Source organism: Brachypodium distachyon, chromosome 3 (assembly GCF_000005505.3).
Source record: "Brachypodium distachyon strain Bd21 chromosome 3, Brachypodium_distachyon_v3.0, whole genome shotgun sequence".
Taxonomy (NCBI): Eukaryota; Viridiplantae; Streptophyta; class Magnoliopsida; order Poales; family Poaceae; genus Brachypodium; species Brachypodium distachyon.
The window spans coordinates 13,063,722-13,134,699 of NC_016133.3; the positions used below are offsets into that span (position 1 = coordinate 13,063,722).

At 48.6% G+C, this 70,978-nt stretch overlaps 6 protein-coding genes and 1 long non-coding RNA gene across 11 annotated transcripts; 1 reads left to right on the plus strand and 6 right to left on the minus strand.

Annotated features, from left to right (window-relative positions):
• Positions 1-5,877: 5,877 nt before the first annotated feature.
• LOC100832473 (aromatic-L-amino-acid decarboxylase) lies at positions 5,878-7,850 on the minus strand. Its single transcript, XM_024461332.1, has one exon. It carries the CDS (start codon positions 7,549-7,551, stop codon positions 6,019-6,021), a length of 1,533 nt encoding a protein of 510 aa, XP_024317100.1. The 5' UTR covers positions 7,552-7,850; the 3' UTR covers positions 5,878-6,018.
• Positions 7,851-13,657: 5,807 nt separating this feature from the next.
• LOC100832786 (aromatic-L-amino-acid decarboxylase) lies at positions 13,658-15,578 on the minus strand. Its single transcript, XM_003573318.3, has one exon. It carries the CDS (start codon positions 15,415-15,417, stop codon positions 13,885-13,887), a length of 1,533 nt encoding a protein of 510 aa, XP_003573366.1. The 5' UTR covers positions 15,418-15,578; the 3' UTR covers positions 13,658-13,884.
• Positions 15,579-17,463: 1,885 nt separating this feature from the next.
• On the minus strand, positions 17,464-19,376 carry LOC112271623 (aromatic-L-amino-acid decarboxylase-like). The gene has a single exon (XM_024461333.1). The coding sequence runs from the start codon at positions 19,191-19,193 to the stop codon at positions 17,661-17,663; it is 1,533 nt and encodes a 510-aa protein (XP_024317101.1). The 5' UTR covers positions 19,194-19,376; the 3' UTR covers positions 17,464-17,660.
• Positions 19,377-22,623: 3,247 nt separating this feature from the next.
• On the plus strand, positions 22,624-24,520 carry LOC100833411 (aromatic-L-amino-acid decarboxylase). The gene has a single exon (XM_003573320.4). The coding sequence runs from the start codon at positions 22,803-22,805 to the stop codon at positions 24,333-24,335; it is 1,533 nt and encodes a 510-aa protein (XP_003573368.1). The 5' UTR covers positions 22,624-22,802; the 3' UTR covers positions 24,336-24,520.
• A 5,544-nt stretch (positions 24,521-30,064) lies between these two features.
• LOC106866359 (uncharacterized mitochondrial protein AtMg00810-like) lies at positions 30,065-31,129 on the minus strand. Its single transcript, XM_014900454.1, has one exon. The coding sequence runs from the start codon at positions 31,127-31,129 to the stop codon at positions 30,065-30,067; it is 1,065 nt and encodes a 354-aa protein (XP_014755940.1).
• A 10,154-nt stretch (positions 31,130-41,283) lies between these two features.
• LOC104583538 lies at positions 41,284-43,555 on the minus strand. Of its 5 annotated transcripts, XR_731359.3 has the most exons (5): positions 42,689-43,553; positions 42,540-42,597; positions 42,269-42,448; positions 41,858-42,113; positions 41,284-41,770 (listed from the first exon to the last, which is right to left on the minus strand). It is a non-coding gene; the product is annotated as an uncharacterized LOC104583538 (long non-coding RNA). The 5 variants fall into 5 exon arrangements; XR_002964474.1 differs by having other exon boundaries at positions 41,858-42,448; positions 42,540-42,572; positions 42,689-43,554; XR_002964472.1 differs by having other exon boundaries at positions 41,858-42,437; positions 42,689-43,554.
• A 9,426-nt stretch (positions 43,556-52,981) lies between these two features.
• Positions 52,982-55,144, minus strand: LOC100833712 (aromatic-L-amino-acid decarboxylase). The gene has a single exon (XM_003573321.3). The coding sequence runs from the start codon at positions 54,958-54,960 to the stop codon at positions 53,410-53,412; it is 1,551 nt and encodes a 516-aa protein (XP_003573369.1). The 5' UTR covers positions 54,961-55,144; the 3' UTR covers positions 52,982-53,409.
• Positions 55,145-70,978: the final 15,834 nt, after the last annotated feature.

Genomic DNA, 70,978 nt, shown 5'->3' on the forward strand with positions numbered 1-70,978 from the left:
AGCGCTATGGGTTCCTTTACAAGAGCTCGCGTCTGAACGGCCCATGCAAGCGTGATGGTCCAAAAAGCGACATGGACGCAAATAGCAGACGGGATCAACTGCAACCGTTGTGGGCTGGGCTTCATTTTCGGCCGAATTACATGGGCCATCACCAGGCCGGCAATGATTTTATGTCAGATAGCACACTTATTCCCCACACTTATTTTATGTCACATAGCAGCACCAGGCCGGCAATGATTTTCTTATTGGGTCGGCCCAGTTTTTTCGTTTGTGCGCATCGCGTGAATGCGGATGCACATCTATATATACCTATCTAAAAAATATACCCTTCGCCACCCTTTCGTCGTTCGTCGAACCCCGCGTTCGGCGTTGTACTCTGCACCAAGCCAAAACCGAACAGGTCTCCCTCCGTTGACGTAAATAAAAATCAACCCACGGCGGAAATAAAAATCAACCCCCGAACCCCCGATCCCGAGACCATACCAGCCGCCACCTCCCGCCGAGACAGGCGGCGGGCTGGATTCGGCAGAGGACCACGTCAGCGGGGCGGCCGCTGCCCTCTGCGTCTCGCGCCGCCGACCTCCTCGCAGCGGCCGCCGACCTGCTTCAGCACGACGCCGCCCTCCTACACTGCGCCGGCGGCGGCGGCGCCCTCCGTGCTGCTCTCCGAGTCCCTTGCCAACGCTGTCCTCGCAGCGGCCGCCGCTGGAGCTCTGGTATGTCCTTTTCTTTTCTCGATATTGGATTTTCTTGAGCAGGTTAGATTACATCTTTACCCTTATCTTGATACGCCGCAGTCGCAGCTCTTGTCCTCGGCGTTGACGACTCCATGGTCGCAGTCTCGGCTGTGCGGGGCCGACCGCCGGCGAGGGAGGCCGGTTCTTCTGCCTCCTTCCTTTCATATGTGGTCTTCTGCTGGCTTCCCTGCACTGGATCGATCCGGTGTTGCCGCCGCCTCTGCGTGCTGGCGGCTGGTTGCGGAGCCGCTGACCGAACTGCACTGTGGCTTTTTCCAGGGGCACCGCTGCTTCTTTGTGCTGGTGATTGGACGCTGGATACTTGAGTTCTAGATCCATGTGGTTAGCTGGATGGTGTTGGAATTGGGTTTGTTGTTAGCCGTGAGCTTCAGATCGATCTTGTCCGCTGGCAGGGTCAGCGGCTTACCCAACGTGATCCTCTTCGTCAATGGCACCACGCCTACACTGGCCTCCACACCAAGTGAGGACGCATGTTACTCTTCTGTTCCAGATATAAGATATGCTTTTGATGTGCTCGACGAATTGACTAATAGGCTTCTGTTTCTCTTTTTGATAGAAAACTAGCACGCCAGTCATTAGGCAGCTTCAGTCAAGAGATTCGGCTGAAGAATTTCTGAAAAACGACCAAACATATTGGCCTATTCAAGAATTACGAGGTTCTTGAATGCTGAATGCAAATGTATATTTTGCAGGTGCTAAACAGATGAAAACAATGACGACTCCATAATTTGGATAAATCCGTGGGGATGAGAGAAGTTGTTTATGTTCTCAAGCTCATAACTTTTTATGGCTTTGAGTTGCAGTCATCTGCAGGTCATGTTCCTATTTATACTAGAGGGATTTCTCTTACAGTTTTCCTTTAAAAAATGATTATCATTCCATGGTATCTAGATTGGGAGGCTTACATCATAATCAATAGCATTTATCTTTCAATTTTTATAAACTCCGGGACTATTTGTTTGGAACTTCTGTTGGATGGTTGGACCTGTCATACAAAGCCGTACAAGTCTGTACTTATCACTGGATTGAACTTTTTCATTTGTGCTATCTTGATAAAATGACTGAGATGACATCTTGTTAAAAATCATGCTTTTGTTTTCAGTCTGCCGTAGCTAAAGGTTCCTTTTTTATTTTGCAGAGATTACACCAATCCTTACCTTCCAGTTTCTTCTGCTAGATAGTAGTATTCCTTTTGCAAGGGGTCACAAACATTCATAAACATTACAATATTCTGATATATTTTTTCTAATAGTATCATAATTTCATTTGTTTTTGCAATTTTTATATGGTCTTGCTGTTTTTGAACTTATTTCCCCCTTTCTATGCCTTCGCAGCCTGCTGTTGGTGCCAATGGAAGGAGAGTGGAGGCTGAGGGCAATGTTCTTCTTGCGTCAGTTGAGAATATGCAGTATGCTGTTTCAGTAGATGTTCTACATACCGTAATTACTACTGGGAATATACTTATTTCAAATAGGCCCCAGGAATTAAAAGGGTTCATGATTCCGGATTCTTTTTATATTCAGATGTTAGCACATGAATGATATCTGGACTCATGACTTCCGGATTTCTTTTATGTCTAGGCTTGATGTTGGAGAAGGCAAAGAGATGAATCTTGAAGGCAATTGCTCCCAATTGAAGCTTCTCAATCAGTACATCAAATACCTTTGTCCGGTAAGTGTTTCCTTTCACTTTTTCCGAACATGGTGTGAAGGAACAAGAGTTTGGAGTCACAAAATTTTAGCTGTATACGTTGGCTGGCATAACATACTTAAATTGTGCAGAAGGAAGGGCTTTGAAGTCGTAATTGAGGGCAGAAAGTTCTTGTAAAAAAAGAGCTGGCTAATCCTTGACTCGGGTTGTGGACTGAGAGATGCAAAGTGGATCTTTGTTCTTAGCACATCTAAGAGCCTGTATGTTGGTCAGGTGCCATAGAAATGTTCAGCTACTCAGCTTATGTTTTCTTGCAAGATAAGATTGTCATGTCATTATAAATTGCAGAAGATGGGTACCGTTAATCGTTCGAGCTTTCTTGTGTGTGGGGGGGGGGCACTTCTGCTGCTGGGAGATTAGCTGTTGGATAAATTTAATGTTCAAAATTCCTGATTTTTGTGCTACCAAATGTTGTGCTGAAAGTACGAGCAAAGTGGAGCGCACCGTGGCATCGCACGGACATTTCAGCTATATGCTAAAAAACGGGTCAGGGCCTCAAATGATCAATCAAATTTGTGTTTTACCTATCGATTTCTTCTTGTGTATCCTTTCACTTTTCTTTCTTTTTCTCTACTGTTGTTTTGTATTCCTATGAACAATATAAGACCATTATTTTCTACTGTGGTGAATAACTTTTAATAAAAATCATATTAATTTTCTAAATAGATCAACATTATTTTCCATTTTTGTTGACAAACATTATCGTCTTTTACATAATATATTGACAATTCTTTTGGGGTACATCAACATTTTCATATCCGGTGGGACATGTATTTTTAAATTTTGCTTCATGGAAACATGTTATACGGACAATTTTAACGTAATTATATGTTGTGAATATTTTTCAAGGGAAAATGAACATTTTTTTATAAGGAATGTATTCTTTAAAATATTTTCTAATGATCTACGTAGATTTTTTCCCCAAAGATAGATAGATGAACTTTGTTGAAGGATCGGAACAAGTTTTTCAATTACTTCAGCATCATCTTTCGTAAACGTGGACGGATTAAAATGAACCACTTTTCGACTTGCATAAATATTTTTCTCAGTGACATGGCAATAAGCAAATCATCCATTAAGATCACGGCTCTCGGCTCTCCTTTCTTGCTGATCTTCTACCCGAAACTTGTCTCCAGTATATCTATTTAGTGAGCTCAGACTCAGATGGAGGTTGTTAACAACACGGCCGCTAGGCTGTAGCTAGCTAGTTAATTAGGGTTAATTAACTATCATACGTCGACGACCGGCCGGCTCAAAAAATATACTCCGTATATATATACTAGCAAAAGAACCCGTGCAATGCTACGGAACAACGGAAAATTATATCAAAACGTCAAATAAATGTTGATGTGTTTCATGAGCACACATGTATATAACGATTATGATATGTTTATTTTTGTGGGCTATAATTTGGTCTTTTTCTCTTTTGCATATGTCTTATTTTTATATTCCTTCTCCCAATTTCTCGCTCTCCCTCTGACTATAATCTCCATCCACCCTACGTGTAAACTCTTTCTCTCCCCATCCCGATTCATCCCGCCATCGAACATCGCGTCGTCCACTTGTGCACACTGCCTCCGCCTGTAGATTCTCACCGCCCGTCCGCTCCCACGCGCCGCCTACTCCCACTTGCCGCCCATTACGCCTATGCGTCGCCCGCCAACGTCCTCTTGCAGCCTTGTCTGTCCGTTCGCTGCCCACACGTCATGTCCGGCCACTTGCCCGTCGAGAGGGCCACCGATGGCTCGCACCGACGCGGTCCCTGCTGCCTTGCGCGAGCCACGGCCATCTCGGCATCAGGCTCATCCCATCGCCGTCCAAATCCCGTGGGGAGCCACCGGCGCACACGAGCCGGTGGAGGCGGCGGTCGAGGTGCGCGACAGAGCCGCAGGTACGCAGCCGCCTTGCGCACACGGACGCCGCCGACACGCACGAGCTGGTGGAGACGACCAAGAGCGGCGGCGGGCGCTTGCGAGATCCGAAGGGCGGCGGCGAAATCCGGATCGGACATGGGTAGGGGTGAGATTCGTAGGAGAGGAGCGAGGAGTGCTCTGTTGGTTTTTTTTGGGTGGTACGTGTTTTTTCTGTGCTTGAAGACCGCGGGAGCCAGGATTAAAAGGCACGTGGGGCAGATTCGTAACTTTGATGAAGTGATGTACCGCGACGTCCGTATCATCGCCACCAACTACAATTTAATATATTGGTATAAATATATATAGCAATCAATCGATCGCTGACTTGATCTGCTCGTGATGTGCTAGTTAATGCTATCGATATCATCATCCATCCGCTAGCTAGCTGCTTAGTTTTCACGGCGGGTGGGGGTTATCGATCGGTTTCGATCGAGGACAGCGCTGTAACAAACACCATCTATCCATTTCTTACTCATCATTTCTGCCCAGATGTAAGCCTGTAACAAACACCATCGACCGATTCAGCTGTACCTAAGCTAACTCCAGTTTAAAATACTCCCTCCGTCCAACAAAAAATATCTTAAGTTTGTTAAAATTTGGATGTATCTAGACATGACTTAGTGTATAGATGCATTCAAATTTGATCAAATTTGAGACATCTTTTGTTGAACGGAGAGAGTAATTGATTTGTTCCCATTGAATGAAATGGAATTACATATGGCGCTAGTTCCTTCCTTCATAGATCCGCATCGAACTCGTTGGAATTACATATGGCGCTCAGGCGTCCGTGTCTGAAACTCTGGGCACTTTTAATTGGTTTGGTGTACGTTAACGCTGCGGTGCAAGCGCCATCATCAATCAATCAACAATCGATGCAGCTGTGCTTAAGCTAGAGTGGAGTACTATCTGGTCGGAGGAGGCATTTTTTTATGGGCCCAGTATGTACCGATCGAAGGCCTGATTTTCAATGTCAATCTAATTTTACTAGGATATATCTACTAAAATCAAATAGATATTATGATTTGATAATGCTATTTTATTAAACATATCATTATTTTTTGTCATATCATTAGAATTTTCATCAGCACGTCACTGTTATTTCATTATCATGCCATTCACATTTTTTAATAATATTATTAGTTTAATATTATATCACTGATTTTTCAATAACATATGTACATGTGGAGGTTGGTCCTGTGTCAGCGTCGGTTGACTGAATTGGCTCCGACAGGCACTATTTACAAATTACAACTACATCAAGATCGATCGCGTGACTTTGATATGGTCGTGTTAATCTTTTTATCAAAAAGGTGTCGGCATCAAGATTATCGCACTCAAAATCTTGATCAAGTCCTCGATCGATTGATCCTTCTGTGCTGCAATTTCCCCAAAGTTAATTCGATCCGTTTTCCTGATTTGCAGGAAGGCCACATTTGGAACTTTTACACAGGTAAATTTATGTACCCTCGCGGCCGGTATGGCACTAGTACTCACAATTCAAGTAGAATCAAAATAGTTAATTATTTGGATTGAATTACAAACAATAATCGAAACAAAATGAAAATGGAAAAGAATGGTTTTGCCCAAAATGTATGGATCTGTGTGTCCTCGTAGTTCGTTGAAGTCTCAGCTCTAAGTTAATCCATCATCTCAGTGGTTGTCTTCTTGATGAGCTCCCACGCGCCCCTCACGTGCCTCTCCTCCTGTAGTGACGACCCCACCGCGAAGCGGAGCACGAACCTACCGCCGACCACCGTGTGCGCCAGGTAAGCCTTGCCGGTCTTGTTGAGCCGCTCCATGAGCTCACGGGTCACCTCGTCGGCGTCTTCCTCCGTCATGGCACCACTTGCCTTGATTCGGAAGCACACGAGAGCGAAGTTCCTCGGCACGACGATCTCGAACCGATCATCGGCGCCGACGAGGTCCTCGAACATCTTGGCCATGGCGACGTCGCTGCGGATGTGCTCCTGGAGTTTGGCGGTGCCGTAGGTGCGCATGACCATCCATAGCTTGAGCCCACGGAAGCGGCGGCCCACGCCGACCTGCATGTCCTTGAGGTCAGTGACCTCCCCAGAGTCCGTGACATCATTCTTGAGGTACTCGGGGTTCGTCTCCAGCGCGTCGCTCAGTCGGTGAGCATCTCGGACATAGAGGCATGTGCAGTCGAGACAGGTGAGGAGCCACTTGTGTGGGCTCATGCTGATGGAGTCCACACGTTCCACACCATCGAGATGGTGCCGAAACTCGGGGCAGATGCACGCGCTGCCAGCATAGGCAGCATCGACGTGGACCCACGCGTTGAACATGGCAGCAACATCGGCGACGGCGCCCACCGGATCGACGGCGTTGGAGGAGGTGGTGCCGACAGTGGCACAGACATATGTCGGCACGAGGCCAGCATCGACATCGGCCTGCATGATCTCGAGAAGCTTCACGGGGTCAAGGCCGTAGTCGGTCTCCGGCCCGGTAGGGATGGAGCGGATGTGGGCGGGGTCAAAGCCGGCGAGACGGCATGCCTTGAAGAACGTGGAGTGGGTCTGATCGGCGGCGTAGACCGCCAATTTAGGCAGGCCAGAGACGCCGACAGAACCGCTCCGGCGTAGAGCGGCGTCACGGGCAGCGACGAGCGTGACAAGCATGGCCTCACTAGTAGTGCCGAGGATGACGCCACCGCCGGTTCCACGACCAGAGCTCGTACGGTTCATGAAGGTGGTTGGCAGGCGGAGCAGCTGGGCAAGCCAGTCGAGCGCGAGCACCTCCATCTCAGTGGCAGCAGGGGCGGCCTGCCACGTGAACCCGACGGTGTTCATGGCGGAGGCGATGAGATCACCGGCGATGGCGGCGGCGCTGTTGGTGGAAGGGAAGAAGGCGAAGAAGTTTGGGCTCTGCCAGTGGGTCATGCCGGGGACAACGGAGTTGCGGATCTCCTTCATGGTGACGTCGAAGGGAGCCGAGTAAGTCGGCGGAGAGGCGCTGAGCTGGTCCTGGAGGTACCCCGGCTTGACGTTGGGGAGCACGGGCATGGACTCGACGTTGGTGTAGTAATCAGAGATGAAGTCGACGGCCTTGTGGAGATAGGCGCGGACATCATCGGTGTTGAGTGGCTGGAACGACTTGTCGTCGTCGGGGAAGGCGGAGAAGGCCGTGGGGTTGGTGTCAATGCTGCCCATGTCGATCTCTTTTGCAGGTTTTAAGCACTTAGGAGCAAGAAAGCAAGAAGAGAAGCTCTTAGCAACTTGAATTTGTTAGCAACTTAGCACTTGTGTGGGAGAAAGCTAGAAGAAGCTAGCTTGGTGGTGGAATGGAATGAAAGCTAGCTGCTTAATTGGCTTGGCTTTGCTGGTCGCTGTTTGTGAGGATTGAGTTGCCGGAGAGGAAGAAGAACAAAGGAGCTAGCTGTGTGGCTTGGGTTTGATATTGCTCGTGGAGGTCTATTTATATGCGATGGATGCAGCAAGGAAGGAAGGAGCAAGCAGAATGGAGATGGATGGGAAGCGGCGTTGCGAAGTGGGCGTTGGATGAGTCTTCTGCGGTCCTAATTAAGACGGAATCTACGAAGCACGTTGCGAGGAAGGTTGGTTTGCTAGGAACGTACGTACACTCGAGTCAAATGGTCCACACTCGTTCGTCCAATTCGGGTTCAGAACTTCAGATGTGATGCACCCGCGACCCGTTTTGGCGTCTCAGTCAATGTTTTTATTTTGAGGGGAACGTCATAGTCGACGTATGTTGATTGGCCGTGCGCCAAGCCAATGCATCCGGCTGCGTATAACATGAAAAAAAAAACAAGAAGAGGAAAAAAAACATACTTGCTCTGTCTAACGAAGGATGTCTCAACTTTTACTAAATTTGAATGCATCTATGCACTAGGTCATGTCTAGACTCTAGATATATTCAAATTTTGACAACTTGTCGGAGGGAGAAAGTATTTTCCTTCCTTATATGCAACATATTTTTCATTAATTCTTTGTCCGTATGTTGGAGGATGCATATATGCTTGTAGCACGGTACACAGAACACGCTCCATGTCTTCGAAACAATCCCACGCAAATTAGGGGCGTCCTTAATTTAATCATTTGGTTCTTAATTAGTACGTAGTCGTTTACAACCCACGTCTGACAAGTCAAGATGAATATGGCATGTGCACAATGTTGATCAACGAGGCAGAATAAGAATCTAGTGCAAGTAGTAGAGGCATTCACGCGTACTTAATTTGGTTGGTGTGGGATCTAATTTATCTGACTCGATCCAAAACCTTTTTCTCGTGCACGACGACCCAATATTGGTTTCGAGTCAAGTCGTCAAATCTGTCATCGCGGGGACTGTCGATCTGTGAAGCAGTGTTCATGCCATGTTCATCTTATCTCTAATCTTTTTTTTGCGAGGATCTTATCTCTAATCCCAACCACATTATATCTAACAAGCAGTATTTCTTGCTACCCAGACAAAAGTAAGTAGGCGTAGTGCTTAAAGTTGACATTCTAGATTTCTGCATAGGGTAATTAGGTTCATAATTTCTATATGCTCTCAGGATCGACCGCTGATACATATAATTGTTTTATCTCGTTGAATCAATTAGCTGGGGCCTCGGACGGACTGGGTGAATCAATGACCATACGCATGCCGTTCAATACATGTTTGATTAATTGATTGTCAAGCTAATTAACTTAATTTACTCCCTTGCTGTAATTGTTAGCAGATGATCCCATGTCACATACCATCGCGTTACGACAGAGGTGAAAACCCTGCGCAATGGGCACTTCGAACTGTATGGGAATGTCTTATTTGTGCTTGTGTGGAGCCCCGTTAATTTATTTCCCGACGTATTTGTTTTCCCTGACATACCGACAATTAAACTTTCCTGACAGTAGATTGAACGTTGAACAATTCCTAGGGAATTTGCGTATATCCGGCCGGGCAGCGCCGAAATAGATGACAACAAAGACTCGCCGGCCCTGCGCGTATAATAAAAATATATAGACACTCGTTCACAGTTGTTGAATTGGAGTTATAAATGTGTATACTGTACAACAACTACAACTAATTAGGTGTACGTACGCGTGGAACCGGAGCCCTACGTAGTGTACGTATGACTAATTGTTTGGGCTTCCTCACTCTCGACCGAGACATACGTGCGGAACCTGCTACGAAGTACTCACTCCGTTTTTAAATACTTGTCGTGGTAATTTGCATTAAAATCACGACAAGTATTTAGGAACAGAGCAAATACTAGTTAGGTAGGCAATGCAATCTCTCCAGACTCCCGGTACGTATTATATTTCATTCAAATTTGATCAATCGATGGAAGAAAACGTCTTAGCTAGGGGTCGTTCACTTTAGCTCTGCATGCATTCATACGCACTCGTATATCTACGTGTTAAAGAGAAGAGAAAAAGGTCATCGCTTGGCGATGTACGTAGTACATTGGTGAGAATGCATGCAACTGAGCATATGGACCAAATTAATTAATTGATTCTGGATATTATATTTCTACCAAGAAATGAAGAAAAATGGCTAGCTATATATATATAGTCAGATTGACCGGACCTTCGATCGATCTGTACCTAATTAACCTGCTACCACAGTATGGGAGGAAAGAGGCCATTGCACAAGTATAGTCCTATTACGTACACAGTGTTCGGACTTTTGACCGGGCATGCATGCATGTGGATGTGTGGTAGAAGTGACCGGCGCTCTGCACAACTCCCAGGTTGCTCGAGTATACGTTGTAGACCCGGAGACTGTTCTGACTTTTGACCAGGTATTCATATATATATGCGACGTTGCAATTTGTAAAGCTAGCTGTAGTACTGTCCCTTCACTTTTTTTTTGTAATCTGTTTCAGTCAATTCAGCAGGAATTAGTATCAGTGTCTCTTCAGAACTAAACTGAGTCTGGACTGTGTCTGTTGGGGGCTGAGGCCTGAGGGGGCCTGCCCTGCCCCTAACTCGCTTCCAATGGACAACCACCCTAATGCGAGCGATGGACAGGTGGTGAAGGGCGTAGTATAATAAGAGAGGCAGCTTTTTTTATACGTGTCACATAAAATTTTAATAAGACAACAAAACATGTTATAGCCAGTAGAAACGAGTAAATCAATTGGATGTCATCTCTTAGCAATTAGAGTAAATTTCACAGAACCACAGGTTTTGTCGCCTTCTCACGGAGCACTGGTAGATGCTAATTTGTCCACAGAACCACAACTTGTTTGTCTAATTGTCTCAATCTACCCAAAACACGTGTTTAAGCTCATTTGACACTATTTCTTACAGGTGGGGCCCGCACGTCAGGCACCACGTCAGCTTGGGCCCGCACCAACCGAATCGAAATCGAGGTACAGATCAAGAGAGTACAAGCAACATCCGCGAGCACGGACGGAGCGTGGGGGTGAATCGATGAATACCTTGGAAGAGGGAGAGGAGGAGGAAGGCGAGTGAAGCCGGGGAGCCGAGGAGGAGGAGCAGCGACGGCGGCGGAGCCATGGACGGAGACAATCAAATGAAATCCCCGACCTACTCGAATCCCTCCGAATCGAACCGAATCAACAGAGCCGCGCTCGTTGGCTTCTTCAAGCTCGGGGAAGGGCGCAAGGAGCTTGGTGGTGGTGGCTGGCTGGGGTTGGGAGGGAAGGCGGGCTTTGAGGAGGTGGGAGGTGGCGGCGGTTTCGGCGGCGGACGACGAAGGGGGCGCACGAACTGGTCCGAGCTGACGTGGCGCCTGACGTGTAGGCCCCACCTATAAGAAATAGTGTCAAAAGATTTTAAACACGTGTTTTGGGTAGACTGAGACAATTGGACACACAAGTTGTGGTTCTGTGGACAAATTAGCATCTACCAGTGCTTCGTGAGAAGGCGGCAAAACCTGTGGTTCTGTGAAATTTACTCTAGCAATTATACTCGCGAAGAGAGGAACAGGAGAGAACATCTCCTTCTCTAACCTATCATCCCAAATCACCCTTTTTTTCTCCCAAACGGTATGGTAAACACACAAGCCATCAACCTTTTAAGCTCACAGAGTAAACTAAACTAATTGTGACGTCATAACTTGGTTACAGTGTACTAATTAAAACGGGTGTGGTAAGGAGAAAAATAATTAATATGAAAACGTACGTAATGAGATCCACCAGCTGGTTTTGATGCCCTCGTCGAGACAAAACTAGTATACATGATCGAGACGGATCGTGAACCGATTAATTAAACGTTTGACCGATAGTTAATTTTTCTTAAGTTCATAACTGAATAAAATGGGGCATGGTGCAGTGTGTACTGGTTGCTACTCCAGGAAGTTCTCGGTCTCGATCAATCGGTTGTTGGTAGGTAGCTAGCGCCTTGATCGATCGGTCCAACTAGTACACTGTGCCCGATTGATGGAAGATACGGACCAAGAGTCATCTTGCTATATATCCCCAGGTCGAATTCGATCGATCGGGCAATTATAGAATCTGGCCGTAGGTGCCTTGCATTGATGCATCTGGCCGGCTGCTTTAGCTGGCAGACAAGCCAGCGCTGACTAGTTGATTTGGAGGCATGCATAGTACTAGTATATAGCTAGCTAGGCCCGGTCAGTTCCGGAAATCCACTTTACCTGCAAATCCGGTCAGTTCTCATTTAATTTGTGTGGGTAAGTCGTCATGCAATACGGTGACTAATTGACTTTGTCTTGCTGAATATAAATATGGATTCATTAATTAATCGAGTTGAACTGAATCCACCTACTCCGTATAGTTTTTATCTAGCCCCTTTCTCATTTGATCTTGTTCACGTTTTCTTTTACGTTCGTGCTCTAGTCATTCCCGCCTATTAATTTTAGCCATTCTTGACCTGTTCACTAGCCACGCAAACTGGATGGTTTACCTTATTAGATTGATCGTAGCCTTGTTGGTATATAAATACAGATCCGCCCAATATATACAAGAGAACCGTTATTCATGACAGTGGTCAACGGTCATGCATGCGTCTGCTTCCCGTGTTGACGTCTCCGACATAATGCAAGTACGTAATGTGCAGAGCGTGGCAATCAAACTACTATACACATATATAATTTTAATAGCCCATCACTGCTTGCGTGAGCTTCCTAAAATTACAAATATATAGTCGCGTCAGCTCATCGTTAATTTGCCGCGTCACAGCTGATTGAGCCACGAATTAATAAACTAAAACCCACGACGTCTCTATCCACGCTGTATGCGTGTTGAACTTTTCTGTAAATTTGAATCTATTGTTTTAGAGTAACCGCGCCTTCCATTAAACAAACAGAGTATCGTTAGAAAAAAAAACTGCTAGACTGACCAGGAGAGAAGAATCCGAGAAGTACTGCAAAATAGAGTCTAATATCAGATAAATTACCCATAGGTTCCCAGAAGTCTCTGTACACATCGAAGCCAAAGCCGCCCCCAAACTCTAAGATGTCAAGGTGCTCGTGGGAAGAGACACACAACCTCCGACAAGGCAAAATAGAGCAGTACCATTGCCAAAGAGGCCATTTGAGCCGATGAGCAGGCCAGCTGCATGCAGCGAGGCAGTTGTTGATGTGGTACATCGTTTGGAGAACATCAACATGATGGACTGGACCCAGATCCATCTCACATGACCGCCGTCAAAAAACACCAGACCTGTCACCATCGAACCACAAGACCTGCCAGCTCTTGGACGACACAACAAACATCAAATCTCACCTCCACAAACAGGTGAGCAAAGCCACATGCTTCTCGACGTCGCCTTGGTGAGGAGGATGCTAAGGTAGATTTATTCGACACGACGCGACCCTCACCAAACCAGCACCATCAAGCGAAATAAAGACTCTAACCTTTAGGAACACCATGGAAGATAAAAAGGAGTCGATCGGCACCCCTCCTCCGGCCATCCGATCAGCGGGGGACAGAGGGAGGCGGAAGACAGTTTCACCAACGTTCACCACGGAAGTTATGCCGTTGTCTCGACACCCCCCCCCCCCCCCCCCCTTTCTTTTCTCCGGAGCGGTTGGCAGACGAGCAAACCGCTTCATTGTTTAAATTAACTAATTAAGGAAGTGTTGTCTGCCATGCATATATATTTGATATCGTGCATGGCTTTTTGACCTTTCTGTCGAGTTCATTCCGGCAAAAGTATTTCGAGGCAGTTATCGGCATTTATGAATGTATTTATAGGCAGATACAAGTGCCTCGATAATCATCCTGCCAAGGCATTTTTTTCAGCTATTTTTTATGTTTATCCTTCTATTCCTGTCAATTTCATCATATCTCTCAGGGTTATTCTTGAATCTAGTAGCGCGAATACCTTGAAAAATAATGAAATTCATAGCTTAGATCACGCAACTAGAGTCCTTTTGTTGTCAAACAAATATTGTGGGCATAAACAAAACCCTCTGTATATATAGCTCACAAAATGAATAGGTGCTCAAGCACAAAAAATCAAAAATTAAATTAGGAACATGTGTACCCTAAATCCAGGGTGTATATCTGTGTCTGTTTTGCAATATGGTTTCTACTCCATTGACCCCTCCGATTAATCGAGCATCTCGCTAGTTGTCTTCTTGATGAGTTCCCATGCGCTTGTTACGTGCCTCTCTTCCTGGAGCGATGACCCCACTGCGAACCGAAGCACGAACCTCTCGCCGATCACCGTATGTGCAAGGTACGCCTTGCCGGTCTTGTTCAGGCTCTCCATGAGCAAGCGGTTGGCCTCATCAGCATCCTTCTCTGTCATGGATCCACTTGCCTTTATCCTAAAGCACACCAGAGCAAAGTTCCTCGGCACCACGATCTCGAACCGGTCATCGGCACGGACGAGGTCCTCGAAAATCTTGGCCATGGCAACATCGCTGCGGATGTGCTCCTGAAGCTTGGCGGTGCCGTAAGTGCGCATGACCATCCAAAGCTTGAGCCCACGGAAGCGCCGTCCCACACCGACCTGCATGTCCTTGAGGTCAGTGACCTCGCCGGAGTCAGTGACATCATTCTTGAGGTACTCGGGGTTCGTCTCCAGTGAGTCGCTCAGGCGGTGAGCGTCACGCACGTAGAGGCACGTGCAGTCCAAGCAGGTGAGAAGCCACTTGTGTGGGCTCATGCTGATGGAGTCCACACGCTCCACACCATCAAGATGGTGCCTGAACTCTGGGCAGATGCAAGCGCTGCCGGCATAGGCGGCATCAACGTGTACCCATGCGTTGAACATGGCGGCAACATCGGCAACGGCGCCCACGGGGTCGACGGCGTTGGAGGAGGTGGTGCCGACGGTTGCACAAACATATGTTGGCACGAGGCCGGCAGCGACATCGGCCTGCATGACCTCGAGAAGCTTCGCCGGGTCGAGACCATAGTTGGTCTCAGGCCCAGTGGGGATGGAGCGGATGTGGGCAGGGTCAAAGCCGGCTAGCCGGCACGCCTTGAAGAATGTGGAGTGGGTCTGATCGGCGGCGTAGACCGCCAATTTAGGCAGGCCCGAGACGCCGACGGAGCCACTCCGGCGTAGAGCGGCATCACGGGCGGCGACTAGCGTGACAAGCATGGCTTCACTCGTCGTGCCGAGGATGACGCCACCGCCGGTACCACGCCCCGAGCTTGTACGGTTCATGAACGTGGTCGGCAGGTGAAGGAGCTGTGCGAGCCAGTCAAGCGCGAGCACCTCCATCTCCGTGGCGGCCGGAGCCGCCTGCCACGTGAACCCAACAGTGTTCATGGCGGAGGCGATGAGGTCACCGGCGATGGCGGCGGCGCTGTTTGTCGACGGAAAAAACGCAAAGAAGTTGGGGCTGGCCCAATGCGTCATTCCGGGGACAACAGAGGTCCGGAGCTCCTTCATGGTGACGTCGAAGGGAGCCGAGTAAGTTGGCGGAGAGGCGCTGAGCTCGTCCTGAAGGTACCCCGGCTTGACGTTGGGGAGCACCGGCATGGACTCGACATTGGTGTAGTAGTCGGAGACGAAATCCACGGCCTTGTGGAGATAAGCACGGACATCTTCCGGGTTGAGTGGCTGGAACGACTTGTCGTCGTCGGGGAATGCGGAGAAGGCCGTGGGGTTAGTGTCGATGCTGCCCATGTCGAGATAGAAGACAATCTGGAAGCTAGCTTAATTGGCAGATCGGCCGGAGAGGAGGAAGACGAAGAGAGCTCGTTAATTAGCTTGTTCGGCAGAGGAGATGGATTAGTGATCGAATTAATTGGCAATTGCTTTGGTTTGGTGAGGAGTTGGTGGTTTGTTGCAGGCGTATATATAGGTTTCCAAAATCGCAGATGGAAGCGGCGTGGCGAAGTGGGCGTTGGCCGTCGCGGCCGCGGACTGAATCCTAAGAATAGTGAGTTCTTGCGAGGAAAGTCGGTTCAAACTCCAGCTTGGTACACACGGAGGTACACGGTCAACTCGTCCGTCCCGATGCTTCCGGCTGCGCTTCCTTAACATGGAAAAAACGAAGGAAAAAAAAACACAGGAAGTTCAGACAGCGTCGTTTTTCCTATTTTTACTACATCGACAGTGACTGTCCATATGTGTTTAATTAGTTCTCCAACGCCTCTCCATCGCCATTTGTTGCACGTGCGTTTGTTTGACCGAGTCTAATGTATGTTAGTCCTGGATAAAACTGAACTTGGATTCAACTCATCCTTTTACAAAGAGGAGGAACGACTCTCCAATTAATTAGGTAGGTACTACCGTACTACAGGATATTCGCTGCCAAGAAAGAAAGTAGAACTAGCATTAAATAGCTAGGTGCACGAGTCAAAACGGAGCCGTACTGTGTTCCCAACTTCCCATAATGCTGAATCAAACTATCTCCCTAGAATTTCACTGCACACTGAACGAACACATGACGTAAGCACGTTCTGAGCAAACATTAAGCAGTCTTTGGGTCTACTGTATGTGAACACGGTCCCATGCTACCACATGCTGGCATGCATATACATGTTTGACCACGCCCGCATGGCTGGTCAAAAGTCCCAACAGTCTTCTACTGTATGTGTCTGCGCGTATGCATAATTGCACATACACATCTTTATTCAAATACTTACTCCGTCAAACAAAATATGTCTCAACTTTAACTAAATTTGAATACATCTATACATTAAGTCATGTCTGCTAGATACATCTAAATTTTGACAAACTTGAGACATCTTTTGTTGGACGGACGGAGTATATAATTATATTGAAATTAGATACACTTACACATCAAGCTACTTCCATGCATACGAGTATATACTATCGATATTGTGTTTTTGGAGATATCTAATTAAAAATGTTTAACACGTGGTACTCCCTCCGACCCATATTACTTGTCTCAAATTTGTTCAAATATGGATGTATCTATGTTTAAAAAACGTCTAGATACATATGCAATATTTCAACAAATAATTCCGGCGGGAGGGAGTACATTAGTAAAGGCTAGCTCAAGCCACTATATATATAAATTAACCAGAATTAACTGTCCTAGCATGCATGCTCGTTAATTTGCCGCGTCACAGCAGATCTAGCCTGTAGTACAAAAAACACCACGCTGTGCCCCATCAACGTCACCACGAGTTCGATTTATTTACCACGGCCGGTCTCGATCTCACACGTACGCAATTGGCTTGATATATTATTTCTTCGAAACCTTGCGAAGAAAAATCTTAATAAATATTTGTGGTCGGCTAGCTCTGGCTCTTGCAAACCACAGAAATGGCGCGTCTGCGTGTTTAAATAATTTTTATTAAACAAATTGTCGTAAACTAAATATGTAAAACGTGCTGCCCTTTGATGCCGTAGCTGGCGTGGAAAACGCTGTGATTTGTGTATCTTTTTCTATGCAAGACTAGAAACGCCTGTAGTCTTAACGGCTACTTGAGCATGTGTTTTTTTTACCTCCGAGTTAATTTGATTACTGAGGGAAGCATATGTGCCGGGGAAAATATAACTGCCAGCACTTTACTGGCAGGTCTAAGTGCCGTCTACAATGGGTCATGGTGTTGTGTGTTTCTATTTCTGCCAAGGCATCCCTGTCGGCTGTTTCTGACGGTTATATTGTTCTATTCCTGTCTGTTTTTAGTTCACAGAGGTAATTCATGAATGTGGTAGTGCACATAGTTTCAAAAATGATTAAATCCACATCTTGTGTTCATGTAAATAGAATAGTCCTTTTATTGTCAAATAAATATCACAGGCATAACAAGCCCTCTGTAATGGTCACAAAATGATAGGGGCTCACGCGCCAAACTGAAAAAATCAAATTAAGAAAATGTGTACCCTAAATGCAGGGTGTATATTTGTGTCTTTTTGGAATATTTGTTTCTATCCTCTAAAGACCCCTCAACTTAATCCATCATCTCGCTGGTTGTCTTCTTGATGAGCTCCCATGCACTCCTCACGTGCCTCTCCTCCTGCAGTGATGACCCCACGGCGAACCGGAGCACGAACCTGTCGCCGACCACCGTGTGCGCAAGGTAAGCCTTGCCGGTCTTGTTCAGGTTCTCCATGAGAACGCGGTTGGCCTCATCGGCGTCGTCCTCTGTCATGACTCCACTTGCCTTGATCCTGAAGCACACCAGAGCAAAGTTCCTTGGGACGACGATCTCGAACCGGTCATCGGCGCGGACGAGGTCCTCAAACATCTTTGCCATGGCGACGTCGCTGCGGATGTGCTCCTGGAGCTTGGCAGTGCCATAGGTGCGCATCACCATCCAGAGCTTGAGACCACGGAAACGTCGTCCCACACCGACCTGCATGTCCTTGAGGTCAGTGACCTCCCCAGAGTCCGTGACATCATTCTTGAGGTACTCGGGGTTCGTCTCCAGCGCGTCACTCAGTCGGTGAGCATCACGGACATAGAGGCATGTGCAGTCTAGACACGTCATCAGCCACTTGTGTGGGCTCATGCTGATGGAGTCCACACGCTCGACACCATCAAGATGGTGTCGGAACTCCGGGCAGATGCATGCGCTGCCGGCGTACGCAGCATCGACATGGACCCATGCGTTGAACATGGCGGCAACATCGGCAACGGCACCCACGGGGTCGACGGCGTTGGAGGAGGTGGTGCCGACGGTGGCACAAACATATGTTGGCACGAGACCAGCATCGACATCGGCCTGCATGATCTCAAGAAGCCTCACCGGGTCAAGGCCGTAGTCGGTCTCCGGCCCGGTGGGGATGGAGCGGATGTTGGCAGGGTCGAAGCCGGCGAGACGGCACGCCTTGAAGAACGTGGAGTGGGTTTGGTCGGCAGCATAGACCGCCAATTTAGGCAGGCCGGACACGCCAACAGAGCCACTCCGGCGTAGGGCGGCGTCTCGGGCAGCGACAAGCGTGACGAGCATGGCCTCGCTGGTCGTCCCAAGAATAACACCACCACCGGTGCCACGGCCGGAGCTTGTGCGGTTCATGAAGGTCGTCGGCAGGCGGAGGAGCTGCGCGAGCCAGTCAAGCGCGAGCACCTCCATCTCCGTCGCGGCCGGAGCCGCCTGCCACGTGAACCCAACGGTGTTCATGGCAGAGGCGATGAGGTCACCGGCGATGGCGGCGGCGCTGTTTGTCGACGGAAAGAAGGCGAAGAAATTGGGGCTGGCCCAGTGGGTCATGCCGGGCACAACGGAGTTGCGGATCTCCTTCATGGTGACATCAAAAGGGGCCGAGTAGGTCGGCGGAGAGGCGCTGAGCTGGTCCTGGAGGTACCCCGGCTTGACGTTGGGGAGGACAGGCATGGACTCGACGTTGGTGTAGTAATCGGAGATGAAGTCCACGGCCTTGTGGAGATAGGCCCGGACATCATCGGTGTTGAGCGGCTGGAACGACTTGTCGTCGTCGGGGAAGGCGGAGAAGGCGGTGGGGTTGGTGTCGATGCTGCCCATGTCGATCTCTTTTGCAGGTTTTAAGCACTTAGGAGCAAGAAAGCAAGAAGAGAAGCTCGGAGAGAGCTTAATTGGCTACTAGCTTAATGAGCTGGAGGATGGCTCTCTAGCTAGCTTGGTCGCTCTGGCTCTAGCTAGATTTGCTTGGTTAATTTGGTGAGGATTTGAGATAGCTCGAGCAGGTTTATATAGGAGTGCCGGCTTGGTCGCATGCAAGAGCTAGTAGCGGTGGAATGGCGTGGGGTTGTGGGCGTTAATTGGGCGATCGAGTCGCGAAGACTGCGTGCGTGTGTTGCTACTACTTGCTAGGAAGGTCGGTTTAATTTTGTTGGTAGGTAAGAGGTAGCGGCGGCCCGGTCCAAGCGGAGAATGGACACACGGCCGGGTTAATTTCCGGTCCAGCCAGGTGCCGCTTTCATGGATATGTACTGATATGATGTATGTATGTACATACGCAATGGACCCGTTAAGAAGGGCGTGGATTGCGATAGCTATCATGTATATATACGTTGCAGCGTAGCAGCCTATGTGGATATTCGTTGTATCAAGGAATAATACTAGTACAACAAACAGCTATAGGTACACGAGTCAAACCGGAGCCGCAGTTACAGAGCAACGAAGAAGGCTCTGGGTTTCCTTTCCGTTGAATTTTGTGTGAAAAAGTTCTACCTAGCTACCTAGAGCAATATTGCATTTGCATCTACTAATCTACATACACTGCAGCCATGCTAGAGCTGAGGGGTGAGGTGCTATACCAAGAGTGCATATTTCTTTTTCATTTCTTATTTCCACTTAATTTTAAGGTTCTACCACGTACGTCCTGGTGCATACATTGCCTAGTCAAAAGTCGGCACGATTAATCTATCCGGCCGGGTCTAACGAACATCTACGTATACTGATTACTGAATGAACGAGTTGAGAATGAGGCATACCACGCGTGAACATTCGGTCATTCACCTTTTTTTATAAAACTTTTACCACGTCCTCCAGCTGCCGCTGCCGGCCCGTCGGGTCAAAAGTCTTGAACAATCTTCTGATGACATTGCACTCCTTGCATACTTGTTTAATTAATTAGTCTCTTTCTCACAGAAAGGTTAATTAATTAAGTACTTAATTACCATATTTGGTTGCCCCTGTTTCGTCCGTTGGATGGATGCATGACGCACGCATGCATCTTGCTGACACATGCAGCAGATCGGGTGCACACCGTGTTGCCGCGTAGTGCCAAATCTAGCTATTCCCTCCGTTCCCAATAAATTGTCACCTGCCATTTTGCAAAAAGAAAAATCTTATTAATTTATGAAATCAATCTGCAGTGTACACCATCAGTTGAATATGGATTGCACGTTGATTTCGGAAAACTACAGGGTTTTTTTGTGCAAAAGTTCTGATAGAACGTAGAATGCAGGTTGATTTCGCGAAATAGCAAGGATTTTTTTGCGAAATTTCCGGCGCCAATTAATTAGAAACAGAGGGAGTAGCTGCTTAATTATTCGGATTAGCTCAGCACTTTCGTCACTGTAGTAGGAAACGAGAATCAAGAAAAGGAGATCTTTTTCTTGCATATCTAGCTAAAGTAAACGACCTATGTTTGCATCCGTTGGTGGAATGCCTGCCTACCTAACCATCTGGTAACCGGTCATGGTCAAGTGAGGAAGCCGGCCGGCCGTCGAAACGAAAAACATTTTCATTGATACGTACGGCTCCGGTTCAGCGCGTGCACCTACTAATTAAAATCGTTTTGCTAGAAACACCCAATTATTTAATTAATTAGTTCAAGTTTAGCACATGTCATCAGCGCGCACACGTTTAATTAGATTTCCAATACGCGCAGGGTGGTCTGACTGATTAATTTGCTTAGTTATTTAATTAGTTCTGACTTCCTACAGGATTGAATTTAACCCGCTTTTGTTAGTACGGCCGTGCCGTCTCTGCTTCTTGGGTAAGAACCGGTCTAGGAGAAATGATGTCCAACGTGACGGGTAGCCATCGGGAAACAAAAGCGGGCACCATTTTGGGGCAGGCAACAGCCAGACTGTACTAATGTGAAAAAATTTACCTTTAACGGGGCCGTTAACTTGTTAGGATATACACACCAATTCCGATTCGGTAAAAACAATAATATTAAGTTGCCTTGGCGATCAAGGGAGCATGAATTGGACGAGATGACACGGTCATCGATCTAAACTCGTTCTTCCGTCCTAGTGAAACTATTAATATTCATAAAAAGGGAGATAAAAGTCATATCGACAGAGTAAAAATTAAAAATTAGAGCATGCGTATGAGATTAGGGACCCCGGACAAATCTAAACACCCCAGCAAGCTTGGTCAACAACTAAAAAATAGCGAGCTTGTTCAACATTAAAAACATACACTTTTTCCTATATGCTGGCTAGCGAAATACTTCACGGAGTTAACTGTGTCCATGGCCACGACTCTGACGACTTGACTGGAATTGAAGTCTGGAAGGAACCATTACCAACAACGTGCATGCAGCTAGCCGGCCGTGTGTGCGTGCGTGCGTATAAAGAGAGAAAAAGGCTTAGAGTCAGAGAGAACAAAATTCCTCACCAACCAAAGTACACCAAGTGCAACTAGTACGTTAATTCTTAGTCCCGTCTCGATCGTTGATCAAATTAATATAAATATATGTGCACATGCCATATTCGTCTTGAACTGTTTCGGGGAAAGGAATAAACGCATGCTCTGACTTGGTGTCGGAAACGACGGGATCGAGATCACACGACCTGGCGGATGTCGATTTATTCAAATTCCTAATTGTAGTTTTATGAGTTTTCGGCTGATTATAAAAACTTAACAAGTGTTTTAGAAAGCACATGTGTAGAGCTCAAAACCAACCGTTAGTTAAATGGTCAGTGGGATGATTAATTGTGTCCTGATTATAAGAACTTAACAAGTCAACGTAGTCCAAGGAATATATTTTTTCCAAGGAAGTTAATTACAGCTAGCACGGATTAAATTGCGAGAAAGATCGAATCGTTGTACGTTCCATGCATACTGTCTTAATTATACGTAAAACTCACTGTTAATCAAGAACTGTTATACCACTATTAATCAAGAAAAGAAATCTGAGTGTGTTGAATAATGTTTGAAAATAATCGTTGGATCGACGGTGATCAATAGCAAAACAGCATTTCCCCATCTACAGTTTTTTCCATGTTAAGCAGCCGGCCGAACGCATCGGCGGCTGATGAACGGCTGATACGGGTATCGGGTGCATCGTCCAGACCCGAATTTGACGAACGAGCTGACCATTGACCAATTAAGCTGGAGCCTAGTAGCAAAACGACCTTCCTCGCAAAGTTACTACAGAGATTCCGTCCGCGCGCCCAAAGGCCGGGGACTCATCCAACGCCCAATTCGCCACGCCGCTTCCCGGCCTATAAATAGCCCTCCACGAACTACAAACTCCTCACCAAACCACCAAAGCTAGCAATTGCCAATTCACTAGCTCCAGCTCTCTCCTCTGCCTTGCCTTAGCTAGCTAGCTCATCAACTAGCTTCGTCTTCCTCATCCTCTCCGGCCAACGCTAAGACAAGCTTCCTGCTAGCTCCTACGTGCTAGCTAGCTAAACCTGCAAAGGAGACATGGGCAGCATCGACACCAACCCCACGGCCTTCTCCGCCTTCCCCGACGACGACAAGCCGTTCCAGCCGCTCAACACCGACGATGTCCGGGCTTATCTCCACAAGGCCGTGGACTTCATCTCTGATTACTACACCAACGTCGAGTCCATGCCTGTCCTCCCCAACGTCAAGCCGGGGTACCTCCAGGACCAGCTCAGCGCATCTCCGCCGACATACTCGGCTCCCTTTGATGTCACCATGAAGGAGATCCGCAACTCCGTTGTCCCCGGCATGACCCACTGGGCCAGCCCCAACTTCTTCGCCTTCTTTCCGTCGACGAACAGCGCCGCCGCCATCGCCGGTGACCTCATCGCCTCTGCGATGAACACTGTGGGATTCACGTGGCAGGCCGCCCCTGCCGCTACCGAGATGGAGGTTCTCGCGCTCGACTGGCTCGCGCAGCTCCTCCGCCTGCCGACGACCTTCATGAACCGCACGAGCTCCGGTCGTGGAACCGGTGGTGGCGTCATTCTTGGCACCACCAGCGAGGCCATGCTCGTCACGCTTGTCGCTGCCCGTGATGCCGCTCTACGCCGGAGCGGTTCGATTGGTGTGTCTGGCCTGCCTAAATTGGCGGTCTACGCCGCCGACCAGACCCACTCCACTTTCTTCAAGGCGTGCCGTCTCGCCGGTTTCGACCCCGCCAACATCCGCTCCATCCGCACCGGGCCAGAGACCGACTATGGCCTCGACCCGGTGAGGCTTCTTGAGGTCATGCAGGCCGATGTCGATGCTGGTCTCGTGCCAACATATGTTTGTGCCACCGTCGGCACCACCTCCTCCAACGCCGTCGACCCCGTGGGCGCCGTTGCCGATGTTGCCGCCATGTTCAACGCGTGGGTCCATGTTGATGCTGCCTACGCTGGCAGCGCGTGCATCTGCCCGGAGTTCAGGCATCATCTCGATGGCGTGGAGCGTGTGGACTCGATCAGCATGAGCCCACACAAGTGGCTGATGACTTGTCTAGACTGCACATGCCTCTATGTCCGTGATGCTCACCGACTGAGTGACGCGCTGGAGACGAACCCCGAGTACCTCAAGAATGATGTCACGGACTCTGGGGAGGTCACGGACCTCAAGGACATGCAGGTCGGTGTGGGACGACGCTTCCGTGGTCTCAAGCTCTGGATGGTGATGCGCACCTATGGCACCGCGAAGCTCCAGGAACACATCCGCAGCGACGTCGCCATGGCCAAGATGTTCGAGGACCTCGTCCGTGATGACGACCGGTTCGAGATCGTCGTGCCGAGGAACTTTGCTCTCGTGTGCTTCAGGATCAAGACGAACGGAAGCATGACGGAGGAGGAAGCTGACGAGGCCAACCGTGTGCTCATGGAGAACCTGAACAAGACCGGCAAGGCATACCTTGCCCACACTGTGGTCGGCGACAGGTTTGTGCTCCGGTTTGCGGTGGGGTCATCGCTGCAGGAGGAGAGGCACGTGAGGAGTGCATGGGAGCTCATCAAGAAGACAACCAGCGAGATGATGGATTAGGTGGATCGAGGGGTCTATAGAGTATAGAAACGATATTCCAAAAAAATCACACAAATACACACCCTGCATTTAGGGTACACAAGTTTTTTTTTTGGGCGTGAGCCCATATTCATTTTGTGAGATATACAGGGCTCGTTTATGCCAGAAATATTGATTTGATAATAAAAGAATTCTATTTATATGAACGCGAGATGTGGATTCATTAATTTTTTTCAAGTTGTGCGCACTACGTACCGGGTACATGAATATCTATGTGAGTTGAAAAGTCAAACTAGTTATTAATTAGCTGCGGTTAACAAGAATTAGCTAGTCTCCGTGGCAGTGCAACACTGTTCTGTACGCGTACGTTTATGTAATTGTAAATTATTCAACTTAGCCAACGCGGTTGGAGCAGTTGCATCTACACCAACATATATACATACATAAATCGCCAATTGCCAAGTGATGATCTTTCTCTAATTAACACACGTACGTAAACACGCATGCATACGTTACGTACGTAACTGCGTATGGATGACATGCATAGCTAAAGTAAACGACCTATTTTTTTATTCCATCGAAGAATTAATAATATATCTAGCTTACCTACCTTGCTTAAACAATTAATAAATCGTGCGGCTCCGGTTCTACGCGTGCACATAATTAGTTGAACACCCCTGTAAAAGCGTGCTTAAACAATTCCGACACGATTTGGCTCTGTTTGATACAAAGTTTTTTTTAAACCATGGTATTTCAAAACTACAATATTATTTACCTTGGGCAGAGAATACTGCAGTTTCTAAAAAATCAAGTTTATCTCAGTTTTAACAAAACCACACAAGCGGTGCTATTTTTACCGCATATTCTAGCTAGCTAGTTCTGTTGGCACAACCTGTAGCGGCAGCAGGCGGCGCGGCGGCCAGCGGCACGACGACCCGCAGCAGGGCGCGGCAACCTGCAGCGACGCGTCACGAAGGTCGGCAGTGGGGGCGGCCTGCAGGGGCGGCGGCACGGCGACCCGCAGCTGGTGGGGGCACCTGCAGCGACGGCGGTGCGACAGCCGGCAGCTCGGGGCAGCCTGCAGTGACGGCGACACGGTGACCCGCAGCGGGTGGCCGCACCTGCAGCGTCGGCGGCGCGATAGCCGGCAGCAGTGGCGGCCTGCAGCAGAGGGCGGTAGCGGGAGGCGGCACGGGGACCTGCAGCGGGGACGGCAACCTCCAGCTGTAGCGGCGGCACGCGTCCCTCTGCAGCCACGGTGACCTCCTGCAGCGGCGGTGGCGCAGAGGCGGCCAGCAGCGGCGGCACCGTGACCCGCTCCGGACCTAAATTCCTCGCGGCCGCTGCCTCCCGAATCAAGCTCCAATGGTGTCGTCTTCTGCCTCCCTCCGCTCCAATCTCGTGTGCCCCTCTCCCAGCTCCTCACTCCGTTGTTCCTTGCTGATGGAGCCTGCATCGCTCGCCGCTGTCCACAGCTGCTCCAATTTCTGATCTATGGTGGCGCCCGCGACATCGACGACTATCGTGGCGGTGGCTGTTGGGTCTGCGCGCGCGTCGTGCTGGGACGCATGCGGCGTGATGGGCATGTGTCTCACCGGCCGGCAGGGGCGCTGGCGAGGGAGGCCGCGGCTTGAGGGAATTGCGAGTGACAGTAGCTGAAGACCACCGAGCGACGCAGGATCCGTTTTTCCCCGTGCTTGGTAAAAAATAAAGAGGTCCGGGGCTCTTTATTTTATACAGCGAAAATACCATAGTTTTAGCTATACTACAGTATTAAAACTACAGTTTTTTGTTGTACCCAAACACCTCAAAGTATTTGAAACCAGAGTAATTTTAAAAACTGTGGTATTCACACAAAACTCCAAAAATACTGAGCTATCAAACACAGCACTTACATTTTTTTCAGGACACGTGGTGTTGTCTATGGACGTCTATTTTCGACGCAACCCTAGAGTCCGTCAGGAGTGTTTAGAACAGTGCTGTCAAGGCAAACATTTCGTTTTGAACTTTGTCAGAAAACAAATTAAGTTTAAGTAAAGAATCAATGTCGCCCGATCTTCACCTTTTTTTATATTAATTTGTTTGTAACATCAAGGGTGATATCATTTTTTACTGTCAATTAATTGCAAAATTAAATAAGATGTATCGAACGAGATATCATGCATGCATGGTCGTTCAGCCCGTAATCCATCCCCAGCTGATTGATTCAACGGAATAAAAAGTCAGCGGTTCATCGTGTAAAGAGCATGCATGCAGGATTTCGCACCTAATTATCCCACACAAATCTAGACACTTGGTCAACATTTTTTTAGACAGCACTTTAGGTCAACATGAAACATGGAAATCAATTGTGTCCGCGGTGACTCTGACGACTTGACTGGAACCAACACGCACTCGTGCGCGCGAGAAAAAGATTCTGGACTTTGGAGTCGGAGATAAATAAAATTCCACACCAACGAAAGTGCATGTGTTTCTTGTTCTCTGCCTGTTCCATGTCGTTGCCCACATGTGGGCAAGATGCCCTTTGGATAGTCCGGCAAACGCAGGCTTGCTCTATGAGACTATGACTGGGGATCTAAGGAATGTTGTTTAGTTAACCTCGAAGAACTGAATTGCCAGGCATGCCTTAATTTACATAATATTTTCAAAAAAGGGTACAACTCAGAAACCACATCCTTAACCATTTTTTAGCTAGCATTCATGCGGTGGCTCCGGTTGGACAAATGGAAGAAAATAAACTAATTAAATTTTTATCATCGAAGTACAACATATTATTATATTTAACCAGAACATGCATGTAGGAGTATGTTTGAACCGTATTAGTTTTGAAATATAAAATCAAACTACCCGAGAAGATATCTATAGATCGAGGTGAGGAAGCGTTTACTTTTGCAAGGCTTTGAAACCATGACCAATTAATGTGTGGAGATCTTTTGTGATGTTTCATTTCCAGTACTATTTCCAGTATGTATGATTATATATTTATATGTGGACCAGTTTCCACTTTGAGCAATTTTGATGATAAGATCAGTACAGTATGCATCATCTTCTCACAAAATTAACATGCATGCATAAATATGAAAGCAACATGCACCGACGTCTTAGTCCAAAATTGATGTGCGCCACTGAGCTGAATTTAACACGGAGGTAAAAAAAAAAAGAAAAACATGCGTGCGTGCATGATAAGCGTGGCATATATGGCGCACCTTAGTTAATTTGCACATATACACATCGTGCAGGCAGGATTGCCGGTCAAGGTCAACAAGGGATGGATACATGCTGCTGACATGCATGCATGCATGCAGGTTATCCACAGACGTATGCATGTATAGACTTCAGACGTGTCTCATTCTCATGTGCAGCGGATTGACGACACTACGTACGCTGTCGTCTAGCTTGCGAATAATTGAAGTGTCTCACACCCGTGTTCCACGGCATGCATGCAGCTACCGTGCATACACACGCCCCGACACGTTTTATAAGCTTCTATATAACAAAATGACCAATATCACACAGAAATTGAGTAAGCACGTACGTACATACGTACGCGTGATTTTGTTTTCGGCCAGCCTGATCGTCAAGCTTGCCGACTACAGTAATACGGCGCCGCGTACGGCTCTTTCCGTCCCATATTAACTGTCGAAATATTACATGTATCTAGATGTTTTTTAGCTATAGATAAATCCATGTTTGGGAAAAGAGGAAGTATTTGACTAAGATATTTATTGCAAGATTACAAAGAACGAACAAATTAACAGGATTATATCAAATTAAATAGTTAAGTCGTGTTACCACGAAATCTTCTCTGTTCGTTTGCTGCGGATGTCGCTCGTGCTGATTGCCAGATTTGGCCTGATCAAGAGACCGTGATAACCAAATTAATTAAATCGAATTCGTGCTGATGTTGATGGGGCATGCATGCTTTTTTTATATTAGTATTCATTTTCGAAAAGAAAAATATTTGTCACCAGATCAGCCTTGACGGAACTGTCACGCGGCTACAAGGGCAATTAACGATGGGATGACGTAAGAGATACTAGTATATTGGAAAGGAAGGTTATGCATGCCATGACAGTTAATTTCTATAGATATATATATAGCTTGACGCGAGTGCATGCGTGTCGCTAAATTTTCTCTGGTATACACGTGAAACGCATTTACCGATAGTGGAAACAATTTTTATATAGTGACTTGGTCAATTTAATTTCCAAGCCGTGAAAATCATTTGAAAACGAAAATGACCAAAGTGAAGTCCGTCTAAGATCGTGTGCGTGGTAGCAGTAGCACTCTATAATTTCCGTTCGATCGAAGCGTTTGTTTGTGATAAAACTTGGGATAAGTCTTGAGCGGTAACGAGTATACATACACAGAGGCGCATGCATGCACAGAGTAGAAGACGTACTGTTGGGACTTCTGACGGCCGGCTTGCATGAAGACGTGGTCAAACTGTACAAGTATAGCCCGTCAAAAAAATACTGTAGAAGTATTTTCTCAAAAGAAATATGAAAAGTATGATACGTTCACACAGTAGACCCAGCCGGGACTGCGCTGAACTCACTAGCTACTCCGTTGCATGTTGAATCAGTTAGTATCCAAGCACAGTACTCTTGCATGCGTTATTACTCGGAGGGAATTAATGATACACAGTCGGTCAGTGTAGTAGTCAGCAAATTTCGAGGAAAAAAACAAAAATACTTGTCAGAAAATTAAAGCCGCCGGATGCATCAATGGTTGCAGGTACGTCCAGATTTTACCTTCTACGTCCGTGTCCATTGGATGCGTATGCTTGACCGTCCAGTTGGACCTTCGTAGAACCACACAACCATGGACCCATCCAACGCCCACACCACCACGCCATTTCATTATTTCAGACCAGCTAGCTTATTAAGCTTCCTATATATACCTGCGCTCACCAAAAACCAAGCAAAGCAAACAAGCTCTATCTTAATCACATAGCTTCTTCTTCCCTCTCGGCCGGTCGATCACCAGAGCAAAATCAAACAAAGCTAGCTACCTCACGAAGCAAAGCTTCTTGCTCTGCTCCCAAGTGCTTAAGCTCGATCGACATGGGCAGCCTTGACACCACACGGCCTTCTCCGCCTTCCCCGACGACGACAAGTCGTTCCAGCCGCTCAACACCGACGATGTCCGCGCCTATCTCCACAAGGCCGTCGACTTCATCTCTGATTACTACACCAACGTCGAGTCCATGCCCGTGCTCCCCAACGTCAAGCCGGGGTACCTCCAGGACCAGCTCAGCGCCTCTCCGCCAACTTACTCGGCTCCCTTCGACGTCACCATGAAGGAGATCCGCAACTCCGTTGTCCCCGGCATGACCCACTGGCAGAGCCCAAACTTCTTCGCCTTAAGTAATGGAGGGAGTATGTCCTTTGCACGGGATACACATCGGCTATACCGAATTGACAAGATAAACAAAAATTGACAATATCAATGTTGGAACTCAGGCCTAAACTTTTGTCGCAAGCAACAACAGCAAGCTAATTGATTTCCGGCGAGACGCGTGGATAGCCAAAGGCTCCTGTCAAGCCTTGCCTTTCTCCTTTTTTTATTTTTTGGGATTGAGTTACAGGGTGCCGACTACATCCGTATTTATACACGGCCACAAGACCAAACTGAATACGACTAGAAATCTAACTCCTAAACCGACTAGAACTAGACTAGGACCAGAAAAGAACTCTATTCGGATTGATCCTACGCTTACATTCTCCCCCTAAGATCAAAACGAACTTCTACTTGATAACGTCGACGCCGATCTTCTTCCTCGTCTCTTGAAATTTCACTCTTCCAAGAGACTTCGTCAATATGTCGGCCAACTGCTCATCTGTACTGATATAATCAACATCAAGCTTGCTTTCTTCCACGCATCCTCGGATGTAATGAAATCGGGTGTCGATATGTTTACTTCTATCATGAAATACCGGATTCTTACACAGAGATATAGTGGACTTGTTGTCAATCTTCAACTCAAACTTTTCTGGTTCTCGGTTTAGTAGATCAGCAAGCAATCGCTCTAGCCACACTCCCTGGCATGCTGCGGTAGCTGATGCAATGTATTCAGCTTCACACGAGGATAGAGCCACAACCTTCTGCTTCTGTGACATCCAGCTCACAATATTTCCACCTAGGAAAAACGCCATGCCCGAAGTACTTTTACGGTCATCAACGTCGCCGGCCATATCACTGTCACTGTACCCGACTAGTTGTGTCTTCTCCTCTTTCTTCTTTGAGTAAACACACCCATAATTCAGGATTCCTTTGATATACCGCAAAATCATCTTCACCGCTGCAAAGTGTTCTGTTGTGGGGTTCTCCATGAATCGACTAACGATCCCAACTGAGTATGACAAATCTGACCTTGTATTCACCAAGTATTTCAGACTTCTCGCAATACTTCTATATTCGGTACTATCAACAGGATCTGTTTCGCTGTGTTTGCTCAATTTATGCCTTGCTTCCATCGGTGCTGAGGTAGCATTGCACTCTTCCATGCCGCACTTCTCAAGGATTTTCCTTGCATAAGCTTCTTGACACAAAGTTATTGAGTCTCCTCGCTGACATACTTCTATCCCAAGGTAGTAGCTCAACAAACCAAGGTCACTCATCTTGAAAAGATCTAACATCTGCTTCTTGAATCTTGCAACCTCCCTCTCATCTGCACCCGTGATCAACAGATTATCAACATATACTCCAACTAGGAGCCGTTCCTTCCCATCACCTCGTTTGTACATAGCATGCTCCAATGGACTCTTCTCAAATCCGAGGGCACCAGTGTAGCGTCCAGCTTGGTGTTCCATGCCCTTGGTGCTTGCCGTAGCCCGTACAATGCCTTGTGCAGTCGCAACACCTTATGTTCCGCTCCCCCTTCGACGAAACCTGGAGGTTGTTGTACATATACTTCTTCTTGTAGGTCACCGTTCAAGAACGCTGATTTCACATCCATATGATGCAGCTTCCAGGATTCTTGAGCGGCCAAAGCAATCAACAACCGTACCGATTCCATCCTTGCGACTGGAGCGAACACTTCCTCAAAGTCAACGCATTGTTGCTGCACATAGCCCTTTGCTACCAAGCGTGCTTTGTGCTTTACCACATTGCCATTGGAGTCTTTCTTCACTTTGAATACCCACTTGAGGCCTATGGGTTTATGCCCGGCAGGGAGATCAACCAAGCTCCATGTCTTGTTATCTTGGATTGACCCCATCTCCTCCTCCATAGCCTTGCGCCAACTTTCTTCCTCGCTAGCTTCTTCAAACGAGGTTGGTTCTTCGGTACTTAACAAGCACCTTTCCTTTGCTGTGCGCTTCATCTTGACCGTCTTCGTCTTGCGGATCATCTTCTTTGGAGAAGGGTACAACTCCGATAGAGGTCGAAGTCATTCGGGCGTCGGGCGGCGAGTCCGCGACCGAGTCTGCACCGGCGATCGTACCATCGTCGATGCCCTTTGAGAGGTTGCTGCCGCGGTAGAAGTTTCAGCGTCTCCGCCGGCTGCTGCATCCTCCCCTTCACTCGCTCCTGCCGCGACAGAGGGATAACATTGAAAAACGACGACAAATAATATGAGAGCTCAAGAATACATGTCCTAACAAGCCATGGGTGGGAATGCCCCCTTTGGTGAACAAATGTGACCGTGCTCTTTTTTCTACCTCCACCACGGTGCAGATTGGTGATGGTCGTAAGACGAAATTCTGGCATGACTCCTGGCTGGATGGTTTGGCTCCTAATGTCATCGCACCTACTATTTTTGCCATCACTAGGAGGAAGAACCGTTCTGTGCACGATGATATTACCGAGGGGGCTTGGGTCCCCGCTTTAAGAGCAAGATCTCCAATGCGGTTCAACTCGATGAGTTTGTCTCCCTTTGGTTGAGACTTCAAGGTGTGGTCCTGAACCCCGACCCCCTCGATTCCATCACTTGGCGTTGGACCTCACATGGCTCCTATACCTCCATCTCGGCGTACAAGGCTCAATTCCTTGGCTCCATCCATGCCCAACACGCTAACACTGTTTGGAAAGCCAAGGCCGAAAACAAGTGCAAATTCTTCGCCTGGCTTCTTGTGCAAAATAAGATCCTGACCGCCGACAATCTCGCCGTCAGGGGCTGGCCGCACACTCCTGGATCACTACTACAGAAAACCCCATCCGTGATCCCCCAAAGGTGGCGGTTAAAACGGACCAAAAAACACACTGCCACAGGAGGCCTCCCGGGGCATCCACGAGCGCCATCAGTGGCGGTGATAATCGCCGCCACTGCTGCCCCACCACCAGTGGCAGTGAATATTGTCCGGAAACAAGTCACCGCCACTGGTGATCCATCACCAGTGGCGGTGTTTCTCACCGCCACTGGTAATGGCCATGGAAACCTTAACAACCACCAGTGGCGGCCGTAAAAAATACCCGCCACTAGTAGACCACCTGATAAATGATGGTACTACTCAGTCTTAGTGACCTTCCCTGAACCCCTTAAGCACCACCCGATCACTCGTTTAGAACTCAACCGGAACGGGGAACGCACTGAGCACTGAGTAGTAACCACCGGTAGGTGGGACGGCGGAATCTTATTTATGCTGGTCGAAACTCCTCTAAACTAGCGAGGTGGGACTAAAGTTGGGGAACTGATGGGAGATCAGCAGTGGAGGGTCTAATCTTACCAGTGGTGATCTTCCAGTGGCGGTTTACTTCTCCGCCCGCCACTGGAGGCCGTCAGTGGCGGTTATTCTATTTGCCCGCCACTGGAGACCTCCCTATATATAACCCCTGTGCGAGCCCGAAGCTGTTTGAGCTTGCACGTCTGTCTTGGACCAGCTGCAGCTCTGCTTCTCACCGACGGTGAAGCCCTGCCAAAATTTGATGGCGGCGGCAGGAAGGTAGCTCTCCCCCCTTCTCCTCCCTCTTCCTCTCCCTTCTTCCTCCTCCTATTCTTCTCCAATTTTGTAAATTGGCCATTAATGGTGCCTTGGCCGCCGGCGGGAAATCCGGCCCCGATCTCTCTCCGCCGACTCTCCCAGGCTGCCCCCGCTGTCTCTGGAGCTCCCCCTCACCCTAGTGATGATCCTCCCTCTCTCTCTCGCTTTAATTTTGCTCGGATGAGCTCCCTCTCTCTCTCTAGCTCTCTCTCTCTCTGCAGCTCTCTTTCTAGCTCTCTCTCTCTCTGCGGCTCTCTCTCTATATAGCTGCTTATGGGGGAGCTTAGCCCCTGGGGGTTAGCCCTAGGGTTAAGCTTTACCTCGGGACCGGTGTACGTGCATGTTCAAACATATTAAATGTGTGTTGACACCGGCCTTCGTGCCGTGTATTTCTTATGTGATGTGTTTCCAGCCGTCGTGCCGATGTGGGTGGGGGTAATTTGTTTTTGATGCAGGCATCGAATTTCGTAGTGCAAAATGCTATTTTTTTAGCAAAGGTCATGCCGAAATTTTCCATTTTGTTCAAGCAAGCTGATTTGTTAATTTTTTTAAAAAATTGTGTTGTAGCTCGATGGGCCGTGCTTGGATGTACGAGGACAGGTTACGTGTTGAGTGGATAGAGCGGCTGAAGACTTTTGTCGATGCCGGCGTGGAAGATATGCATAGGAAAGGGGGTGATAAGATGCGTTGTCCCTATGTGAGATGTCGGAACAGCAAGCTGTACGAGGCAGAGGATGTGGAGATGCACTTGCTCATGCGGGGATTTGTGTTAGGTTATTCAAGGTGGACTTCTCACGGGGAGGATGGCATTGAAGCCAATGGCGGCATTGAGATGGAAAACATGGAGTCTGACGACCAGCCTGGTGAAGAAGCATACCGTGGCCTGGATCTAGTACAGGACGTTCCAACCGGTAGGATGGTTGAAATGCTGGACGATCAACATCTACAGAATCAGTTGGATGACCCCGAGGATGAGAGGGTGTCCCGTAAGTTCGAAAAGCTGAGGGAGGATGCCGAGACACCGTTATATGAAAATGCCGGCGTGGATAAGAGTGTGCTAGAAATAACGCTCGAGCTTTTGCGTATAAAGGCAAAATACAACATCGTGGACTCGGGATTCACGGAGATTCTGAGTTACCTACGTACGGTACTTCCTCCAGGCAACAAGTTGGCTAAGAGCACGTACGAGGCGAAGAAAGTTACATGCCCACTCGGGTTAGAGGTCATCAAATACCATGCTTGTCCGCTGGACTGCATCATATATAAGGGCGACTACAAAGACATGCACAGCTGTCCAGTATGCAAAACATCCCGATACAGGAAGAAAGACCCCAATCCTGACGGCGGCGAGGAGGGAGAATTGAAGCGTGGTGCGGCGGCAAAGACGGTCTGGTATCTCCCGTGTGGCACTAGGCTGGAGCGTTGGTTCCAGAACGAGAAGAAGGCCAGGTGGTTCATCTACCACGACACGACTCAGGCGGATATCGATCCTGAGGGCGTGTACCGCAACGATGATGGAGTCCTCAGACACCCCACAGATGTGGCTCAATGGAGGACTCTGGACGACGAATTCCCCGAGTTCAGCGCAGAGCCTAGGAACATCAGGTTCGGGATGAGTACGGACGGGATCAATCCGTTCGCAAACTTGAGCAGCAAACACAGCATATGGCCGGTGATCTTGTTCATATACAACCTCCCCCCGTGGCTTGTCATGAAGAGGAAGTACATCCACCTATCAATGCTCATACAGGGCCCTAAGCAGCCTGGAACTGATCTGAACGTGTATCTGGAACTACTGAAGGATGAGCTCAAGGAGCTTTGGGAGAAGGGCCGAAAGGTTTGGGACGCTCATAAGAAGGAGGAGTTCACCCTTCGAGCAGCTCTCCTGACATGTGGGCATGACTACTCGCGAACGGGAACTCATCATGCCAGTCAACACATGGGTACAAAGCGTGCACAAAGTGCGGGGACGAGACAGACGGGTTGTTCCTGCCAGAATCTAAAAAGATTGTGTACATGGGACACCGTAAGTGGCTGGAGATGAAGGACCCATGGAGGGATGATAAGAAAAACTTCAACGGGACGGCAGAGAGGCGGCACAAACCGAGGGAGCTGACTGGACACGAAGTATACGAAATTGTCAGGGACCTCGAAGTCGTGGCCGAGAAAGCATAGCCGGCTGCAGGTCCAGATGGTGGCGGCCTTACGTACAAGAGGAGGTCCGTGTTCTGGGACCTGCCTTACTGGAGGTTCTTACAGAGCCGTCACACCATAGACGTCATGCATGTCGAGAAGAACGTGTGCGACAGCCTGTTGGGCTTGATGATGCACCATGCGGACAAGTCAAAAGATGGACCAAAGGCACGGAAGGACCTGCAGTGGATGGGGATAAGGGAGAAGCTGTGGCCGATAGAGGAAGAGGCGCCGCAGGAACACAAGGATGGTGAACGCACGATATATATGCAATGCAAATTACAGGTGGTATAATTATTATACACCTGAAAGTACAGGTGGCATAATTTTCAGAAAGATAGAGAATATAATAAGAATATGATACTAGAGCTAAAATAATAACCAGTGGCGGGTATATGAAATACAACTGCCACTGGTGCTTCGAACAAAGTTGTGGTTAGCTTCACTCCGGTTCCAATTACCAGTGGCGGGGTTTTCACATATACCCGGCACTGGTTGGTCTCCAATGGCGGGTATCCGGAAATACCTGCCACCGGCGGTCTCCTGCACCTGTAACCCTAGGAAGGTCTCCAGTGGTGGGCCGCCACTGGAGACCCTCCCCATATATATTACAGGGCAAGACTTGGCGAAAATTTTCGTATCCGAAGCGCGCGTCTTCTCGACCAGTAGCGCTTCCTCGAGCACCCCGACGGCGAAGCGCTGCCCAAATCTCGCGCCGCTGCCGCCATTCTCCCTCGCCTCCCCTCCCCTCCCTCGCCGCCGCCCTTCTCCTCACCTCCCTCGTGCCTCCCTCGCCGAAACCCTAGCCGCCGCCATGAGTAGCTCTACCGGCGGCTCCGGACGCTCGATGCGGAGCAGGAAACCGTTGGACTCCACGGCCACCGGATCGGGATCCGGCGGCGCTGCCTTGCCGCCGAGCGACCCCTATCGCAGGGGGCGCGGTCGGACCCGCTCGGCGGCAACTCCGCCGCCAACCGCGACGGACGGGGCCGCCTACCCCACCGCGGCCGCCGCGGCCGCCACCTCCGCGTCCGCCACCGCCGCGCCCGCTACGGCCGCCTCCACCGACCCTGCCTCCACCCCTGTGCCCGCCTCCGCCCCCGCCCCGGCCGGTGCCGCCCCGGCCGCCTCCGCCCTGGCCGTCGCGACCCCGGTACGCTTAGGGTTTATGTTTTTTTTAAATTAGGGTTGCTGTTTTTTTAAATTAGGGTTGCTGTTTATGTTTAGTTAGGGTTTAAATATTGTTGTTTATGTTTAGTTCTAGCTATTTAGGATTTATATTGCTGTTTATGGTTAAGTATTGATGTTATTGGTGTTTATGGTTTAATGATACATGGATGTGATCCCGACCATCGTGTCGGTTGATATGAGGAATGTGGGCCCGGCCATCGTGCCGGGTCGTTGAGAAGGGACCGGCCATCGTGCCGAGGGGGTATATGTGGGTGGGAGTTTTGTTTATGCAAGTATAACATTCGGGTAGACTCATTTGTTGTTTTACAGCAATGGTGATGCCGAAATTTTCTTGTTTTACAGCATAGGTCATGCCGAATTTTTCCGTTTTTTTAAATTACTTTTATAAGTGTTGGATAGGAACCTCAGGCTCGCGTTGAAGAGGTGCCTGAGCAGCCACCGGTTGTGGAGGGACAAGTCGAAGAAGATGCGGGGGCATTGTCCTCGGCCTCGGAAATTGCCATGAGCGAGGAGCAGCTGTTCCTTGAAGGAGTCGAGGAGCAGCTGCTCCTTGAAGGAGCAACTAACGAGGAAGAAGCCCAGGGCGAACAAGGTGCGGCGTCGACTAATCAGTCGAAGTCCAAGCGGGGGGTGAACAAGGTGCCGACGGAGTCGTGGGTCGTCACCAAGCTGAGCAAAGAAAACTACCCGGAGGAACCGGTGGAGGCCGCAGAAAGATTCTCCAACACATGCAACGCCATCGTACGGGTACGCGCTCGGATCTATCAAAGATGGAGCGACGTCCCGGAAGCTGCGAAGCAGGACTGTTACGAGGCGGCATGGAAGCGGTTCGTGCCTGCCAATGATGAGATCAGGAGACGGTTGGAGTGGCGGATGCACCAAGTCATGAGGAAGGGCTAGAGCACGTGGCAATATAACTGCCGGAAGCTCATCGGCAAAGACTGGAAGACAGAGGTGAACAAGCACTGGAAGGGGATCTCGGAGGAGGACTGGGAGAGGTTCAAGGAGTGGGTCAGGTCAGATGAATTCAAGGCCAGCCAAAAATGGTACAAGGAGCTTCGTGAGAAAAGGCCCTTCGACCACCGCCTCGGCAGTCGTGGACGCCCCGGAAAGGAGAAGGTGTGGGCGAAGGAGGACGCCGCATTGGACCAAGCCGGTATACAGCCGAGGGTCCCAACTTTGCTTCGCGGTGAGTGCTCCAGCAAATGGATGCGGTCGTCCATGACCGCAAATTAGTGGGCGGGCCTGGAGCCTATGTCAGAGAAGCAAGAGGCTGCACTCGTAAGGCCTCGTCCTGACATCTTCTTTTATCGGTTGGGCTTCTTATACTCACATATAACATTAACACCGAGCATATTGTTTTTTATACAGGGTGTAATTGCAAAGTGGGAGTCGGATGGCTCCCACTCGTCTATCAACCAACAGTGGGATGATGCCATCAGCTACGCTCTGCAACGAAATGAGCACGGGGGCCATATGCGAGCTGTCGGTTCCGGGCCCTTTCGTAGGCGGATGGCGAAAGAGCAAGGTTTCCGCAAACGCAGAAGGACGTCCAGCAAAGAACAGTGCTCAGAGGAACTAGATGAGAAGATCCGGGTGTTGACGAGGGAGGAGCTTAGGAAGTTCATGCGGCTTGCAAGGGACCAGCGTGACGTCGACAACTTCATCGATCACGGTGTTTTCCCGGAGACGCCCATCCAACCAACCCCACCCGCATCGGATCCGTCCCCGCTGCAGAATAAGAGCACCTCATGCTCCGGCACCGAGTGCCAGCTTGACCCGCTTGGGCCACCCGACGAGAACCTCACGGTAAGCATCTTCGCACGCTCAGAAAAATTGTGAAATACCACTATCATGCTCCAATCCATTAATGATGTTGCCATGTTTGTCATGTGCAGAAGGGTGTCAAATGCTGGCTACACATGCCGACGGTGGGGAACCCTCTAGGTGCGCGCGGGTTGCTGATGCCGCGTACGGCCGTGGTGCACCACGTGACCCTGCGAGACAACATGGTCAGGGTGCAGGTGGACTCCGTGCTCAGGGGCTTCGAGGATGAACCGGTCCCTTATCCTCCGCACGAAGAGGCAACGACCCTAAGGGATTGCGTCAACTCCTACCTCATCTGGCCTAGGAGGTTGGTGGTCCTCGCTACGGAGCCGTCTCCATCTCCGTTCCCCCGCCTCGGTCCGTCTCCACCCACCCGGCGCATGACGTCTCCGTCGCCGCTTGGCGCCTCACCCGGTCCTTTCGACTACGAGCCCGCGAAACGAGACTTTTCACTTGCGGCGGAGTGCAGCGATGACAATGCAGGCAAAAATATTCCGTTGCCGCCCAAACCCAAAGCCCCGAAGCCATCTGCACCAAGACCCGTCCCTCGGAGAGCCGCAGCACAATCGGCCCCGTTGGAGAGCCGTCCAAGTGCCCCTGCTGGGATGCAGGTCCCCCAGAAACCGGACAATTCCGATTTCCTGAGACGCAGGAAAAACAAAAGGGGGACAGGCGGCAAGGCAAGCAAGGGCTCCTCCAAGGAGGCGAAAGAGTCGTCTTCTACGGGAAGACAACCAAAGACCGCGCCGCAGATAGAAGGAATCTGGGAAGAGCGGCCAGACATTCCGAAGATGCCCACCCACCCCCGTGTTGGAGATAGATTGCCTGATGGGTCTTATTTCGTGGACAAGCGATTCTCCCAATTTTTGTTGTTCCACCCCGGACAACCGATGGTGACCCAGAATGACCTGTATCGCCTGCCACGGGAGATGCAAGAGCTCCATGATAAATACATGAATGTGGCATCATCAGGCGCAGACCTCCAGAATTCGGAAATCAGGGTTCGAGTGCCAAATCATTATGGCTTCTTCGACTCCAATACGGGGGAAATCCAGAAGGAAAACGATGTTACCTTCGGCATTGATTTCCTCAACTTGTTTCACCTCTTCAACCGCAAGTGCCTCGACAACGCCATATTAAGACTGTGGTGTGTATACTACACGAGGGAGGCCTATAGGGTGAAGCAATATGGGATGGCCGTCGCCGACCCCCTTCTCTTCAACGCCACTTTGCTTGGTCCAGACCCATTGTTGGCCGAAAGTAGAAGGTCGGCAATTGAATACCTCACTCAATTCATCTTGAAGCACAGAGACCGCCATTTCGTAATGATATTGTACCATGTACAGTAAGTTGTTTTCAATTTGCCTGAATACATAAATCTTTTTCCGTCGGAAGACTTGCTTATTATATTACTTGGCTAATACAATGTGCGTCTTTTTGTGAAACAGCGGCCATTGGGTGACAATCGCCATCTGCCTCGATATGGGAGGGGTCACATATTTTGATCCACTAAGACGCAAGGGGAATGAACCACAACGCGACTTTGGGCCGATAAAATATGTCATCGACTCAGCCTATCGCGACGCGGTGAAATGGTACGGGATGACTGGCTTCAGCCGCAATCCTGACGCTCCCCTCAGGGACAATTTCAACTTCCCCTGCGAGCAACAGCCTGAAGGATCTGTCTACTGCAGTTACTACTACGCGCACACTATTCAGCAGTTCATCAACGACTTCCAGCCAAAGGGGAAGAAGACCTTCGAAAGTGAGGAATTGGTTTTTGGCCAACGCCGAGTTAGGGCACAACTCAGAAATTCTCGTGTACGAGATCTAGAAGGACATCGGCGAAATCCTCAATAAGGAGGTCCTCAAATCAAGCGGGGATTACTACGACGGCGGGATTGTCGCCAAAGTGGCTAAATTGTGTGGAATACTTTTATTTGTGGCTCCACTGGAAAAGGTTCTAGTGGCGGTGGCCATAGACCGCCACTCGATAACCCGCCACTGATGTGCTCCACGCACTTTTTGGTTGGTGCCGGAGGGATTTACAGTGGCGGTTTGTGTGTCTTCGGTGGCGGGTATTTTACCCGCCATTGGTGATCTCGGAGCAGCAGTGGCGGGTATTTCACCCGCCACCGCTGCCAAAATCTCTAGTGACACAGAGTTGGTGGCGGGCGTGATCACCGCCACCAACCCCATTTTTTGACCACCACTGGAGGGGTTTTCTGGAGTAGTGGATGTTCCCTTTGCATTGATCCTCATGAGACTGGGACACACCTTTTCCTTCGATGCCCCTTTGCCCACCAGGTGTGGGATAAAGTCCTTGACCACTACAATTTCAGCATCCTTCAGCAGGTCAAGCCTTCTGACTACAGGGACACTTGTGCCTGGTGGATTCAAGCCTCCAAGACGATTGACAAAGAAAGAAGACAATATTTCAATGGGGTGGTCATTTGCATCATGTGGAACATTTGGAAGGAGCGCAACCGCCGTATCTTCCAGACCGTGGCAGCTCCTACTTTTGTTGTCGCATCGCTTGCCCGTGACGCAATTGATACCCATAGGCTTGCTTTCCATTGTGTGACCGTGCCGTTAGGTTTCTTGTGGTTCTTCTGTTTTTCTGTCCGTCCTACCGGCCAGCTGCGTTTGGTCCGTTAGGATAGTCTTTCTCTGTTTCGTCTTTGGCTTTTTTCCTTCTTTCGACCTCGGTCGCATGTACATATACTTGGTTTTCCCCTTCTAATATTGCATGGCAGAGCTCCTGCCTTTCACGGCAAAAAAAAAACATAAACAGATCTATCTAAAGTACCGCGTTAAACGACACCAAGGAAACGTAAACCGGACCAATCTATTAATAAGGCAAGCTTGTTCAAGTAGTTATATTACAATAAAAAATATGCCTGAGAGGCAAATTGGAAACAAAGATCCTGAGTATTGATGATAAAAACAATTGGGACCACATCTATTAGCTGATGAAATGGTAGGAGCAAACCTTCACTAGCAGCCTACAAGAACAACGTGGCCATTCTCTACAGCCTCCCATTGGTATCTTCAAGCCCCTCATTTCTACCAAATGATCTTCTCACCAAATATAAGATATGCCAGAGTACACAACTTTTTTAGGAAAGAAAGAGAGACTGAAGAAACAAGAACATGACTTCATGTTAACAACTGGCATAGTTTGGTACATGTTCTGTATAATAGGATAGAATCACAGAAGGTAGATTACAGGCATCCTGGAGATTATGATTAGTATGTAGGCATTTATGCAATACGGCTCAATCAATAATTAATTGTACCTGTTAGTGAGATCCTGCAAGACTGTAAGCAAGAATCAGTTACCCAAACGCCATCATAAAGATCACAATCTAGAGAAGTATGGATGGAATCAGGACGGCTCAAACTTACCATCTCGGTATATGATTTTTTGAGATATGACACACAAGGTACACCTCTCTTGGCCGAGCTCCTCCATCAAGCTCACCAGCTTTGGTCATGCTCATTGATGATTTGCTCAAGACACATCACATTGTGTTTAGTGTTGCCATTACATTTCATATATGTTGGCAAGTGTTTAAGCCAAGATGCAGAAGATACACTTTATAGAGTACCAATGTCTTTGCTCCTGCAGGCACCTCCTAGCCAACAAAAACTATATTTTTTCCTGAAATTATTCCCAAGCACTCTTATATGATATCGCTAGTAGTTTCAAGCACACTTGACACTACTGATGAATAAAAATCTGAAGTTTTGATTTGTGAGCTGAGTGAAATCAGCTAGTTATACAAGTGGTAGTGGAGATTTGAAAGAGGCACATACCATGGATGCAGGAAGAACAGCTGGAGAAGTCTACTCGATGCAACTGTGAACTACTTAAGATTGGATAAGTTGTAGCATGTGGCAAGTATTCCGGCGAGCCTTTTGGTTGCGGCAAGCTGGAACGGCAAGCATGCTCCTTGGAACGGCAAGCACGATGGAACCACTTTATCTGAAATGTAACTAAATCAATCTTGAAATGTTTAGCTTAGCTAGTTTAAACAAGATTAATGTCTAGGAACCAACACGAGCTAGCAAGGGTCACATAGCTTACCTGGATGGAAAAACCTTTGAATTCTGATATGATCTGCAACATCCAATGGATGCAACTCCTTTACCAAGCAATAATAAAAACCAATCATAATTCGACATCTAGCACAATAATAAAAAAGGATGCAATTTTTTTGTTAGTTAAGCTCTTACCAAAGGAAACATACAAATTGCAGACCAGGAGATTCATCCACACATGGGCGTCCTGCACAGCATTTCTTGTGAACACAGCACCCTTGAGCCATTTCGTCAAACACGTTTTGTGCAATCAGCACAGCCGTGCCTCCATGTGCATGCACGCTGCTCCCGGGCGCGGGGCGCTTGAGACCTGCTTGCTTCCCATGTCGATTGGCCCACCGTGAGAAACACGTGCGTGTCACGTATGCTGCGTCCCCTGCTTGCCTCCCATGTCGATTCCTGATCCGACAGCCGCCCTCGAGCGTGAGACGGGCTCGAATACGGAACTGCCCACGGAGACCCTTCTGCCCAGCGATACAATACAGCAACGGCCGGCGTGGCGCAGGCAATGTAGCAGCAGCCGGCGGGGCGGTGGCCGGATCGAGGTCGATGGCGGTGGCGATTCCCGTACATGGACGTGATTCCCGTGAGGTGGCGGCTAGTGGCGACGTCGAGGTGATTCCTGTGAGGTGGCGCCGAGGGGCGTTGTCGAGGTCGACGGCGAGCGGTTGTAGGAGGATGGAGGCGCCGGCATCGATCTGAGGAGGCGGTTGCTTGTGCGGCGGCTTGAGTCAAGGCGGCGATCACGGTCTCTGGAGACGCGGGCGGCTCGATTCCTGGAGATAATCACGGGATTGGAGATAATCGGGAGTGCGTTACGATGGTTTGTTGTACGATGGTTTTTCTGGGCGAGCGCTGGAGTCAATCGCGGCACTGATTGATTGATTGATTTGGGTATCCCGTGGGGATCGGTTGCTGCTTTTTCGCTCGGGGGTGAGGACGAACCTACGGCGGACTAACGCAACTGGAAATTAAGAAACGATAGTGGCACGACAAACAACTGGAAATTAAGGAACAGTAAAAATAGTGGCACGGCAATCTAAATACCAAGCATGCCGAAAATATCGCGGTCGAGAATTATTATTCTCAACTCTCGATAGAGAACCTTCTTTCCGCTTTCGATATCTATCGATCGATCGATCGGGCCGGCTGGAAAAAAGAAGAACAGGAGAAAATCAAAAGCTATTCCAATTTCCAAGTTGTAGGGACAGTGATATATACAGTATTATATTACTGGTATATACCTCTGGTTCGAATCTTACATTAATTTGACGACCATGACCAAACACCGTCAAACACTAACTAGTGTGTTGTCCCAGTCTATAGCTAGCGCCCATGTTCTATGTCAGGGCGCGCGAAAGATTAATATTCAACCATGCTACTGCTGACCAGGTCAACATCGGAAGACGAGTTCATCCATCATTTTAATTGTTAGTTACCTTACGACATTTCTTCTGTGGTTTCTTAGCACGCCAGCTTAATTAGCAAACTACGTACTGCAGGAGAAGCAATGCTTTCTTCTTGTCCTTCATCTTTTGCCTCGTTTAAAAAAAATGTAAATTGCACAAAGACACATACGTAGATGCTCTTGTAACAAGAAACCACGAAGTCAGATTTTTTTTAACTGATACCCAAGACATGAAGACTAATGAATAACAAAAAAACCCGTAAGTGACCGGTTTGGACAAGTTAATGGCCGTGCCGGGATTTAGTTGCGAGCCACATAATTGGCTCGTGCGTATGACATGTAGGCCACGGCCATTAACTTGGCCAAACCGGCGACTTAACGGGGTTTTTTGTTACAAATTAGTCTCCATGTCGTGGGTATCAGTTAAAAACCTCTGAGTTCGTGGATTCTGTAAAAAGAGCCGCTACGTATGTGTCCGCCTAGGGCATCCCCCCGCCACCGCCACTCAGGCGACGGCATCCACCTCCCGCCGCCGGCTACTCCAGCCCCGGTGGCCACCCCGCTCCCCCTCCCCGCCTCCTCCCCCGACACCCCTCCTCCCCTGTCGCCTCCGGTCGACCGGATGGACTCCGCCGGCCCCTCGCGCCCGTTGACCAAGGAGCTGCGGTGGAGGGAGTCTTCCCCCACCGGCAGCGTGGATTCTGCGCGTTCCTACTGTGATGCGCTCAGGGAGGGTGGCCTTGCGCCGATTCTCGTGGTGGTGGAGGGGCATGAATCCTTGTGCACGCAACCTGCTCGACGCTTGGCCTCTGTGGTGGTTCCGGCCGCTGCCGGCACGGGTGGACAGCTTGACTCTGACGGCGGGGGCTGGAAGCTCCAGGGTCGTCGCCCGGATCAGCGGAAGTGCCGCCGCCAAACCCCCCCTCTTCTGGCGACGGTCATCCACGAGGAGCTGCTCGGAGACCTTGCTGGCCGCTGCTTCAACTGCTTGGCCGGCGACCACGTTGCGACCCTCTGCCAGAACCAGACGAGGTGCCTTTGCTGTGGGGGCAAGGGGCATGTGGCGAGGCTGTGCCGCGCTAGGCGAAGCCCCTCCGGTGGCGGCTCCTCGAGCGCGGGTGGGCATGGCGTGGCGGCTCCGGCGCCGCGTGGCCCCGCCCCTTGCGCGGCTCCCACGGCCCGTCCAACAGCGCCCTGCGCCCGGGCGGCTCTGGCTCCTGCAGCTGCAGGGGCAAAGGTGGCTGTGCCGGCGGCTGGGGCGAGAAAGGCGCCGGCTTCGGCGGCGGCTGGGTCGGGTCTGGCCATCTTGGCTCGACTCGGGCCACGCGGACAGGTGTCCAACCTAGGGAGGGATGTGGCCTCTGTGCCGGCTCCGGGTGTTGCCCCCCCTGCCCCGCTCCCCCCCCCCCTCCCACTTGGGTGTCAGCTCCGGCACCGATCGCGGAGGTGGAGGCGCTGCCGGTGGGCGCGGCTTCTCTGCGACCTCGTGGGGAGCTGTGCATCATCCCGCGGAGCGAGGAAATCGAATAGGAGGAGTTGGCTCTCAGATGGAGTGCGGTGGTTGATGTCATGGGGACTCGCCACCGCATCACTCTCTCTGCGGTCACCACGGTGATCGAGGCGAGGCTGCCGGCGGTGGCTGGGAGCTTCTCGGCGCACCGGTTTTGGCTCGCTGATTTCCTTGTGGTGTTCAACTCTAGGGAGGCTCGTGATGCCGTCTTGGCCGTCGGGTCTATTGATGGGCGCGGGTTTTCGCTAAGATTCTCCCCTTGGAACTGCTTCCGCCAGGCAGTGGGGCGCACGGCCTTTTACCGGGCGCACCTTGAGATGGTGAGGTGGCACGCGTGGAAGCGCAACACGGCTGCGGCGCTGTTGGGACCGGCTTGCTCGATTGAGAGGCTAGGTCTTGACACAGAGAGCCGCGAGGAGCTTGGGCGTTTCACGGTTTACGCCTGGACGTCGGATCCCAACCTGGTTCCACGCGAGAAGCTGCTGCAGATCCCTGAAGCACCAACTCTCGAGGACGGCGATGAGATGGTTCCTCCTGAGATGTTGTTTCCTTCCGATGTCAACCTGCTTGAGTACAATGTGCTCATCCACCTCTTGCGAGTGGAGGACTCCTCGGCCTCGACTGACCGTTCATCATCGGATGATTGGCCATCGAACGATGGCGACAGTGGGCATGACGGGGACCCAGATCGTGGCTACGGCGGCCGGCGGCCGGCAAGTGGTGTTCGACAAAACTACTTTAGCTACTCCCGAGGTCGCGTGGATGACGATAACTTTGGGCTGCACCCTCGTGGATTCCGACGCCATTAGGCCGGCTCTCGTGCGAGACCGGAGGGGCCACGGCTGTCTGCCGATGTGCCTGAGTTTAGGCCGACGAGCTCCCGCTTGGGGTTCGTGAACCCTACCCTGCGGTGGCCAGCCCGGGTGCCTTCGGTGGTCGTGGAGTGGGATCCGATGCGGTTGGAGGCCGAGTCGCCTTGCCCTGGTTCGCCGGAGGTGGCTCGATCCGCGTTGGGGCTGGTTGTGGTGGATCCTCCCCCGTCTCCCCCCTCCTCCGACAGGGTGATGGTTTCGATGGGTGGTGGCTCCCCTACGGGCGACATCCCCCTTTCTCCGGTGGTGTCGAGCTTGGCGAGTGGGTTTGCGGTGGCGGACTCCCCTCCGCTTTCCCCGGGGCTAGAGATGGATGACTACTTCCCTGTCTCCCTCTCGCCCGTGCTGCTTGGGGTGGATTCGGAGGTGGTGCCGGAGTACGCGGCTGACAAGGTGCGGCCGAGTGCCTCCCCTTCTTCTTCTGATCCTTTGGCGGAAGCGGCTAGGGAGGTGGCGCCCTTTCGGGAGCGTGTACGCCGGGCGGTCTCCCCGGTGCTGTCCCGCCCCTCGAGGCGGAGGAGCGAGAGGGCGGTGGCACTGCCGGGCTCAGTCCGGCGCAGCAGGCGGCTGGCAGGGCGAGGGGCCTCCCCCGGAAGTGCTAGCAAGCAGCAGCGTGTGATCATCCACCAGTTGGGCATCGCGAGAGAGGGGGAGAGGATTGGGGATGAAGCGCTCCAGACCTACATTGAGCTCTTCAACAAGCCTCTCTCCACCGAGCACATCTCGGCGTTGTTGTCCCTGTTCGGCTGGGAGAGTGTGGCTTCGCCCCTGGAGGGGGGTGAGCGGGATGAGGTGCTGGTTTAGCCAACTCCTCCCCTGGTTCGTGGGTCTTGTGGGTGGTCTTCTCATGGCTGACACAAACATTAGTGTTTTAGTGTGGAACGTGCGTCGCTTAAACTCTCGAGCCAAACGCACTGCGGTTTGTCAGGTTGTGGTTTCTTCCGGAGCATGTATTGTGGGATTGCAAGAGTCTAAATTAAACTCGGTTTCGCGGTACGTGGTTGAGGAGTGCCTCGGGCCTGATTTTGACTCTTTTTTCTTCTTTCCGACGGGCGGCACTCGTAGTGGCGTGATCCTACCGTGGAAGGGGGCTATGGTACAACTAGCCAACCCCCACATTGCCGAGTTTTCGGTATCAGCTAGCGTTTCTTCGGGTGCCAGTCGGACGTGGTGGATCACCGTGGTCTACGGTCCCCGAGAGGACAGGGACAAATTGCGGTTTCTCTAGGAGATGCACGACGTCCAGGATCTCATTGCTGGACCGTGGTTCATTGCGTGTGATTTTAATCTCATCGTGGATCCGTCGGATAAGAGCAACGAGTTGGTTAATAGGAGGCTCATGGGGAAATTCCGGAAAGTGTTGCGGGAGCTCGAGCTCAAAGAGCTCTACCTTAATGGGAGGCGCTACACGTGGTCGAATGAGAGGGAGCGGGCCATGCTCAAGAAGCTCGACCGGGCCTTCTCCACAGTGGACTGGGAAACGGCCTTTCCCAATGCCTTCCTGTCGGCCCTGAGCACGGCGACCTCGGACCACTGTCCCTACTTGTGGTTCTTGAGGCCCAACTCCTTAAGGGGAGTCATTTCCACTTTGAGAGTTTTTGGCTCAAGGTGGACGGTTTTTTGGACGTCGTCAAGTCGGCGTGGGATGTGGCCAACTCCCCTCTAAACCCGTTCAAACGGCTTGATTTCAAGCTTAGACGCACGGCGAAGAGGCTTAGGAGCTGGAGCGATCGCCTTATTGGCAACGTTAAGCTCCAAATTCTTGTGGCCACGGAGATCATTCTTCGCTTCGATGTGGCTATGGACTCTCGTGGTCTGTCGTTGGAGGAGAGGGGTCTTCGCAGAACCCTCAAGCGGAAGTTGCTTGGCTTGGCCTCTTTGGAGCGTTCCATTGCCAGACAACGTTCGCGAGCTCTTTGGCTCCGTGAGGGCGACGCTTGCACGAAATTCTTTCATCTGCACGCGAGCCATAGGAGGAGGAAGAATTTCATCTCTCACCTCCTAGTGGATGGGGTCCTCCTGACGGATCATGATGAGAAGGCAGTGGTTGTGGATGATTTTTTCTCTGGCTTATTGGGTTCGGCCCAAGACCGGGATTTTTCCCTCGATCTCGATTTTTTTCTGGATATCCCGAGCTGCGATCTCGCGGAGCTTGAAAGGGATTTTTCTGGTGAGGAGATCTGGGAGGTGGTTAAGGCCCAAGAGCTTGAAAAAGCCCCTGGGCCGGATGGATTCACTGGTCGTTTCTTCGTGTCATGCTGGGAGATCATTAAGCGTGACGTGGTGGAGGCTTTCGCGTCCTTGGCTCGGCTGGATGCGAGGGAACTGGGGGCCAACAACTCGGCCCTCATCACCTTGCTTCCCAAGCAGCAGGATGCGCGGGAGGTGCGGGATTTCAGGCCGGTTAGCTTGATCCATAGTGTGGCCAACCTTTTCGCGAAGGTTTTGGCTACGAGGCTGGCGCCAGCCCTCCCTCGGCTGGTGGGGGGCCGCATCAGAGCGCCTTTGTGATGGGCCGCTGCCTGCATGACAACTTCATGTTGGTTCAAGGCACGGCGAGAAAATTTCATTAGGCCAAAATTGATGCGGTTCTCCTTAAGCTCGACATCACCAAGGCCTTTGACACTGTGGATTGGGCCTTCCTAGTGGAGACCTTGGTTCGTCGTGGCTTTGGACACCGTTTCCGGGCGTGGATTTGTGGCCTGCTCTCTATGGCCTCGACGCGGGTTTTGCTCAACGGTGTCCCTGGTGAGACCATTGAGCACAGGAGGGGTCTTAGGCAGGGTGACCCCTTGTCGCCGATGCTCTTTATCCTGGTTATGGACGTTCTACACTGTCTGCTTGAGAAAGCAGCGGAGTGCGGGCTCTTGACCCCCTTGGCGGCGAGGGGTTTCTCCCATCGCACGTCCATCTTCGCGGACGACATGGTCACGTTCCTTCGACCTTCGTGGAAGGACATTGTGGGCTGCTCGAGGTTAATCTCCGACTTTGGCGTTGCCTCGGGCCTTTGCACCAACTTCACCAAGAGCTCCACCCATCTCATTCGGTGCTCCGACGAGCAGCGTGAAATGGTTGGAGATCTTCTTCAGTGTGCGACTCGGGACTTCCCCTACACCTACTTGGGGCTTCCTCTTGGGATCCGCAAGCATACAGCCAACCAACTTCGGCTAGTGGTGGACAAGGTGGAGGGCCGCCTGGCTTCGTGGAAGGCGCCCCTTCTCTCGAAGGGTGGCCAGCTGGTGCTCATCAAGTCCACGCTCTCAGCTATTCCGGTCTACCCCATGATGTCCCTTGATTTGCCGGCCAAGATTGTCAAGGGTGTGGATAAAATCTGCCGTGGATTCCTTTGGAGGGGGCAGAAAGAGGCTCATGGGGGGCATTGCCTCGTGGCTTGGAGGTCGGTTTGCTCTCCCAAACCCTACGGTGGCCTCGGCATCCCTAACCCCCACTTGCTCAACCTAGCCTTGAGGGTCCGCTGGAGGTGGCTGGAGCGCGTGGATGTCTCTAAACCTTGGAAGGGGCTTTCCTTGAGCATCCCTAAAGAGGTGGATGAGATCTTTGAGGCGGCCACCTCTTCTAGGGTGGGGGATGGGCGTCGCACGCTCTTCTGGATCGACCATTGGCTGCGTGGCGTTCGTCTTCGCGATGCTTTCCCGGCGCTTGCGGGGCATGTGCGTGTGGGCTCTTTGCGTTGCCGTACTGTCGGAGAGGCGATGAATGGCCTATGGCTTGACGACGTGGGCCCCGACCTGACTGCGGTGGCCATTGCCGAGTTCCTAACTCTTTAGGAGTAGCTCCGGGGCGTCCGCTTGGAGGCCGGGGTTGATGATGTTTTGGTGTGGAATTGCGCCAAGGATGGGGTCTATTAGGCCAAAAATGCCTATGCGAACCTCTTCGCTGGTCAGCGGCGTGATCCGATGGCGTCTGTGGTGTGGGACTTCAGGGCTCCTGAGCGTTGCCGGTTCTTCGCTTGGCTGGCGGCCCGGGGCAGGTGCTGGACTGCGGACCGGCTTCGCAGGCGTGGTCTCCCACACCCGCCTAGGTGCCCCCTTTGCGATCAAGGGGATGAGACCATCTCTCACCTACTGGTGGGCTACGTCTTTTCTCGTCAGGTGTAGCAGCAGCTGCTGACCTGCTAGGGCCACGGGGATTGGTGCCCCGAGCCGGGGGCTGACTTGCAGGAGTGGTGGACCTCTCGGCCCCTTTCGAGGCGTGGGCGAAAGGACTTTCTGACGGCTGTCACTCTGGTCTTTTGGATCATCTGGCGCCATTGTAATCACATCGTCTTCAACGGGGTGTCTTCTTCAGTCCATTGGGTACTAGCTACTGTCCGGGAGGAATTGGATCGGTGGTGCTCTGCCGGCCTCTTTAGGAATAGGGGTATTGGTTCGGCCTTCGCGGCGAGTAGGTTGATGGATAGGCTGTAATTTCTCCTTCTTCTTTGCCCGATGGGCGTTGTAGCCGTTTTCGATGTTGTACTAGCCTTCTGACTCTTCTCCTTTAATTGATGATGCACCCGTTGGGTTGCATTCTTGAAAAAATATGTGTCTTTGTGCAATTACTTTTAAAAAAAAGTGTGTATTCATGCATTGCGCATTTGTAAAACATCTCTCTCTGTTAGATTTGCGTTGCATGTAAATTAATTGAGTCGGAGTTCAATCAATCCCTAAATAATTTCGGTTCGTCATGCATGCCATGCTTTGGTGGATCTGTACATGGATGCAGCGTACCTACTGCTCGATATATTATACTCCGTATTTTAATTATATGCTGCAAGAAACATCCAAATAAGGGAACAAATTAGTGGGAACGCATGACAAAAATAGTCCGACTAATCTCGATCTGGCATAATGCGTGTAGCTTGATATGGAATCTTAGGTTTGATTAATTACCAAATAATGCTGAGAAGTCGATCGGACACCAACCAAATCAGAAGAAAAAAGATTTGTCAAACGCCGCGAGTGTTCCGATCGACGTGGTCTATCTAGCTGCCCAGATCAGGCTCAGACGCTTGCCCGTCAGTTCTTCGGCATTACTGGACAAGTTCAACGATCTTAAAGTTTTTCCTTACTTTTTTGAAAACTTCAGGATCTATTTTTTTTTTTTACGAAACAGCCGCGGTGGACTATTTATTGCCAATAGGGGTGAGGGTTGAGAAAATCAACCCAGAGTTTACACAAAATACGAAAAATAAAGGAACGAGAAAGGGAGAGAAGAGATTAGATTACAAAACAAATGAAATCAAGGAACATCATCGTCTCCATCTAAAATTAACAGCACATCAGCAGAGGTATATCCATCGAGTCGTCCTGCTGTCAAGCTCAAGCAATCCAGCAGCAGTTTATTTTGGTTCTTGTAGTTGCTAAACTTACATGTATAGTTGGATATATATATAACCTGGTAGATTTTTGGGGTCATCCCAATTAATTCCAAAGCTTCGTGGATTATATGCTGGCTAGTTAATCACTCATTTTGGCATTGATGATCAACAAGCACCAACTCCATACATAGCTGAAAAAAAAAGAGGAACATCAATTAATGAGAAAAACCTCACGGTGTCCCCAAAGTCCAAACCAATACTGTAAGACAGGGACAGAAGTACAGAACGGCAAAGCACGGTTAGCAATCTCAAACATTTCTTAACAAAAATACCAGGATTTTTTTCGGGCACAGGTCGCTAGCTGGAGGACCGGGTACGTCACGGAGCATCTGTGTCTGTTGTTTCTGAAGCACACGTTTTACTTACGTAACTGAGCGCAGTAGAATTTTGTTTCTTCATCGTTTTTTCTTTGTTTGGTTTTGTGTGTGCGCGCAGGACCAAAGTGTGTGCTGTCTTAGGATGACGTGAAGGGATTGTTTTATTGAGCTGTCTGGACTCGAAATCGGGCCGAGCTGAGTGTGATTGGGCAGATATGTGTCGATTCATTCTGATGGGTCGATTTGTGGATCAGAGTAAAAGCGCCTGCTCCTAAGATGAGAAATAATATTACCGTTTCAATTTTTTTTTGAAACCATTACCCTTTTAAAATGAACATGCGTACTCATACCTAACCAACCGGTGAGCTAGAAATGACAATGAAATCGCGCGCGGTCATATCTTCTTTGCAACCAATTTTTTTTTCTTTCGACTAAATATCACTAAACTATATATTTACGTATCTTTTTTTAGGAACCTTTTATTTATTCCATGGCGATATCTACACGACATCACCTCTGTATGTCGTCATCTATAATATGATGTCTCCTGTGATAGAATCCACTTGTTGTGTTTTTTCATTTGTCTTCATAGCACACAACGTCGACGGTTTAAATACACATCCATATCCTACACATGTCTTCGCAAAAAACATCACGCATCCGATCATTGCCAGTTGTGTTTTTATTTGAATTCAACTTACGTTACGTTTCAATCTTACGATGGCTATACACATCTTGCGTTCGTGGAAAAAGCTAGTGAGGCATGAATGGTTAAGAAAAACATCTTATCAGAAAGCAACCGAAGCAATTGAATTGAATTACTATAGATTCGACCATCATGTATTCACTAATGAAAAAAAATAAATGGTCATTTTACAAGAATCCCAATCTCAGATGGTTCACTATAAATCGTCTATGCATGCTATGCTAACCAGGGACGGTTTTTGCAAAATACACGTTCATACAACCACTTAATTTGTGACAAAGAAAATTCATCAGATACAGTCTTGAGAGAACAATATACTAGAGAGATAGGCTCTTGTCTTCCTGACAAAATTACAATTATATCCTTATATATTCAATAGAGATCAGAGACTAATATTTAACATACCAGTTGTCCGTCCTTGTACTGGATGGATCATGCACCGGCACCCCTTACAGCTTTGCTATTTCTTCGGCAACTGGAAAATAACGACTATTCCTAAGTCACCGTTAAAAATCGTCATGAGAGGATTTGATTGGACGGCTATCAACGACGATGGAGAAATAACTATTTTCAAGTCGAACGAGCTATAGACAATCCAAACTTATTACTCCAAACAAACAATAATTAATTAATCAAACGGGCATATTGCAGTCGATTGGTCATCTAGTGCTCCGCTTCCTCTATGATCTCGGTGGTGGTTTTCTTGATGAGCTCCCACGCGCTTCGCACGTGTCGCTCCTCTTGCAATGATGAGCCCACAGCGAACCGGAGCACGAACCTGCCACCCACCACTGTGTGTGCGAGATACGCCTTGCCGGTCTTGTTGAGCCTCTCCATGAGCTCGCGGGTCAACTCGTCGGCGTATTCCTCGGTCATGGCACCATTCGCCTTGATCCTGAAGCACACCAGAGCAAAGTTCCTCGGCACGACCACCTCGAACCTGTCATCGGCGCAAACAAAGTCCTCGAACATCTTGGCCATGGCAACGTCGCTGCGTATGTGCTCCTGGAGCTTAGCGGTGCCATAGGTGCGCATGACCATCCAGAGCTTGAGCCCACGGAAGCGCCGCCCGACGCCGACCTGCATGTCCTTGAGGTCAGTGACCTCGCCGGAGTCGGTGACGTCGTTCTTCAGGTACTCAGGGTTAGTCTCCAACGAGTCGCTCAGGCGGTGCACGTCACGGACATAAAGGCACGTGCAGTCTAGACATGTCATCAGCCACTTGTGCGGGCTCATGCTGATGGAGTCCACACGCTCGACACCGTCAATGTGGTGCCTGAACTCCGGGCAGATGCACGCGCTGCCAGCATAAGCGGCATCCACGTGGACCCAGGCATTAAACATGGCGGCGACATCGGCGACAGCGCCGACCGGGTCAACCGCGTTGGAGGAGGTGGTGCCCACGGTGGCGCAGACGTACGTCGGCACGAGGCCGGCGTCCACATCAGCCTGCATGACCTCGAGAAGCTTCGCCGGGTCGAGCCCATAATCTGTCTCCGCCCCGGTGGGGATAGACCGGATATTGGCCGGGTCGAAGCCGGCGAGACGGCACGCCTTGAAGAACGTGGAGTGGGTCTGGTCAGCAGCGTACACAGCCAGCCTCGTGATCCCAGCAACTCCATTAGAGCCGATCCTCTTCAGCGCGGCGTCACGGGCTGCGACGAGCGTGACGAGCATGGCCTCGCTCGTGGTGCCAAGAATGACGCCGCCACCGGTGCCACGGCCGGAGCTCGTCCGGTTCATGAACGTCGTCGGCAGGCGGAGGAGCTGGGCGAGCCAGTCAAGCGCGAGCACCTCCATCTCCGTGGCGGCCGGGGCCGCCTGCCACGTGAACCCAACAGTGTTCATGGCGGAAGCAATGAGCTCCCCGGCGATGGCGGCGGCGCTGTTGGTGGAAGGGAAGAAGGCGAAGAAGTTGGGGCTCTGCCAGTGGGTCATGCCGGGCACCACGGAGGTCCTGAGCTCCTTCATGGCGACGTCGAAGGGAGCCGAGTGCGACGGCGGGGAGGACGTGAGCATGTCCTGGAGGTACCCCGGCTTGACGTTGGGGAGCACGGGGAAGGACTCGACGTTGGTGTAGTAGTCGGTGATGAAGTCGACGGCCTTGTGGAGGTAGGCCCTGACATCGTCGGTGTTGAGCGGCTGGAATGGCTCCGCCTTATCGTCGACGATGGCAGCGAAGGCGGTGGCCGGGGTCGAGTCGAGGCTGCCCATGTCAGTGAGCTTGGTAGTTTGCTGATCGATGGGAGGTTTTAGCTGGCTAGTTGAGTAAGGAATTGAGTAAGGAATTAGCTTGCTCTTGAGGTTGGAGGAAGCCGGAGCTGAGGAAGAAGAAGGCAGTTCAGGCTTCAGATGGAGAGGAGAGGAGATGGGTTGGGAAATTGGGAGGCATCGGAGGGGGTTTATATAGGTGGATGAGAGAAGGAGCTGAGGAGAGAAGCGGCGTGGCGGGTTGGGCGTTTAACCGGCAAGCACTTAAGAGGGAGGGTAGGTAGGTGTGGAGGCGCTCCATCCATGGAGATCTGGCCTAGCTAGCGTTTACTTCCTATGTATATCCAGATCAAATACTGTGGGAATACTGATAAGTACAAACGGAGGATGCATCAATAGAAATAGTTTATGATACTGCTATGTAAAATTTACAATTAGGATGTCTCGATAGACTATAATTTACAGGCAAAATATCAGGTGAAAACCACCTCTACGGTGCAAACTGTGAAAACTCCATCAAAAAAGGTTTAAAAAATTCTCGAAAAAATTACATATGTTAGAAAAGTGATGCTTTATATATGTGCAAAATTTCAAGTGCAAACTCAATGGCATTTGGTAGCAGCGAAAAAAATAAATTCTGCATGAATAGTGATCTTTCAATGTCTGACACTATTCATCGTAAATTTCTCTTTTTAATTCCTTCCAAATGATTTTGACTTTGAAATTGAAATTTTGCAGGTTTGTAGAACATCACACTCCTAACATATGGTATTTTTGTAGATTTTTTTTGAAACTTTTAAACATGGTTTTTATGAAGTTTGCACGGTTTGCACCAAATGAAGGTTTTCACCAGATACGCCGCCATAATTTACAATCCCCCCTCAAAGAATTATCCAAAAATACGATCTATCCCAAAATACGTCAATCCTGGTAAGCATAACACCATATACGCACGTTTTGATGAAGTACTATAGGAAGATATATCAATAGAAGTAATTTACAATCCCCACAGATAAGTTCATCAATCCTGATAAGCGTCTAATAATACCATATATGTATTGATGAATCAGAGGACATATCAATAGAAATAATTTACAGTCCCCTAAAAAGTGTGATAATAAATTCGGGTACTTGTATGATATACTCCTGATCTATCCAAAATTATAAAGACAAATATATCAAAATCCAAATATATAGGAACAAATTGATCCTTGACATCCCACCACACGTCTCAATGTCGTTATATATGTCCTTGTTGCTCGTTGCCGAATTGATTCTTAATTGCAGATCTACTCAAATGATGCGTTGTTGTTGGCCTAGTGAGAAATTTTCTCGGGAGTAAACTACACTAATATATACTTCTATATGTAGACTTCAACATGTATCCTTCTAGGGAGAGAAATTTTTGGATGGAGAGTATATGCATGCATGGTTGATCAAATGTATCGTTGTTTTCTATTGTTTCTAAACAAACATAATAACATGAAATACGTTAATAATGGATGGTTGTGTGGATCTATTGATATAGAGGCCAGGTGGACCCCCACTTTTGGGGAAAATATCTTGAAGGTTGTGGACATGCTCGTTGTCGATAACTTGTCACACAAACAACTCTGCAGCGACTTAAACTTATGGTAGGTTCACCACTGCCATGTAGGTAACAAAGAAGTAGGTAAATTTGCAAAAAAGGAATCCAACATGCACTGCTCTGATCACTTGTGTGTATGGACGCAGGATGAAGAACCTCACCGTGTTAGCTGCCTCGCAGCGGTCGCGTAGCATTGTGAGAGGGGGGGGGGGGGTGTAGAAGAAGGATATGGCATGCAAGCCTAGCTATCAGAGTTCCGGAGGAGATCGAAAGAGATGAAGTCGCTACACTCTTTCGATGTGGTGGTAGTCAACCGTCCACATATGCTGGTCAATAGCGAGCTGGGTCGATTCAAGCCTTTGGTGACTCACATACATTCATTTGAGATGAAATATGCACTTTTATACTATTAGGAATTAGGACTAACTTAACACTAGCTTCCATTATATTTGTAAGACTTCCTATGTATTTTACTCTAGTTTGGGTTCTCTCCTTCAATATATGAATGGTCAGGGCTTACAAAAAAAAACTCATAAAAAGTACTCGACGTGTGAAAAGTATATTTAAGAAGCTTTCCTAAGGTTGACGTAATTAAGATCTAGAGTACCAAGAAGATGTGCCACGTACGTGTGGTCGTCAATTAGTTGTTTTTCTCTTTGAACCTTTTTCCTTTCTTTTCTTGCACCCGGTAACTAGCGACCAGAACGTCGACGAGAAGCTTGGGGTGACCTTCAAAACTTCAAAGTCTTTACCTGCCAACCGATTCAACTATATGACTCAGCATGTAATATGTAATCGATCCTTGAGATGGCCGTTTTACAATTACTTTAGAGCTATTATTTTACTGTGCCTTTCTTTACTAGAGGTAAAAAGATGTATTTAATCTGGGCAGTCAAAGATAACGTGCTGGTCTCATGAACCCTATATATTAAGTCATGGAATCAAATGTGGAAGAATATGTGTCTTAATTAAGTCGTATAGCAAATCGCAAAGGTCTTACTTATGTGCGCGCTATGCATGCGCGAGAATTTACCTTTGAACGGATCAAGCAATTACTAGATCACCACTGCTGATCGCGCGCCATGCATGACGAGAAATTATTTACCAAAAGAGTTACTAATTATAATTAGCAGACCTAAGACAACGTTGGAACACCTGCGGCGTCTTGCTACCAAGACTGGTCAAAGTTCAGATTCGATATATCGAGTAGTAGTACACTAGAACCAGCTTAATTGATTTCGATATATTCATTTTTTGCTTTGTTCCAGAGAATATGAAAGATTATCGATAACTTATGTTCAGTGGCATGGAATTAGAATCTACCACAAAGAGAATATATACGATTAGCTCTCTTTCCTGGTAGGTGCATCATTGCACATTTGCACTCGTGCATGTACTTGGAGCTTTTTTTGCTGCTATTGACCGTCTGTTGATCATATAACAGTGTACTTTCTTTCCGGATGCAGAAATTTGTGGTAGGTAGGTAGGTAGAGCTGTGATCATGACAGATGATATGCATGAATGACTGAACTTGTATTTGTCCTTATGCTGTGCATGCATTTTCAGAAGTGTTCTCCTGGTTACAAAAACTAGGCGTATCTATGCTCCATCGCTGTTTTATTCCATGTTGACAAGAACGGACAAGATGCATAATTCATTGTTATTCATGCACTGATTCAGTCCATTACTTCTCTGACCCGCAATCGGGCGGCAGAGAACTCTTTAATTTGTATGTATGAATGAATGATTTAGTCCATGTCCTGTCTGCTTAACATGTTACAGTTTTTGTTGTCGCGAAAATGCTCCTTGTATTTTCAACATTCAAATCAAAGAGCATCGAGGATCATCGACACCGACTGAGAAGTCTTTCCACGGCCCAAGCGAACAATTAGCCCGCGCTCGTTCACTTCCCCGACATACCGGTAAGTAGGTTATCCTCCCCGAGGTATCAAACCTACCTATTCAAAAAATATCAACATGTCAAGCTTATCGAGCGTTAAGGAGACGATCACTAATATTTATGTTGTTCCACGAAGACGATAAATAAATTATAATAAATATGTCATCACGAAAAGAATACGTGTGGGTTTTTTCTCTAGTCCAATATATATATGAATATAAAACTGGTGTCGGCAGGCAGCGACAATCATGTAGCGTGTATCCTCTTGGTATTGTGGATCCATGGTGTTCATTCGCATAACAAAACAAAAATTATCCATGGTACTGTTCATACACAAAAAAAAACATATAGTATAATAATTGAACCATCATTAATTGATTAGTCATATACATAATGCAGTATTAGCTAGCACTGTATCGGCAAAACAAATGGGAATTTGCTGAGCACAATTTATCCCGTTATTCCATACAGCAAACAAACAAAACTGTACGTCATACTTGCATGATAAACAAGTCTTAATTACCAGTTTTAAAAAATAAGTCCTAATTACTCCTTGCATAAAAAACTGTACGTCATATATACTCATGCTGAGACGTTGGTGATGATCAGCACTTAATTAAATCTAATCTCCAGATTAACCCGTTCGTTCTCTATTCATCTATATCAGTTCCAAGCATTAGTATAGTGGAGTGTTTGATAAGTTTAATTAGTGTAGTGGAGTGTTTGATAAGCTTAATTAATCTGCCACGTCAGAAAAATACTAATTGATTAACTTATCTGTCAAAATCAGCACGATTTCGAGTCTAGACAGATAACAAATTCAGCTATTCACGCCATCCCAATTTAGAGCACACTCTTTTGTTGGTCCTACACACAGCAACAAAAACGTGTAAGCTTGTAGAAGTATAACATATACCTGTATGGAATATATAGCAGTGTGTATATGTCAAAACGCAAGCAGTTTCTTATGTCATTTCCTGTGCTCCATGCCGAGGAGCTATTGCTAGCATTCATTTTCTGGATCAGAGTCTACCTACCTATGCTGGATTGCTGGCATTGTGTGTTCCATGCATGCTCTGCTATAGGTTGGCCGTTGGCATGCAGTCTGACCTAGTGGGCATTGCATGTGTGCATGTTGACCTGCCACTGCAACATGCATTGTCTGTACACCTAACAAACTGCACCATTAAATTCCGACGTGGCCACATATAATCCACGATAAATATATAACTAGCTACTACTGTAATTTGGTTAACGAGGGGGATTAATTAGCACGCAAGAACCTCCTTGGAGAACAGAGAGAGAGAGTATTGCGAGAGTTCAAGATATGCATGTGTATGCAATTAAGCTTGTTCATATTACTTTGCCTTTCTTTTTGAAAAAAATAGGCGCTTAGAGCAGATTAACTTCAACACAGTTTTCTCAGGCTCTCAGCAGTGATAATAAATAAACAAGAAACCTCCGAAAGTCTTCACCTACCCAAAAAATGTGTCAGGCGCGCTGTCAGCTACATATGACGTACTCACACACGACCGGACTCAACAAGCCTAAAATGTGAAACACGTAGCTAGGACACATGTACCGAAGAATTAAGAAAAAAGTTCGATTTATGAAGCTAGATTATTTATCTAGACTAGCCGAAAAGCCCGTGCGTTGCAACGGAATTACAAAATAAAATGACACACCCGAAGATATGCATCAATTTTTTTCTTGTCCGACGACCAACAAACATCCTTTAAAAAAAGATTTCTTTCGAAGATTTTGTCTCTATAGTCTACTCTATTCGAAATCAAAAATACATTTTGAAAATTATACATTTAAGTGATTGTGCATCAATCTAAGAGCATAATACATATTAATAACACACAAGCAAAATTTTGGTTTGGCATATAAGGTCATTATAAATATTAACCAGGCAATGAAAATTGGTAAACACATATGTATAATTATAGTTTGACACATAAACATTGTTACATGGACATGAACTTGTGTCCACTCATTATCCATGACTGCTCTTAGGCTCAGTTTGGCACTGCTCAACTGATTTTATAATCTGTTGTGACAAATACACATGAAAGAAAAAACAAGTTGGTTACCCAAACACAAAAAACACAAAAGCTGATTGAAAAGGCTGAATTATCATAATACACCTCAATGAACGGGTAGGCTACCCATGAAGGTCCTTGCCACCCTTAGTCCCGCGGCCCATCTCCAGCAACCAGCGACCGCCAAGATTGCCATGTTTACTTATGCTAACTTCCTCTCCGACGATTCCGAGCAGCCGTCACCATGTGCTCCTCTAATAGCCTCCACAGTGTGTGCCAAATTAGGTGTCAAATTGCAAATTTGGTCTTTGGTCCCGCATGCCCCAGCGTGGAGGCAACGCCAAATCCAGAAAAACAGGAACCGGAACAAGTAGTTGCTCCTGTGCTACATTTTGACAAGCAGTAGAATCCTTCCAACCAGAAATCCTTCGATCCACATCCACAACCAGCAACATTCCACCAAGGCTTGCATACAACAACACAAAATGAAAATCTATTCACGTACTGCTCACTGCTCACAAATTCACACCCACAAATACTAATTAATCGGCATATGTTAATCAATCAGGGCAAGCCGCACTGCCATCGCGTAGCAGTCGCTCGAGTTGAGTGGTGTCATCAGGTCACAGCTGAAGCCGCGCACTGCCACCGCGTAGCAGCCGCCGCGTACCAGACGGTGGAATCGCTCGCCGCGTAGCAGCTGCCGGAGTCGTTCGTCACCGCGGAGCCGCTCAATCGTCAGGTCGCCGCTGCCTGAGCCTCCACACAAGATCCTCATCGCCGCGTCGCTCAAAATCACAGTAACCACATGATAAAAGAAATCAACTGACCATCTCTATCCTTCGCGCGAGCGAGTTCTTCAGTCACTCGCGGGGGAGAGGAAAAAAAATCCCCTTTCCTCTTTGAACCAGATCAGAAAAATCCCATACTTCTTTTCCCTGTTTCTTCCCGATTCAGCGTCAAGCGAAGCTTCGGCACGAGGTCACCCTACTGCTGCCGCCAGTCGAACTGACGGCCATCCTGGCGTACAAGTTTGAGGTCGCAAGTTCGTACGATTTCATGGCCCCGCTCAGTTGCTTGATGGATGGATAAATTCTTGGATTTCTTGGCCCGATTTGATTTGATTTGGCATGCAAAGCGCAGTGCCTGGGCTGAATTGAGGCCTGACGGCAAGCTAGGAGGCGCTGGACCGGGCAGACGCGGCGGCGGCTTCGGTCCCCGTCGACCCGGCCATGGACCTCGACAAGCTGCAGGGGCGGCGGAGCTGCTGTACAGCAGAGCGTTCTTGTTGCGGACGTTCGAAGGCAGCAGCCCCAAGCGAGGTCCTGCGTAGGAGATTGGGGGAGGCAGGTCGGTTCCCATCTGCTCCACGGCTCCACTTGTCAGACAGAGAGTAAGAAGTGGACTCACGTCCACGAACTGAGAACTTTATAAGTATTTATCTAGATTGACACGTACCTAATGTAGTATACACAACGGCTTTGCAATTTGCTTCGACTTAAGACGGATATAACTAATTATTTTAGCTTGCTAGCTGAGAGATCAAAAGCCTCAATATTGTAGCGTACCGAAGCATCAGTGATTTCATCGATCCACTATTAGACTTCTGTGAGTGAGTGTGTGTGTACGTGCATATTAGAAGACTGAAACTTTGGATGGATAGAAATAGATCATGAATAATAGTCAAAACGAAATGTTGACCTGATCTCCATATCTGTAAATAGTTTTAATTAACCCAGGCATGCACGTAGGTACATCAGAGACAACGTTGGAACAATCGCGGCGTTTACACAGTTTTCTTCCTGATGATTTTTTAGGTGTTGTGCAGCATTTGGTCTTGCAAAAACATCTAGCTATAGTCCAACATGTACATTAGAACATCCAGAAGTACACTAGCAAGACCAAGCTACCTTTCTTTTTCATGGCTAGAAAATAAGTCAACAAGTCTCGGCAATTTACTTATGTTCAGTGTGGCATGAAAATAGTCCGAGAATTAATTCATATATACATATCTCTCTTACACTTTCCTGGTAGTTGCATATATCAGGTGAAAAAGAAATGCAAGAGCTACGTACTCGATCCAGCATTGACTAGAGACTTCTGTTTTTATTCATGCAAATGGTCTATGAATTCTGCCGCCAGTTATTTGTTCATGTTGACAAGTAACTGTTTCTGGTCACTAATTTAGCCCATGTTTTTAATTTGTATATATAACCAGCAGTCGAAACTTGAGTTCGCAGCCGGCTGCATGTGGTTACAAAATTCCATGTATGTACGTACGTGCGTGGGATATATTTTCAACATTAGAGATCTTGTTTGACACAATTGTTTATTCCACGAGGCTGCATAGATTTGTTTGACTTCGTCGATCGAACAATTTTAAGGCGTAAGCGTAAGTGAGCACGTAGATTTTACTGATCATGTCCTACTCTGTTTAATAATTCTTGTCGAAATATTACATGTATCTACACGGTTTTAGGAATAGACACATCTCTTAGACAAATTTGAGACAAGAATCGTGGAACGAAAGGAATACTTTCTCTGTCTAGAGCTTGACCTGCAAGTCACCATACATGCATCTACCTTTAAAAATTATAGTAACATTAATTTACAGTCGTCCTAGAAAGACCTGTGGACCAATGTATTTGCATGATGACCAGTTAATGCTGATACTACTCGGTAGTAGTATTAATTAGCTAGAGTAAGAGAACCATTCAAAAAATATCTTTTTGACAAGTTCTTAACGAAAGTATATCTCCTTTTCGGTAGTTCGGAGTATTAATTAGAGTAAGAGAACCATTCAATTGTTTAGACAAGATTTGAATGAGTATCCATCTCCTTTTCGGTTCGTAGTGTCAATTAGAGTAAGATTGAGAACCATTCAAATAAAATCTTTTTGACGAGTTCTTAACTAAAGCAGACCGGGTTAATTTGCCGCGTCACAGTCGACGTCAAACCTACCAGTCAAAATCAGTGCAGCTTCGAGAGTCGAGACAGCTAATTAATTCAATCTTTCACGGCTTCACGTCAGCCTGTTCTTAGTTTCACGGCTTTGAATTTCTTGAGGTCCACACTGATCCGCTTAATTTCACACAAGAGACTTTCTTGTACATGCGGGAATATTCTCATCCATTTCTCTTATATACTTGGTGACGTCTTGCATATGAATTTATACATAGTACGACTGTGTGTAGTATCAATTGATTGACGTAGGGACCAAGCTAGGAGGAGGACTATTTTAGTGAAACAATGCATTATTTCCTGGTGGTTTTTGACAAATTCTTAACCAAAGTATAGTTAATATATATCTGGTGGATTTTTAGTCGAAATTAATTATATATGAGAAACTAAAAATATGTCCAGATTGTTAAATATATGAATCTACCAACGCTTGATTTTTTTTCAAGATGTGACCTGAAGTAGTTTTCTCGTTCGATCTCCACTTTATAAATGCATGCATGGCCGTTATATAAGAGCTATTCTACGGTACCCTGGAGTTAATATGAACCGTTCATTCTTTTAATCCGAGGGCTGAAATCAGCCGTTACTCCATAATACTCCAAACTAGGTGTCTGGAGTATCCACTCAGAACTAATCGGAGTATTAAGAAGACGGGACAAAAACGAAATTTTAACCCCGCGAAGAAGCCGGCGGAGCGGGCTGGAGGAGCACGGCTGTGCGGACGGGGCCGGCGGCCGACGAGGCGGCGCACGGCGAGGGCAGGGGGCACCGAGGAGTGCCACAGCGGCTCGCGGCGAGGGTGGCGGCGGTGGGCACCGAGGAGTGCCACGGCGGCTCGCGGAGAGGGTGGCGGCGGCGGGCAGCGAGGAGGTCACGGCGGCTCGCGGCAGGCAGCGAGGTGGGGGCGGCGGCTCGCGGCGAGGGCGACGGCGGCATGCAGAGAGGTGGGCACGGCGGCACACGGCAAGGGCGGCGGCGGCGGGCAGCAAGGTGGGGGCGGCGGCTCATGGAGAGGGCGACGCTGGCGTGCAGAGAGGTGTGGGTGCGGCGGCTCGCAGTGAGGGTGGCGGCAGCGGGCAGCGAGGAGGTCGCGGCGGGCAGCAAGGTGGGGGCGACGGCGGCGTGCAGAGAGGGGGGCGCGGCGCCTTGCGGCCAGGGCGGCAGCTCACGGAGAGGGCGATGCTGGCGTGCAGAGAGGTGTGGGTGCGGCGGCTCGCGGCGAGGGCGACCTACGAGGGCGGCCGCAGCGGGGAGCGAGGAGGGCACCACGGCTCACTGCGAGGAGCGGGTACCAAGGAGGGCGTGGCTTCGCTGCGAAGGTGGAGGGCGCGTCGGCAGGCTTGGGGGCGGAGACCGCGGCGGCGCAGCAAAATCACTGGTCGAGATCTTTTTTTTTTAGTTTTTACAAATGTGAAAAGTCTGTAATGCCCTTCCCTATTACTCCATCCAGTGCGGAGCGGATGGAGTAATGGGTACGGGAGAATTTGTCCTATATAAACGTTCCCCACGCTATATATGTATCAAACAGCTGCGCTCTATATTAAATATCCAGTGGAATGAGCCGCGTCAAGGATAGCTATATACACATTTTTCTTGAAAAAGAATACAGATAATATGAACCAGAACTGCCGTAATGTTGCTGGCCAATAATATAATTAAAGCTAGCCGCATCCCAATCATATTATTTGAGGCACCGTAATGAAATAAAAAATATATATAACTAAAGCTCAACCAATTGATCTGATGCACCCACACAAACACATATGGAAGATCAACGATAAACACTAATACTGTACAAAAGTTGTTGGCCTTAGCCAAATGACGCAGGTGCGTACCGTTATTAGGCCGTGTTAATTTGCCGCGTCACACCTAGCTATCGAGGCGACAAATGAACCTAGCTTCCTAGCAGCCGTCAAAATCACCAGATCGAATGCCGAGTACACACACGACTAAATTAAATAACAAGAGAAATCATTCACGTCAAACCTATTATAATCTCACAGCTCTTTGCTGACACACACACAAAAAAAAAATCTCACAGCTCTTTTTTTTACGGGCAAAAAAATCTCACAACTCTGAGTCATGCATCGTGTTCTTGCTTTATTAAAAACCTCACAATTCTGCTAGTACCACGTGTGTGCTTGCGTCGCTGGCGATTAATCAATTTGGAACGTGCATGTAGCTGTCTGGCAAGAATAGTAAGTGAGCAGCAAGCAGCAGAAGGCCACAGAGTAGCTTCGTCGATCCATCCATCCATAAATCCTTGGAACGACGACAGGTCGACCCAGCAAACATACTGCTCATGAGACGGACATGTGTGTGGACCTGGCTAAGTGGCTAGCTCGATCGATCCGGGTGTTCATGCATGTGCTAATTTAATCACTCGCCAGTCGGCACCTATGTAAACCAGCAGGTCGACGTGGAAACTAAAAACTGACTAAATCAACTTGTTTCCAGCACACATGTGTCTTATTGTGTTTATGTCAGCACCGTTTCATGCGACATGAAGCATTCATTCGGTGTTCATGCATGTCCTAATCGTACTTTAATCACTCGGCAGTCGGCACCTATATAAACCAGCAGCTCGACGTGGAAACTAAGCAACTAACTAAATCAACTTGTCTCCAGCACACATGTGCCTTATTGCGTTTATGTCAGCACCGTTTCATGTCACATGAAGCATTCATTCGGTGTTCATGCATGTTCTAATCGTACTTTAATCACTCGGCAGTCGGCACCTATATAAATCAGCAGCTCGATGTGGAAACTAAGCAACTGACTAAATCAACTTGTTTCCAGCACACATGTGCCTTATTGCGTTTATGTCAGCACCGTTTCATGCGACATGAAGCATTCATTCGGTGTTCATGCATGTCCTAATCGTACTTTAATCACTCGGCAGTCGGCACCTATATAAACCAGCAGCTCGACGTGGAAACTAAGCAACTGACTAAATCAACTTGTTTCCAGCACACATGTGCCTTATTGCGTTTATGTCAGCACTGTTTCATGCGACATGAAGCATTCATTCGGTGTTCATGCATAATCACTCGGCAGTCGGCACCTATATAAACCAGTAGCTCGACGTGGAAACTAAGCAACTGACTAAATCAACTTGTTTTCAGCACACATGTGCCTTATTGCGTTTATGTCACCACCGTTTCATGCGACATGAAGCATTCATTCGGTGTTCATGCATAATCACTCGGCAGTCGTCACCTATATAAACCAGCAGCTCGACGTGGAAACTACGCAACTGACTAAATCAACTTGTTTCCAGCACACATGTGCCTTACTGCGTTTATGTCACCACCGTTTCATGCGACATGAAGCATTCATTCGGTGTTCATGCATAATCACTCGGCAGTCGGCACCTATATAAACCAGCAGCTCGACGTGGAAACTACGCAACTGACTAAATCAACTTGTTTCCAGCACACATGTGCCTTATTGCGTTTATGTCACCACCGTTTCATGCGACATGAAGCATTCATTCGGTGTTCATGCATAATCACTCGGCAGTCGGCACCTATATAAACCAGCAGCTCGACGTGGAAACTAAGCAACTGACTAAATCAACTTGTTTCCAGCACACATGTGCCTTATTGCGTTTATGTCACCACCGTTTCATGCGACATGAAGCATTCATTCTCCACGTGGATAACGTCGAGTAGTCATCTACTCCATCCATTCAATTCCTTCAAGTAGGACATATGAGTTTTCGTTAAAACAAGTATTTGATCACAAATTATTATATTAAGATGTGATTTATATGTCAATTATTATCGCTAGATACGTTATCAAAACTATTTTATAATACCTGTGCTTTCATATCTTACAGGCTACGTGTTAATAGAGTAATTTTTAGTCAAAACCATGTCTTAGTGAAAGCTAATATGACATCTTTCAAGGAACGGAAGGAGTATACATGTAACATGGATTGTGTATGTGACCGTGCTAGTGTGGCCACATTAACTGTAACAAGCTGGATTACATATATTATATGTGGCTATATATAGATATTGCTACAACGATATATGTATATAGTGCAGTGCGTCCAGATTTCTTCATCGAGTGACGAGTGTACGTATCGCTTTCTTCGGACGTCTGGAAGAACAAAGAAATTTGATATGGGTATGCCACTATTCCGTTTCCAACTTTGGTTTGCCAAAAACGGGAGTATTCAAGGATGCCAAGTCTGGTTCAAGTCAAATATGTGGAAATTTGACACGACCCTTCTCTTTTGTAACTGCGAAAAAAACCCGATAAAAAGAGTAGGGGTTTAAGCGCCCGTTCTTGACCGGATGCACATAGAAAAAAAAATCCATTGTAAAAGTAAGCGTAAAATTTATCTGGACAGGGACCAAAAATCAATCTATGGAATTTCCAACAGCATACAACACACCAAAATTGGAAAAGAAGCAAGTCCTATGACTGGTAGACACATATTTTGTAGTATGGAAACATTTTCTGTGGTGCAATGGTAAAACTTTTTCTGCGTGATGGAAACATTTCTGTGACCGGAGTACTATGGACCTATATATGATTTGTAAGAGCACTGTGATGACATGCTTTAAGCATGACGGAAATAACCTCTTTGGCAAAACAGTAACAGGCCAATGAGTTTGGTTCGTACAACCGAAATATTTTTCGCGCACACGATCCATCGATGGGAATAAATAATGGACACCAGTGCAACCGAGAAGAGTACTCGCTAAGGAGATAGAAGAACCTTGCAGAAGAAGGACCCTGGTTCTCTTACTCAGGCCATTTTAGATCTTTATAAGGGTGTTTCTTTTCTTTAATATAGGTTCAAGGGCTTTTTTTGTAAATGAAAGAGCTATTTTTAGACTCGAGATGCTTTTGGTGACCCAGTGAGGGCATTGGCCCAACGACTTTGCTGCATGTAGGAGCCCTTCATTGTAACTGGGCCGGCCGTTCTTCGTTCGAGGGCTTTTCGCACCTACAGCTAAGCATGATCGAAATACCCAGTAGCAAGTTAGCTCCTCAAATTAAATCACTGGGCCTTGGAACTGAGCGTTGCCACTCGGCCCATCATAGCATCTCAACTTCAAAAGCTTATACGGGCCGAAAGAGTAAATTAAAAAAAACCATCACATCACATTAGGTGTTAAGGTTTCATTTCGGTACCGATCTATGTTTTATTTACTAAAAATCATCGGATTTTTTTAACCTCTCGGTCGCTAGCATCTAAGCTCGAAAATGACGAGGATGGCCCACTGTCGGACCTACCTGTCTCGCCAGCGCGGATTGCCAACGTGGCCATTGACCGGCGTCCTCGCCAGGCGACAGCGAGCTCCTCATCTGGGCATGGACCGGCGTCCTCGACGACGACGGCGCCGCCGCCCACACGTAGAAGCTCCCAGACGCGGTCGCGACCACCGAGCTCCAAGAAGAAGCCTCGCCTGCCTGCCTGCCCGCCGGAAGCCAGTCAAGCAACGCCATCGGGAGGAGGAAGCCGATGTACGCCCGAACGACAGCCCCGCAGCCTTCTTCCCCAAGTCCGGACGAGCCATACGCGCTCCGATCTGCGTCGAAGCTCGTGCTCTCGATGGCGCCAACGAGGGGGCATGGGAGCTTGGCGGTGTCATCGCCGGACGCGAGGAAGAAGGGGTCGGGTCCGGCGCCTCGGGGCACGGCGGCGCGCTGCCAGGAGCTCTCCTCGTGCGCGCCGACACGGGTAGACGGATGGCAGCGGCGGCAACGGGGATCCGGCGATGGGCCGCCGCTGGGGATGGCTCCCTACGAGGACGAGCAGCTTGCTGCTGCTCTTCTTCCTCCCCTCCCGTCCCTATGCCGTAGCCTGGAAGGCTGGAATTGGATCTCACCTCCCTGCAGCCCCGTGCGCATCTCAGCCTCCCCATGCCTGAGATTGGAAATGGAAATTACGTCTTCTCTGCCTCAAGCCTCATGTCCCTATCCGCAGCTCTACCCCCCACCAGGAGCTGGACAAGACCACCACCGGAGTTATCCCTGTCCCTGTCCTCCCTTGCTGCCCCATCACGCTGCACTCCAGAACTGCTCCGACCGTGTACTCCAGAACCGGGCTTGTGGAGAGGACGAGCAGCATGAGGCTCGCTGTGTCGCTGTGAGCCGACGGTCGTGGGGGATCTGGTCTTCCCTGCATCAGTTCGTGACTCGAGGTGGGGCCAGAAAGATGGCTCGAGGTAGGGTCGTAGCCGTCACGGCGACCGCGGCGGAGCTGCAGGAGGGAGGCGCCCAGGAAGAGGGGACTTGGGCGGCTGCTGTTGCAGCGGGTGGAGAGCGGCACGAGGAGAGGGGATCAGCCGCAACGGGAAGAGAACGACCATTGTTTATAATTCCGGCGAAGCCGCCGCCGCAACGGAGGGAGGAAGCGGAACGAGAGAGGAGAGAGAAGGAGAAAGACGGCCAAGTCAATTCGAGAGTGGCCACGCAGGCGCGCCACGTTGGCCTGACAATTGGGCCCGTCCAGTTATTTTTGGATCAAACGCTAGCAATCGGCGATTAGCACAGAACAGGTGGTTTTTAGTAAATAAAACGTAAATCGGTATCGAAGTGAAACTCTATCCCCTAATGTGATGGATTTTTTTAATTTACTCGGGCCGAAACGCAAATGCGATAATTTGGCGAAGGGGATGGATAGAAACCCTGGTAAAATAAGTCCACACCAAATTAACAATAAAATGAACACTGCACTTGATTGTTGGACTCACGTTGGGCAATTCCTCGGAAACATTTGAACCATGCATAACTGATCTGGGGTTGAGTTTTAGATCATGAAAAGAAAAAAAAAGGAGTAATCACCAATATAAATGTTTACACAACCCGCTCCGGCTCGGCCCAACCGGACGATTAATTAATTTCATTGGGCTGTTGCACTACTTAAGTACGAGAGAAAGGCTATTTAATATTGGGCCTCTGTGTTTTAGGCAACGAAAGAAAAAACAAGTAAAAAACACTGCACATAATTTTCTCCCTCCGTCCAATAAATAATGTTTCAAGTTTGTCAAAATTTAGAAGTATCTTAGTTATTAGTGTATAGATGTATTCAAATTTCAAATTTAATGAAAATTGAGATATTTTTTGTTGAACTGAGAAAATACAAAGAATCAAGAAGCACTTATGAATGTAAATCACGTTGTCAAACATACGAATACAAACCAGAATGGCAGAATAGCGCCCCGCTTCCGACATCTTGCAAACAGCAGCGGAGAAAAAACGACAGCAGCTCGTGAGCTCGAGTTGACGGGTCAGTCAGTCAGTCAGTCAGTCAGCGTGTCTCCATACGAGGCAGAAAATTCGGTGTCCCCATCGAACCGAGCCGATCAAGTAGAACCTGCTGCGTCTTGGCCGGAAAGCTCCAAGTCCAGCTAGCTCTACCCTGTGCTATTGCCCATTTTGTCCATTTTTATCTATCTGCAGCAATCTTGTTAATTAGTACTCCTACTTACTCCGTACAATAGTTATAGCAGCTACAAGCAAATTTGGTGAGCATGAACGTTACATTGACTGTCGGAGAAAAAA

Bases quoted from the DNA above. Each gene is read 5' to 3' on its own strand.
- LOC100833712 (XM_003573321.3), bottom strand. From the start codon at position 54,960: ATGGGCAGCCTCGACTCGACCCCGGCCACCGCCTTCGCTGCCATCGTC.
- LOC112271623 (XM_024461333.1), bottom strand. From the start codon at position 19,193: ATGGGCAGCATCGACACCAACCCCACCGCCTTCTCCGCCTTCCCCGAC.
- LOC100833411 (XM_003573320.4), top strand. From the start codon at position 22,803: ATGGGCAGCATCGACACCAACCCCACGGCCTTCTCCGCCTTCCCCGAC.
- LOC100832786 (XM_003573318.3), bottom strand. From the start codon at position 15,417: ATGGGCAGCATCGACACTAACCCCACGGCCTTCTCCGCATTCCCCGAC.
- LOC100832473 (XM_024461332.1), bottom strand. From the start codon at position 7,551: ATGGGCAGCATTGACACCAACCCCACGGCCTTCTCCGCCTTCCCCGAC.
- LOC106866359 (XM_014900454.1), bottom strand. From the start codon at position 31,129: ATGGAACACCAAGCTGGACGCTACACTGGTGCCCTCGGATTTGAGAAG.